Raw genomic sequence first — 72089 nt, 5'->3', positions numbered from 1 at the left:
TGAAACCTAAACAAGGGAGTTTCCCTATACCACCGTATCCGTTCCATACTATTTGTATGGATTTTATAGAACTGAACAAATGCGAAAATAAGAAGTACTGCCTTGTCATTATAGATATGTTTTCCAAATGGGTGGAAGCTTTTCCAACTAAAAATCCGGATGCAGCTACTGTTGCAAAAGTCCTCGTTAAAGAAATTATTCCTAGATTTGGCATACCGGAAAAGATTTATAGTGACAATGGCACACACTTTGTAAATCAAACTATACAACAACTTAGCCGTTATTTCAGGATTTCTCTGAAAAATCATTGTGCATACCACCCCCAATCTGCAGGATTAGTAGAGAGGCATAATGGGGTTTTGAAAAACAAGCTTAGAAAATTGATTAGTGAGACACAAAAGAGCTGGGTGCACTATTTACCTCTGGCACTGTTGAGCATGAGAACTGTTCCAAATGCAAAAGGGTTAACTCCTTTTGAAGTTCTGTTTGGGAGGGCATATTATACACCTCAATGGAAACCTCTCATGCCTGCAGAGCAGGAGGCTGACAGTTCACTTGCAGGGTATATGAGGCGATTTTTGAATAACAAACTTTTGCAGTTAAATTCTGTTTCAGGTAAAGAGCAAACAAGACCATCGGAAGCAGCAGTAGCCCCAGGCGCATGGGTCTGGGTGAAGGTGGTGAAGAGAAAAAAACTGGAGCTCTCCGAAGTGGGAAGGGCCGTACCAGGTACTACTGTCGACACCCACTGCAGTCAAGATCGTGGAGCGAGCGTCCTGGATTCATTTGACACACTGTAAACTGGTTAAGAACTTTGAACTGGACGAAAACCTTGTTATTGTTGTACAACAAGAACAAAATGACCAGGTATAGAGCAAATAGAGACACTGAACAACCTCAGAAAACTTGCATGATTATTCTGGTAGCTATACTGATAACATTGATCTTTTTGTTGTGGCTTTTCCTTTTTCCTGCCACAAAAGTTGAACTGATTAAACGTGATGAGCCGACCATAGACTGGCACCCAAACTTTAACACTTATCAGGCAATTACACGTGTGTATGCTGAGACTTTTAATGTTTCGAACTGCTGGATTTGCACAGCCATACCAACAGCATACGGGGGGTTATTAATGACTGCAGTCCCCCTAGGGGTCAATGAGACCTGGGAAAATTTGGTTTATGACACTGTAGCTATTAAAGCATATGATAAGGTAGCACTGTATTTGCCTGTGACACAAAAGGGAATTGTATGTTTTTATAAGAATGACACAATTCAAGTGGGTTGGTGCAAGTGCAGTGTGACTGTACATTACAAATGTTATACCAAAGCAAACAAAATGGGTACAGCTTGTAGTTCAAATTATGACTCATTTCTTAAGTCCATGCATAAGACTATTGATCAAGTGCAACGTAATCCTATACTTTTTAAACAACTATCTGTCATAGATAGGAAAATGTTTCATGCAGGGCAGCCATTTTGTAACAAAGTAACTACTAAGGTAGAGGATTGTTATTTTGTGTGTGGTAAAAAAGCATATAAATGGTTACCTGAGAATTGGTCCGGCAGTTGTTTTTTGGGGTACCTGGTCCGGGCCATACGACACACTGCAGTTTTGCCTCAGGGAAATATTCAAAATACCCGAGATGTGGCCAAGAAAGCTGTCAGGAAGCCTGAAAATCCAGTGTGACAGATTGAGGCGGGCTGGAAAGACCATCATACCGTGGGTACCAAACTGACGCACATGGACTTGAGTGATGCTGTTATATCGTGGGCAGGCATACTACCTGCATATGGCGCAGTGAAATCGATTTGGGAGCTGCGAAAACTGTCTAAACTTCTCGAAGTAATGAGTAATGCAACTTTTTCTGCCCTTGAATTGATAACTGATGAACTGAATGCTATGAGAACTGTAGTGCTCCAGAACCGAATGGCTCTTGACTTCACCCCAGCGGCGAGAGGTGGTACGTGCGCTTTAATCAAAGAAGAGGGCTGTGCGTATATACCAGATCATCAACACGAGATAAACAACCACCTTGAGGTGATACAGCAAGTGTCAGCCATGACCAAACCAGGCCCAAACCCTCTGATGGACTTTTTCCAGAATTTGTTTGGGGGGTGGGGTTCCATCCTAATGAACATCCTGATTGCCATTTGTGTGGGATTACTCCTATTAGGAGCATGTATTTGTTGTGGTATCCCCTGCATGAAAAAGTTAATCAAAGAATTTATAGATATATCAGTTTCTGAGACTTTGTATCAAAGTACTGAAATTGAGGAATTGTTAGAATGTGAAACACTTTCATAAGTTTAAACTGAATGACTTTCTTAACTGCAAATCCTGAATGGAAAAGGTTAGGAGAAGAAGCAAACTGTTTATTCTTTTGAAAATAGAATTGAAAAGTATTAACAGGGGGGAAATGTCAGAAAAATATGTATTAATGTGTGTATGCTTAATGCTAATTAAAAACTAAATAAGTTAACACGTTTTTCATTCTATTTTATATGCACTGTTTTATATACAGTTGAGTTTCATATTTCTAAATAAAGTTACCTACTGTTCTTTTCTAAATAAAGTCACCTACTGTTCTTTTCTAAATAAAGTTACTGTGGATAGTTTCAGTGTGTAACTTTGGTGCCTCATTCTATTCTTATTGTTGCAGTTTTGGCACCTCAGTGTACCTGTAGCCATTTGAGATTTGTTTTTCTTTTTTTTTTGAGTTTCATATGAGACTGAAAAGATGCTTTTTGAAACTGCAGTGTGCTTTCTGAAACTTGCAAGATGCCCTCTGACCTAGTAATTGCTAGCACAGCAATATTCATGTTTATGCCTTTTGGAAATGTACTTGAGAAGCAGGTGATTATCTGCTAGGTCAGGAAAAATGAATGAACAATGTTATATTCTGTAAATGTAATGATTTTAAACAATCAGCTCTGTTCGAAGTATGAGAACATGTGCAGCTGCAGAAGTTTAGAGATAACATAGACAAAGGACTGTTAGAGAAATGAACTGCAATCTATACTTGCTTTGTGCTCGAATTAGCCATAGTACCTTGAATGGTAACATTGCATATATCTAACCGGTGGTAGCCAAGGCCACATTGTTTTTCTTAGGAAGTTTCTCACAAAAATTGATGGTACCAGCAGAATATTGTAAAAACAATAACTGTGAAGTAATGATGACAAAACTTGTGATTCACTATGTCAGCTTGGTAGGCAATGTCTTATTAGAAAATGTATAAAAATACCTGTATTTCCTGATTCTAGTTAGACAAACTCTTTAATAGCACATTTTTGTCTCCTTGCTGCAAGATTAAAGTGCCTTAACCTGAACCTACCGTGTTTTGATCATTTTTAAAGTATATTTTTCCTTTGACACTTACAAAGCCATGTCTGACCCAGCTCTGTTAGAAATGCTACATCTGAAGAAATCTCAATCCCTCCGCACAACACACTCCAGAGACCTCAACCTCATTACCACAATTAACAGAACATGCTAGAGGGACAGGTTCATAACCCAGAGACTGCCCATGCTATGGAATAGACTTCCCATACATGTCAAGAAGAGCACCTCACTAACCCTCTTCAAGAGGAATCTTGATGAGTGGATGGGAAACAGAAAATTCACCCCAGGGATAACTCCATTGGCTCTACTTGACAGAGGCACTGGGAACTTAGGTCGGGTGGCACTATGCCAGGGTAATCCTATGGCTAGGCTTGTAAAGGCCCCAGGGCCATTAGCCTAGTACACACCTATGAACCTATGAAAATCTGATCCAAAAGAATTCTGGAATGCTATAAACCAAATACTACATCCAGGTAACCCAACTTCACCAAACCCATGTTCTGACAAGTCACCTGAGGAAATTGCCAATACCTTCAACATCTACTTTATTGAATCCATTTCCAAACTATTTAACCCCAACCTCTCAAACAATAACACTTCAAACCTCCCTGTACACCCCTCAACCACTATCTCAGTAAACTCCTTCTCTCTCAAACCTGTCTCCATTGACTATATCAGAAATCTACTCTCAAAGCTCAAACCATGCTCTGTATCAGCAGACAATATTCCTTCTTACTTTCTCCAGATTGCTGCATACTCCCTTGCTATGTCTGTATCTATACTAATCAATTGCTCCATCTCTGAGTCTGAAGTTCATTTTATCTGGAAACAGTTTTACACTCTTCCTATTCATAAAGGAGGTAACTCTACAGAAATATCTAATTTCAGACCTATCCTCTTCCCTCTCTCCAAAATCCTTGAGAAATGTATGCACAAACAAGTTATGCATTATCTCTTGCAAGAAAAACTTCTCACTCCAACACAGCATGACTTCTGTCCCAAGCATAGTACAACCACAGCTCTGCTATCATTTCTCAACACCTTAGCCCTGGCTAAAGATGATCATGAACTCATATCCTGTCTATTCCTTGGCCTTTCTAAGGCTTTTGACACTGTCTCACACACTCTGCTACTTAGTAAACTTGTAGACCTAAACTTCTCCCCTGATACAGTTGCATGGCTCTCTAGCTATCTCTCTGATAGGCTGCCGTCAGTACAATGGGACTCAGCACTATCTACCCCCTTTCAGTAAGAATTGGTGTTCCCCAAGGTTCCATTCTTGGACCTCTACTCTTTAATATCTTCACCAACTCACTCCACTCCTCTTGTCCTCAATCTAACATTGTCCAATACGCAGATGACTCCACAGTCATAACTATTGTTAATTCCCCCTTAAAACTCCTAACAAATACCCAGACATCTTTCAACTCAGTAGAGACATGGCTCACTAATAAACAGCTCATCCTCAACCCTAAGAAAATAAAATTACTACTCTTTCTACCTAAATCTGCAAACCACATTAAACTGCCCTTCTCCATAAGGTCCCTAAACAATACTCCTATAGAAGTCGAAACTAGCACAAAACTCCTTGGCATTACCATTCACGACCAACTAAAATTCAATCTTCACATTAACAATTGTATCAAAAAAACTCCACCAAAAGCTAAAACTACTGTACAGGAACAACAAACTCCTAACTACTGAGGCTAGGATTTCTCTTACCCATGACTACCTTCCACCATGCTTAACCTATTGTTCCCAAATACTCACAAATCTGAACTCCTCCCTATTTACCAAATTAGAATCAACCTACCACAAAATAGCTAGATTTGCAGCTCAACAAACATATAAATATCACCACTATCTCTCCCTAAAACACATGAAGTGGCCAAAACTACCCCATCTGTTCCTACAATCTCAACTCCAAATCATACACTCAATCCTATATCAGCCTGATTTCTGCTGAAGTCTATCTTCTCTCATCCCTCACTACTCCCCTACCAGACTTCTCCAAAGCTCAACCCAAGACCTACTAAAAATCCACAAACCCAAATTCAACACTGGGTGCAACTTATATAGCTACCATCCCTTTATTACATGGAACAAACTCCCACTAGAAATAAGGTCCCTGACTCACCCCAAACAATTTAAGCTAGCAACCAAAGACCAATTTAAAAACATTGTTCCTGCCATTGTAGTAACCCTTATTACCTACCTTTTATAGTACAGTCAAACTAACTTACTAAAACTTACCATTAACTACTTCATCCTATGCTTCCTATGCAACCTCCAAAGCTTCTTCTATACTCTGCTCCCAGAAATTCTTATGTAACCTTTTAAGTTTTTGCTACTCTGCATACAAAACCTTATATTTACTTGTTTCTTTTTAAACCAAAACAAATAACTTATTCTACTTTAACATTCTCCTTTTTGTTTATAGTTCTGTTTTATCTGTCAACAATATACATGTATGTAGCTCACATATTTTAAATACCAAATTTCTCTATTGCTATTTTTATTGAAATGTATCTGTATTGCTATTTTTATTGCATTGTATATCTTTGGAGCTTTTCTCCCCGGGCCTCCGCTGAAAAAGGGCAATAGCTCAACCAAAGACTCCCAGTCAACAAATGTAAAATAAATAAATAAATAAATAAATTGCCTCATTTGTTCCCAATCAGCAGGGTGAAAGTCAAGTGGGAGAGGCCATCATTAAGGCAGCCATTAGGGGTGGTTCCTATTTTCTGGTTAGCCTTACCATTCCACTGTACAGTCAGCTCAGCAGTTGGGGATGTGGAAGTGCAATGGGCAGACCTTGAACGATATTCCCCTCAGCTCCATATGATACATTTCCCTTCTGCAGCCCCACCCCAACTCCAAAACACAGGAGGTGATTTCCTTGATCTCCAGGGTGGAAACTGCACCTACCCAGTGTGCCCGAGAGTGCAAGCAACCTTCTCCCCCCTCCAGTGAGGGGTGAGCAGCCCATACCCCTTCAATCCATTCCCTCTCTACCTGGCATCTCTAGTACCAGGGCTAATTAAACCCTGGTCAACAGGGTTTCACTCAGGGCTCCAGCCTTCTGCTCCACAGAGCCAGGTGACTTTTCTAACAAAACAATAAGTTTTTCATTTAGAAATGGTTTGCATTGTTGATGAAAACAGTTAGCTCTCTGCAAAGTAGACAGAGAGCTGTTCTTTTTTAGGTGATCTTCTTCCTGTCCAGGTAGCCTGTCAATTGTCTATGCACCTCTAAGGAGTGCAGTATCCCTTCTACTTTGTTCTGAGATTAGGGAAATATAAGAAAGATGGAGTGTTCCTTTCAAGGCCACCCCAGTAATGAGGTTTGGCATGGGTGAGGTATTTTTATGGAATATCAGGTACAGCTTTTTGAATAAAGCTTGAAGCTCAGAGAGCCTTCTTCATAACATAAGGGCAATTAAGAGTGCAGCTTTCCAAGTTAAGAATTTAGGGAAGTAGAAGTAGCCAGTTCAAATGGAGGTAAACATTCCAGTATGCAACTTCTAACTCACGTAGGTAGTATAGCAGATGTCTCATGAGAAGCCTGAGATACAGGGTGTCTTCTAGAAATTGCCTGATGAGAGGTCTGGATGATGGTGGAGGATCTAGAGGCAAAACATCAGAAATGGAGGAAAGATGGATCTTTAGAGACATGCAAGCTGAGCTTGAAGCAAAAAGCTCAGACGTAACAGTTTTGAATTCTGAGACTTGTTTATACAAGTCTCATAACAGTGAGACTAAATATGCAAAAATGGGGACTTAAGCATTCTAAATTTGTAATAACCATGCCTCAGGATGTTCCCTTTTCTCTGAGATAAGGCAACCTTGGACTTGGTGTAGTTAAGTGGCAAGACTGCAAGGGATCGAGGGTGACTTGACCATGCAAAAATAAAGAAAAATAAAGTTTGCAGTTATCTTTTAGCTTTGCCATTTTTAACATTTTAAATAATTATTGGACTTGCAACAGGGAGTCACTCAGACATTAGAGAACCTCAGACTCATCCACCTGAGCTGGGTGCTGGTTTCTCCTTTGGTACCAGAGGCAAATTTTTTTCCCATTTGGTAGGTATGGCTTTCCAGTACTTCACTTTCTAGCCTTCCTTATGATTGTGGACGGTGCAGTGGTGCAGCGGTAGCCTTGTCACCTCACAGCAAGAGGTTCTCCGGTTCGATTCTCAGCTGGGATGCCTTCTGCGCAGAGTCGGCATGTCCTCCTTGCATCCGTGTGGGTTTCCTCCTGATGCTCCAGTTTCCTCTCACGTTACAGACATTCATCTGGAGCATTACTCACCAGTCCTCTGCTAAAAATTGGCTTTGTTCCAAGTTAGATTTTCTCATTAAAAAAACTAAAATAAAAATTATTAGCACGTCCTCACAATGAAGGTACCTCAAGGGTAATCGTCCAAGTTGCTAAGTTCATGGGGCAGGTTGGGATGCTCCAGGGACCCCCTGCACTGTGTCAGGAGGTTCACATGCTGTGGCAGTACAGGTTACTTCCTCACCATCTGGAGAAGGTGGAAGAATCACTGCTGCCTCAGACTGACAGTGGTAATTAGAATAATTTCTGGCTTCTTTTTCTCCTCCACTATCTGGATTACTCTGGTGAGAAAAGGTACAGGACGGAAAGCAAACAGAACCTGACCTGTCCAAATCAAGAAGGTAAGCACTGCATAAACATATTTGTGTGCTGCTCTGAAGTAGAATATTTTTAGTTGTTTGCTGCTTCTGGAAGAAAACAGATACATCTCCCAGAGACACCCCACCAGTTTTGAGATCTAGAAGGATGTCAGTGCACAGCAGCCATTCATGTGGGTCTCCAGAGACTATGCGTAATTGGTTTGCCCTGTAGCTCCCTCGTGCTGGTAGGTATGCCCTGTAGTTCTCTTGCGCTGGTATTATGTGGCCTTCAGCAACATTTGGACTGCATTGTTTGTTTTCCTGGCCTGCAAGGCTAACCTACATAAGTGATGTCATACTTAAAGGGGGCGGGGCAGGATCACATCTTTGTCTTGAATGTTTCAAATGACTGATAATGGCCATAATGTTTTTGATGTTTATGTGCCATTTTCTTTCCCTGCAGCTCTATGTATCTTGTAGCTTGAGATACCAAGTCATGTCTGAAGGATCCATGGTCAGAGTCTAGTTCCGGATTGGAGTCTGAAGGGCATATTGTTTTTCTAGAGTTGCTGCTTCTACCACCTCAATTCATTCCTGATAAAAGGTAAGACTGGGATGGTGCACTACAGTTACTGTGACTCATGATCTCAGAGTTCTTTAGAAACAAATGTAATTTCCTCATATGCAGCCTGGAGTGGAAAACCATCAGAATGGTAAATACCATTTGGGCCTGAATACTCATGAACTGTCTTGCTGCCAAAAAAAGGCCTTTCTTACTGTCTTGGAAGAGGGCAGAGATTCCACCTTGTCTTATGGGAGATAAATCTTGGCTGACCTGGTATTAAACAAGGCTCCTTAAAAATCATCTTCCTTGCAGGCAGACTGGACTTTTGCTCACTGAAAGAAAAATATAGCCTTGACATATCCAGGTTGTGCCTTAATTCCCTTTATATTTCCCCTATGACTGGGTCTACATTGAACAGTCTAAGAAAGGCTAAAAGTGGATATACTTGGTCATGCGGTGTGCTATTACTGGGGACAGATATGTTGCAAAAACTCTTGCTGCATTGCTAAATCAAGAGCAAGGAGGTAAACTGGTAATAATGTCCCCCTAATCACATACCTCAGTTCGAGCTCCCTGAAAAGGAGTATATGTAGACAAGAGGTTTTGTTAGGACAGCATGAAGACCTAGAAATGGAAGCAGGGCCAGAAAAATAATCATCTTGAAATTTAATTTTCTAGAAAGTGCAGTCGTGTTAGGTAGTTTTCATAAACACAGATGTTGCAGTAGATTTCTGTTGCAGTAATAACCCCTGGGAATTCCTGCCTAGCAGAAGTCCATGGCTGGCACAAATACAAGGCATTTTCACCTCCCTCAATGCCTGGCAAATATCATTCCACCCAACATAAGGCTATCAGTTCTATAAAGAGTCAGAGGCCAGCACCATCTTTAGGTCTTTCTTGACCTTGTCCAGAGACAACCCCTCCCCATGGTGGCCAGAAGCATGACCTACCATATGTCCCCAGGCTGTACTAGAGGAAGTAGGGAGGGGGGAGACCTAAATGGGTGGGAGAAGGACAATATAGTTGTCTAAGCGAACTTAAAATAACAGTACATGTTTGAATGGTCAATGTTGCAGCAGCCTTAGCTATATGGGTTATAGCCTGCCAATGATGTTCCAGCCTGCCAGCTTCCAAAGGTTCAGAGTACCTTCCACTCACCCAAACAGTCAGTTTGAGCTGAGCTGACTAAAAAGACATGTTTAGGTACCAAGCCCTTCACAGCTTTCATTTTCATGCCGACAGAGAGAAGGAGGCTGAGCCACGAAAGTTCAATGCAAGGAAAAAAAATGTATGTCCACTCCCTGGCATAACCAATACACCAAAAAGGCAGGTGGAGGAAGGGAATGGCTAGTGCAGCAGTGATTATTCAAACATTTTCTGTTTTGGTAAGTTTATTTACACAACTGTACTATGTTCATCATATTGATTACTGCTGCAGTAGTTTTTGTTATATGGGAAGATTACCCTAGCTTACTACATTTGGGATGTGGAAAGAGAAGGGACCAAGAACCCCTGAAGAACTGTCCTAGCAAAGCCTGATCAATCTAGAGCTAGAGAAAAATCAAGCTTGCAATGTCTTACTAATGTGTAAAGAGGACTAAGTAGCTACTTTTAAAATATTTCTAGAATCCATCCCTTTCCAAAAAGCCACAGATGAACAGTGGGCCTTGATTCTGTCCGGAGTCATTTTGTTGTGGTGAGTATAACAAAAATAGCCTTTGGCAACAATTTGAAAATAGACTGTTTTGACACTGTTGTCCCTTCTTACCTTCACAAGAGGTAAACAATTGATCCAAAGATTTGAAATATTTAATTCTGTCAAGATAATACCTGAGCTGTTTGTGAACATCCAAGGTATGAAGTATCCTTTCTCCTCATTTTTAGGCTCAGAAAATAATTATTTAATACAGGATCCCCTTTTGGGAGAATTATTACCTCAAAGACCTATGGTGTCATATAAACGGGGGAGAAGCATTAAAGATATGTTGGTGCATGCCCAGTTTAATTTTCCTGCAATAAGGTTGAATAAATATATATCACATTTAGGTTTTAGAGCTTGTGGACATTGTAGTATATGTAGTCATACAGTGTGTTCCTTTGATAAAATAAATGGACAGAAGTTTGACTTGAATGATAGTTATGGCTGTGTGACGGAAGGAATTATTTATGTACTTAAATGTGAATGTAACATTTTACATAGGGGAATCTAAACTGAATTTTCGTGTTAGATTTTTTAGAACATTTAAGAAATATTAGAAATGAAAAGGTGGAAAGCCCATTAGGATTACATTTTAAAATGTATCACAATAATGATGGGAATAAATTAGAGGGTACTATTTTGGAAAAAGTGCACTGTGAAAGGGGCATGTGTTTAAAAAGTAAATTGCAATGGAAAGAAGCACTTTTTATTTTAAAATTTGACACCCTGCATCCTAATGGGTTAAACAGAGAGCTTAATTGGAAATGGCTCTTGTAATGAGTTGTTCTTAATTGTTTTATTAATTCTGTTTTAATATATAAATGAAGTGAAGAATCTGTATTGTTGTACTCTGTTAAAGGCATTTGCCAAGGCACTAGAGAGAAGTTACTATGAAAATAAATCTTTGGATTTACTGTCTGAGTCGTTTTTTGGAGTTGGTTCTTCTTCTGTGGTTATCCAACTATCCCAGCAAAGCCTGATCTAGAGCTAGAGAAAAATCAAGCTTGCAACGTCTTGCAAACGTGTAAAGAGGACTAAGTAACTACTTTTAGAATATTTCTAGAATCCATCCCTTTCCAAAAAGCCACAGATGAACAGTGGGCCTTGAGTCTGTCTGGAGTCATTTTGTTGTGGTGAGTATAACAAAAATAGCCTTTGGCAACAATTTGAAAATAGACTGTTTTGACACTGTTGTCCCTTCTTACCTTCACAAGAGGTAAACAATTGATCCAAAGATTTGAAATATTTAATTCTGTCAAGATAATACCTGAGCTGTTTGTGAACATCCAAGGTATGAAGTATCCTTTCTCCTCATTTTTAGGCTCAGAAAATAAAAAGAGGAGAGATGGATAGTTTGGCTTAAAATAAACGCAGATACCACTTAAGGAATAAATGAAGGATTAGTTCTCAAAGAAACCCTGTCTCTGTGGAAAATGAGATAGGGGTTGACTCATGATAATTGCTTGCAACTCATATCTCGCAGAGGTTAGAGCAACCAATGAAACTGTTTTCCATGTTAAGAACCTCAAGTCAGTCAGGTTAGCTGATTTAAATGAAGCAAGTGTTAGCTTCTTTAACACAAAATTAAAATCTCAAGGAGGAGCCACTGTTTTTTTTGGAAGTCTCTTATGCAAAACCCCATTCACAAACATTTTGACATGACAATGTATTGAGAAAGCGGGATCCATGAGCAGACATGCTGAAATGCTTTATCAATGAACCTTGACAGAGGAATAAGAACGGTCATAGGATAGTAAATCACACAAATGTTGTAAAACCAGATATGAACTAACCCTGAATGGGCACTTGTTATGTTATTGGCACTGAAAAGAAAAACTTTTCCCTTTTGCAAATATAGAATTTTCTAGTGGATGGCTTTTTTGCTTCCACAAGTTCCTGCTGCACTTTCTCAGGAAACAGGTGCCTAAAGGGAATTAAGACCCTATAATCCAGGCTATCAAGTTGTGGTTGAGCTGTATCAAATACCCAATATTACAGTTGTGCAAAATCTTATCATAACAGTAGATGTCCTTTCCTTCACTGCTGCAGTATCCTGTACGATAGGGATCGCCTGCCAAGAGCAACCTGATGTCCGGCCAGTATACCAAAGTCTTTTGGTTGTAAAGGGTACACCATACATCATATGCATGCTCCTCATGCACAGCATAGGGCATAAATGTGACATAGAGATGTACCATCCTCAGAACCGAAAAGCTCCAGTAGGAACGACAGTCCAAGGATAAAAGTAGGTATCAAGCACATCCAGAAGGAAAAAGGAACTGGGGGAGGAGGGAGAAAGTGAATACTATAACAGTGAAAAGAAGGACATCTACTGTTAAAGTAAGATTTTACACAACTGTACTATGTCCTTCCATTTCACTGTTGCAGTATCATTACATTAGGGAGAGTGAAGAGATTCTACATAACTGTACTATGTCCTTCCATTTCACTGTTGTAGTATCATTACATTAGGGAGAGTGAAGAGATTCTACATAACTGTACTATGTCCTTCCATTTCACTGTTGTATCATTACATTAGGGAGAGTGAAGAGATTCTACATAACTGTACTATGTCCTTCCATTTCACTGTTGCAGTATCATTACAATAGGGAGAGTGAAGAGATTCTACATAACTGTACTATGTCCTTCCATTTCACTGTTGTAGTATCATTACAATAGGGAGAGTGAAGAGATTCTACATAACTGTACTATGTCCTTCCATTTCACTGTTGTATCATTACATTAGGGAGAGTGAAGAGATTCTACATAACTGTACTATGTCCTTCCATTTCACTGTTGTAGTATCATTACATTAGGGAGAGTGAAGAGATTCTACATAACTGTACTATGTCCTTCCATATCACTGTTGCAGTATCATTACATTAGGGAGAGTGAAGAGATTCTACATAACTGTACTATGTCCTTCCATTTCACTGTTGTAGTATCATTACATTAGGGAGAGTGAAGAGATTCTACATAACTGTACTATGTCCTTCCATTTCACTGTTGTAGTATCATTACATTAGGGAGAGTGAAGAGATTCTACATAACTGTACTATGTCCTTCCATTTCACTGTTGTATCATTACAATAGGGAGAGTGAAGAGATTCTACATAACTGTACTATGTCCTTCCATTTCACTGTTGTAGTATCATTACATTAGGGAGAGTGAAGAGATTCTACATAACTGTACTATGTCCTTCCATTTCACTGTTGTAGTATCATTACATTAGGGAGAGTGAAGAGATTCTACATAACTGTACTATGTCCTTCCATTTCACTGTTGCAGTATCATTACATTAGGGAGAGTGAAGAGATTCTACATAACTGTACTATGTCCTTCCATTTCACTGTTGTAGTATCATTACATTAGGGAGAGTGAAGAGATTCTACATAACTGTACTATGTCCTTCCATTTCACTGTTGTAGTATCATTACAATAGGGAGAGTGAAGAGATTCTACATAACTGTACTATGTCCTTCCATTTCACTGTTGTAGTATCATTACATTAGGGAGAGTGAAGAGATTCTACATAACTGTACTATGTCCTTCCATTTCACTGTTGTAGTATCATTACATTAGGGAGAGTGAAGAGATTCTACATAACTGTACTATGTCCTTCCATTTCACTGTTGTAGTATCATTACAATAGGGAGAGTGAAGAGATTCTACATAACTGTACTATGTCCTTCCATTTCACTGTTGTAGTATCATTACAATAGGGAGAGTGAAGAGATTCTACATAACTGTACTATGTCCTTCCATTTCACTGTTGTAGTATCATTACAATAGGGAGAGTGAAGAGATTCTACATAACTGTACTATGTCCTTCCATTTCACTGTTGTAGTATCATTACAATAGGGAGAGTGAAGAGATTCTACATAACTGTACTATGTCCTTCCATTTCACTGTTGTATCATTACAATAGGGAGAGTGAAGAGATTCTACATAACTGTACTATGTCCTTCCATTTCACTGTTGTAGTATCATTACATTAGGGAGAGTGAAGAGATTCTACATAACTGTACTATGTCCTTCCATTTCACTGTTGTAGTATCATTACATTAGGGAGAGTGAAGAGATTCTACATAACTGTACTATGTCCTTCCATTTCACTGTTGTATCATTACAATAGGGAGAGTGAAGAGATTCTACATAACTGTACTATGTCCTTCCATTTCACTGTTGTAGTATCATTACAATAGGGAGAGTGAAGAGATTCTACATAACTGTACTATGTCCTTCCATTTCACTGTTGTAGTATCATTACATTAGGGAGAGTGAAGAGATTCTACATAACTGTACTATGTCCTTCCATTTCACTGTTGCAGTATCATTACATTAGGGAGAGTGAAGAGATTCTACATAACTGTACTATGTCCTTCCATTTCACTGTTGTATCATTACAATAGGGAGAGTGAAGAGATTCTACATAACTGTACTATGTCCTTCCATTTCACTGTTGTAGTATCATTACATTAGGGAGAGTGAAGAGATTCTACATAACTGTACTATGTCCTTCCATTTCACTGTTGTAGTATCATTACATTAGGGAGTGAAGAGATTCTACATAACTGTACTATGTCCTTCCATTTCACTGTTGTAGTATCATTACATTAGGGAGAGTGAAGAGATTCTACATAACTGTACTATGTCCTTCCATTTCACTGTTGTAGTATCATTACATTAGGGAGAGTGAAGAGATTCTACATAACTGTACTATGTCCTTCCATTTCACTGTTGTAGTATCATTACAATAGGGAGAGTGAAGAGATTCTACATAACTGTACTATGTCCTTCCATTTCACTGTTGTAGTATCATTACAATAGGGAGAGTGAAGAGATTCTACATAACTGTACTATGTCCTTCCATTTCACTGTTGTAGTATCATTACATTAGGGAGAGTGAAGAGATTCTACATAACTGTACTATGTCCTTCCATTTCACTGTTGTATCATTACATTAGGGAGAGTGAAGAGATTCTACATAACTGTACTATGTCCTTCCATTTCACTGTTGTATCATTACAATAGGGAGAGTGAAGAGATTCTACATAACTGTACTATGTCCTTCCATTTCACTGTTGTAGTATCATTACATTAGGGAGAGTGAAGAGATTCTACATAACTGTACTATGTCCTTCCATTTCACTGTTGTAGTATCATTACATTAGGGAGAGTGAAGAGATTCTACATAACTGTACTATGTCCTTCCATTTCACTGTTGTAGTATCATTACATTAGGGAGAGTGAAGAGATTCTACATAACTGTACTATGTCCTTCCATTTCACTGTTGTAGTATCATTACATTAGGGAGAGTGAAGAGATTCTACATAACTGTACTATGTCCTTCCATTTCACTGTTGTAGTATCATTACATTAGGGAGAGTGAAGAGATTCTACATAACTGTACTATGTCCTTCCATTTCACTGTTGTAGTATCATTACATTAGGGAGAGTGAAGAGATTCTACATAACTGTACTATGTCCTTCCATTTCACTGTTGCAGTATCATTACATTAGGGAGAGTGAAGAGATTCTACATAACTGTACTATGTCCTTCCATTTCACTGTTGTAGTATCATTACATTAGGGAGAGTGAAGAGATTCTACATAACTGTACTATGTCCTTCCATTTCACTGTTGTAGTATCATTACATTAGGGAGAGTGAAGAGATTCTACATAACTGTACTATGTCCTTCCATTTCACTGTTGTAGTATCATTACATTAGGGAGAGTGAAGAGATTCTACATAACTGTACTATGTCCTTCCATTTCACTGTTGTAGTATCATTACATTAGGGAGAGTGAAGAGATTCTACATAACTGTACTATGTCCTTCCATTTCACTGTTGTAGTATCATTACATTAGGGAGAGTGAAGAGATTCTACATAACTGTACTATGTCCTTCCATTTCACTGTTGTAGTATCATTACATTAGGGAGAGTGAAGAGATTCTACATAACTGTACTATGTCCTTCCATTTCACTGTTGTAGTATCATTACATTAGGGAGAGTGAAGAGATTCTACATAACTGTACTATGTCCTTCCATTTCACTGTTGTAGTATCATTACAATAGGGAGAGTGAAGAGATTCTACATAACTGTACTATGTCCTTCCATTTCACTGTTGTAGTATCATTACAATAGGGAGAGTGAAGAGATTCTACATAACTGTACTATGTCCTTCCATTTCACTGTTGTATCATTACATTAGGGAGAGTGAAGAGATTCTACATAACTGTACTATGTCCTTCCATTTCACTGTTGTAGTATCATTACATTAGGGAGAGTGAAGAGATTCTACATAACTGTACTATGTCCTTCCATTTCACTGTTGTAGTATCATTACATTAGGGAGAGTGAAGAGATTCTACATAACTGTACTATGTCCTTCCATTTCACTGTTGTAGTATCATTACATTAGGGAGAGTGAAGAGATTCTACATAACTGTACTATGTCCTTCCATTTCACTGTTGTAGTATCATTACATTAGGGAGAGTGAAGAGATTCTACATAACTGTACTATGTCCTTCCATTTCACTGTTGCAGTATCATTACAATAGGGAGAGTGAAGAGATTCTACATAACTGTACTATGTCCTTCCATTTCACTGTTGTATCATTACAATAGGGAGAGTGAAGAGATTCTACATAACTGTACTATGTCCTTCCATTTCACTGTTGTAGTATCATTACATTAGGGAGAGTGAAGAGATTCTACATAACTGTACTATGTCCTTCCATTTCACTGTTGTAGTATCATTACATTAGGGAGAGTGAAGAGATTCTACATAACTGTACTATGTCCTTCCATTTCACTGTTGTAGTATCATTACATTAGGGAGAGTGAAGAGATTCTACATAACTGTACTATGTCCTTCCATATCACTGTTGTATCATTACATTAGGGAGAGTGAAGAGATTCTACATAACTGTACTTTGTCCTTCCATTTCACTGTTGTAGTATCATTACATTAGGGAGAGTGAAGAGATTCTACATAACTGTACTATGTCCTTCCATTTCACTGTTGTAGTATCATTACATTAGGGAGAGTGAAGAGATTCTACATAACTGTACTATGTCCTTCCATTTCACTGTTGTAGTATCATTACAATAGGGAGAGTGAAGAGATTCTACATAACTGTACTATGTCCTTCCATTTCACTGTTGTAGTATCATTACATTAGGGAGAGTGAAGAGATTCTACATAACTGTACTATGTCCTTCCATTTCACTGTTGCAGTATCATTACATTAGGGAGAGTGAAGAGATTCTACATAACTGTACTATGTCCTTCCATTTCACTGTTGTAGTATCATTACAATAGGGAGAGTGAAGAGATTCTACATAACTGTACTATGTCCTTCCATTTCACTGTTGTAGTATCATTACATTAGGGAGAGTGAAGAGATTCTACATAACTGTACTATGTCCTTCCATTTCACTGTTGCAGTATCATTACATTAGGGAGAGTGAAGAGATTCTACATAACTGTACTATGTCCTTCCATTTCACTGTTGTAGTATCATTACATTAGGGAGAGTGAAGAGATTCTACATAACTGTACTATGTCCTTCCATTTCACTGTTGTAGTATCATTACATTAGGGAGAGTGAAGAGATTCTACATAACTGTACTATGTCCTTCCATTTCACTGTTGTAGTATCATTACATTAGGGAGAGTGAAGAGATTCTACATAACTGTACTATGTCCTTCCATTTCACTGTTGTAGTATCATTACATTAGGGAGAGTGAAGAGATTCTACATAACTGTACTATGTCCTTCCATTTCACTGTTGTAGTATCATTACAATAGGGAGAGTGAAGAGATTCTACATAACTGTACTATGTCCTTCCATTTCACTGTTGTATCATTACAATAGGGAGAGTGAAGAGATTCTACATAACTGTACTATGTCCTTCCATTTCACTGTTGTAGTATCATTACAATAGGGAGAGTGAAGAGATTCTACATAACTGTACTATGTCCTTCCATTTCACTGTTGTATCATTACATTAGGGAGAGTGAAGAGATTCTACATAACTGTACTATGTCCTTCCATTTCACTGTTGTATCATTACATTAGGGAGAGTGAAGAGATTCTACATAACTGTACTATGTCCTTCCATTTCACTGTTGTAGTATCATTACATTAGGGAGAGTGAAGAGATTCTACATAACTGTACTATGTCCTTCCATTTCACTGTTGTAGTATCATTACATTAGGGAGAGTGAAGAGATTCTACATAACTGTACTATGTCCTTCCATTTCACTGTTGTAGTATCATTACATTAGGGAGAGTGAAGAGATTCTACATAACTGTACTATGTCCTTCCATTTCACTGTTGTAGTATCATTACATTAGGGAGAGTGAAGAGATTCTACATAACTGTACTATGTCCTTCCATTTCACTGTTGTATCATTACATTAGGGAGAGTGAAGAGATTCTACATAACTGTACTATGTCCTTCCATTTCACTGTTGTAGTATCATTACATTAGGGAGAGTGAAGAGATTCTACATAACTGTACTATGTCCTTCCATTTCACTGTTGTAGTATCATTACATTAGGGAGAGTGAAGAGATTCTACATAACTGTACTATGTCCTTCCATTTCACTGTTGTAGTATCATTACATTAGGGAGAGTGAAGAGATTCTACATAACTGTACTATGTCCTTCCATTTCACTGTTGTAGTATCATTACATTAGGGAGAGTGAAGAGATTCTACATAACTGTACTATGTCCTTCCATTTCACTGTTGTAGTATCATTACATTAGGGAGAGTGAAGAGATTCTACATAACTGTACTATGTCCTTCCATTTCACTGTTGTAGTATCATTACATTAGGGAGAGTGAAGAGATTCTACATAACTGTACTATGTCCTTCCATTTCACTGTTGCAGTATCATTACATTAGGGAGAGTGAAGAGATTCTACATAACTGTACTATGTCCTTCCATTTCACTGTTGTAGTATCATTACATTAGGGAGAGTGAAGAGATTCTACATAACTGTACTATGTCCTTCCATTTCACTGTTGCAGTATCATTACATTAGGGAGAGTGAAGAGATTCTACATAACTGTACTATGTCCTTCCATTTCACTGTTGTAGTATCATTACATTAGGGAGAGTGAAGAGATTCTACATAACTGTACTATGTCCTTCCATTTCACTGTTGTAGTATCATTACATTAGGGAGAGTGAAGAGATTCTACATAACTGTACTATGTCCTTCCATTTCACTGTTGTATCATTACATTAGGGAGAGTGAAGAGATTCTACATAACTGTACTATGTCCTTCCATTTCACTGTTGTATCATTACATTAGGGAGAGTGAAGAGATTCTACATAACTGTACTATGTCCTTCCATTTCACTGTTGTAGTATCATTACATTAGGGAGAGTGAAGAGATTCTACATAACTGTACTATGTCCTTCCATTTCACTGTTGCAGTATCATTACATTAGGGAGAGTGAAGAGATTCTACATAACTGTACTATGTCCTTCCATTTCACTGTTGCAGTATCATTACATTAGGGAGAGTGAAGAGATTCTACATAACTGTACTATGTCCTTCCATTTCACTGTTGTAGTATCATTACATTAGGGAGAGTGAAGAGATTCTACATAACTGTACTATGTCCTTCCATTTCACTGTTGTAGTATCATTACATTAGGGAGAGTGAAGAGATTCTACATAACTGTACTATGTCCTTCCATTTCACTGTTGTAGTATCATTACATTAGGGAGAGTGAAGAGATTCTACATAACTGTACTATGTCCTTCCATTTCACTGTTGTAGTATCATTACATTAGGGAGAGTGAAGAGATTCTACATAACTGTACTATGTCCTTCCATTTCACTGTTGCAGTATCATTACATTAGGGAGAGTGAAGAGATTCTACATAACTGTACTATGTCCTTCCATTTCACTGTTGTAGTATCATTACATTAGGGAGAGTGAAGAGATTCTACATAACTGTACTATGTCCTTCCATTTCACTGTTGTAGTATCATTACATTAGGGAGAGTGAAGAGATTCTACATAACTGTACTATGTCCTTCCATTTCACTGTTGTAGTATCATTACATTAGGGAGAGTGAAGAGATTCTACATAACTGTACTATGTCCTTCCATTTCACTGTTGTAGTATCATTACATTAGGGAGAGTGAAGAGATTCTACATAACTGTACTATGTCCTTCCATTTCACTGTTGTAGTATCATTACATTAGGGAGAGTGAAGAGATTCTACATAACTGTACTATGTCCTTCCATTTCACTGTTGTAGTATCATTACATTAGGGAGAGTGAAGAGATTCTACATAACTGTACTATGTCCTTCCATTTCACTGTTGTAGTATCATTACATTAGGGAGAGTGAAGAGATTCTACATAACTGTACTATGTCCTTCCATTTCACTGTTGTATCATTACATTAGGGAGAGTGAAGAGATTCTACATAACTGTACTATGTCCTTCCATTTCACTGTTGTATCATTACATTAGGGAGAGTGAAGAGATTCTACATAACTGTACTATGTCCTTCCATTTCACTGTTGTAGTATCATTACATTAGGGAGAGTGAAGAGATTCTACATAACTGTACTATGTCCTTCCATTTCACTGTTGCAGTATCATTACATTAGGGAGAGTGAAGAGATTCTACATAACTGTACTATGTCCTTCCATTTCACTGTTGTAGTATCATTACAATAGGGAGAGTGAAGAGATTCTACATAACTGTACTATGTCCTTCCATTTCACTGTTGTAGTATCATTACATTAGGGAGAGTGAAGAGATTCTACATAACTGTACTATGTCCTTCCATTTCACTGTTGTAGTATCATTACATTAGGGAGAGTGAAGAGATTCTACATAACTGTACTATGTCCTTCCATTTCACTGTTGTATCATTACAATAGGGAGAGTGAAGAGATTCTACATAACTGTACTATGTCCTTCCATTTCACTGTTGTAGTATCATTACATTAGGGAGAGTGAAGAGATTCTACATAACTGTACTATGTCCTTCCATTTCACTGTTGTAGTATCATTACATTAGGGAGAGTGAAGAGATTCTACATAACTGTACTATGTCCTTCCATTTCACTGTTGTAGTATCATTACATTAGGGAGAGTGAAGAGATTCTACATAACTGTACTATGTCCTTCCATTTCACTGTTGTAGTATCATTACATTAGGGAGAGTGAAGAGATTCTACATAACTGTACTATGTCCTTCCATTTCACTGTTGTAGTATCATTACATTAGGGAGAGTGAAGAGATTCTACATAACTGTACTATGTCCTTCCATTTCACTGTTGCAGTATCATTACATTAGGGAGAGTGAAGAGATTCTACATAACTGTACTATGTCCTTCCATTTCACTGTTGTAGTATCATTACATTAGGGAGAGTGAAGAGATTCTACATAACTGTACTATGTCCTTCCATTTCACTGTTGCAGTATCATTACATTAGGGAGAGTGAAGAGATTCTACATAACTGTACTATGTCCTTCCATTTCACTGTTGTAGTATCATTACATTAGGGAGAGTGAAGAGATTCTACATAACTGTACTATGTCCTTCCATTTCACTGTTGTAGTATCATTACATTAGGGAGAGTGAAGAGATTCTACATAACTGTACTATGTCCTTCCATTTCACTGTTGCAGTATCATTACAATAGGGAGAGTGAAGAGATTCTACATAACTGTACTATGTCCTTCCATTTCACTGTTGTATCATTACAATAGGGAGAGTGAAGAGATTCTACATAACTGTACTATGTCCTTCCATTTCACTGTTGTAGTATCATTACAATAGGGAGAGTGAAGAGATTCTACATAACTGTACTATGTCCTTCCATTTCACTGTTGTAGTATCATTACATTAGGGAGAGTGAAGAGATTCTACATAACTGTACTATGTCCTTCCATTTCACTGTTGTAGTATCATTACATTAGGGAGAGTGAAGAGATTCTACATAACTGTACTATGTCCTTCCATTTCACTGTTGTAGTATCATTACATTAGGGAGAGTGAAGAGATTCTACATAACTGTACTATGTCCTTCCATTTCACTGTTGTATCATTACATTAGGGAGAGTGAAGAGATTCTACATAACTGTACTATGTCCTTCCATTTCACTGTTGTAGTATCATTACATTAGGGAGAGTGAAGAGATTCTACATAACTGTACTATGTCCTTCCATTTCACTGTTGCAGTATCATTACATTAGGGAGAGTGAAGAGATTCTACATAACTGTACTATGTCCTTCCATTTCACTGTTGTAGTATCATTACAATAGGGAGAGTGAAGAGATTCTACATAACTGTACTATGTCCTTCCATTTCACTGTTGTAGTATCATTACAATAGGGAGAGTGAAGAGATTCTACATAACTGTACTTTGTCCTTCCATATCACTGTTGTATCATTACATTAGGGAGAGTGAAGAGATTCTACATAACTGTACTTTGTCCTTCCATTTCACTGTTGTAGTATCATTACATTAGGGAGAGTGAAGAGATTCTACATAACTGTACTATGTCCTTCCATTTCACTGTTGTATCATTACATTAGGGAGAGTGAAGAGATTCTACATAACTGTACTATGTCCTTCCATTTCACTGTTGTAGTATCATTACATTAGGGAGAGTGAAGAGATTCTACATAACTGTACTATGTCCTTCCATTTCACTGTTGTATCATTACATTAGGGAGAGTGAAGAGATTCTACATAACTGTACTATGTCCTTCCATTTCACTGTTGTATCATTACATTAGGGAGAGTGAAGAGATTCTACACAACTGTACTATGTCCTTCCATTTCACTGTTGTAGTATCATTACAATAGGGAGAGTGAAGAGATTCTACATAACTGTACTATGTCCTTCCATTTCACTGTTGCAGTATCATTACATTAGGGAGAGTGAAGAGATTCTACATAACTGTACTATGTCCTTCCATGTCACTACAATTCCAGTCTCACATAGACCTACCACGACAGCAAACCAAACACATAATCACACAAAAACATACTCGGAGGCTCTAAATAAAGATCTGCCGAAGCAGCAGAGACCTCCAAAGCAGACACCCAAGCAGCCGCTACCCCAAAACAAAACACGTGCAACACATATCTCACTAAGCCAGTGTGCCAAACAGTCACAGCCCTTAAGACTAAACAACACACCTGATACACTTGTAATAGGTGACTCTATCGTCAGGCACACTGACGTCCCGCTCACCAGGCTGAACAAGGAGAGGGTCACGGTAAGCAGCCTGTCGGGTGCTAGGATCCGCCACATAACACAAGCACTCAGGTCACTCCAAGGCAAGTACAAATATGACTCAGTCATTGTCCATGCTGGTGTGAATGACCTGAGACGTACCTCCTGGACTACATGAAAGAGACATAAAGGAGCTCTCTGAGCATGTAGCCCAGGCCGGTATGACCCTGACCTTGAGTAGCATCTTACCCTCACCAAGAATGATGCCACAATATGAAGACAAGATGATCAATTTCAACAATTGGCTTAAGTACTGGTGTCATTCAAAGGGGATCCAATGCCTGTCAGCTTGGGATGATATACTCGACAAGCCACGATGCTTATCTAGGGACGGCTTGCACCTGTCACCCCTGGGCTTTCGGATATTGGCAAAGGCTCTTGCTACCCCCATAGTGCCTTTTTTAGGCAAGGCTCAAAAGACAAACCCACCTCCATAGGTATCACAAGGGATAAGAAACTAAGAGTAATGCTACTCAACGCCAGAAGTCTAAACCTCAAGATGCACGCACTCGAAACTCTCCTTAGCATGGAGAACATCGATATCTGTGCAGTAACAGAAACCTGGTTCAGGGCTCCCGAGAGCACCCCAGCACTACCAGGTTATACCTCATACCATGCTTTTCGCCCCAAAACTTGGACCGAACCACAAAAGGAAGGGGAGTATCGATATTCATCAAAGATACCCACACCTCCAGGTTGGTGGCAAAGCACGAAGCATCAGAGACTATCCATGTGCAACTAACAGTGGGTAAAACTGCCTTCCAGTTTATAGCCTGCTACAGACCACCCTCCCAAACCCAGGAACCCCACTCGGCCTTCCTGAGAACACTGGAAAATATGAAGGTCTCTCCAAACACCATTATATTGGGCGACTTCAACTACCCAAACATAGACTGGGAGCATTACTCTAGCTCCAACACCCTAGCCCAAAGGTTCCTAGAATTTATAAACTCAAATGCTATGGAACAACTTGTTACCACTCCCACAAGAGGGGAAAACATACTGGACCTGATCATCACCAACATGGGGACTCTATGCTCCAGACCAGAAGTGTATCCCTCACTGGTAAGATCAGACCATAAACTAATCTCACTGGATATTCACATCCCGACCCCACCCCCTGCCCAGAAAACCACAGTGAAAAACTTCTCTAAAGCAAATTTTACACTCCTCAAAACTGAGGTGGAATCCTTCAAAGCCCCCGGCCCTGTGGAAAATACAGCCCAGACCGCAGAATCCTTTATAAACGCATTCTATCAACGCATTCAGGGATGCATGGATCATGCGATCCCAAATAAAACCAAGACCCAATCCTCCAAAGGCAGGCGTCCTGTCTGGTGGACCCCAGCCATAAACAAACTATACAATAGAAGGAGGAAGCTACTAAATGATAAAGCAAAATCCCAAAAAGGGAAGGCATCACTGATCAGTATTAGCAAAAACTACGGGCACACATAAAATTGTCTAAGGCCAGCTTCGAGAGAAAATTGCACAGGACACTAAGGATAATCACAAGGCTTTCTTTAGTTATGTTAGGAACCTGGGTGGTAATTCCCAGATATGCTCAGAATTAGTCCAAAATGACAAAAATACACCGAACCCACAGACATTGGCAACATCCTAGCTGACAGGTTCAGCGCAAACTTCTCCCCTCCCCAAAGGGCAAATATCTATCCTAGCAGAGTGCTGCCCCTGACATCTCAGATGCTCAGGTAAGAGCCGCCCTCTCCAAAGCAAAAACACAGCATCAATGGGACCAGATGGTGTCCCGGCTGCGCCCTACATGAACTCCAAGAAGAGCTAAACCCAAACATAAAACTACTGTTCAATCTCAGCCTTACTACAGGATATGTGCCCAAAGAGTGGCGTACAGCAACAGTGGTCCCTCTCCATAAAGGTGGTGCCTCAACGGATCCTGGAAACTATCAGGCCATAAGCCTGACTAGCTTGGTCTGCAAAGCTATGGAAAGGATCATCATGGACCTCATAAATAGAGATATTGGGGACCTACAAACACTGGATCCTACCCAGTTCGGCTTTGTTAAGGGCAGATCCTGCCTCTTAAACCTGGTTGATTTCTTTGAAAAAGTCACCAAGGCCATTGACGAGGGGAAGGTGGTCCACACAGCCTACCTGGACCTCGCAAAAGCCTTCGATACAATACCCCACTCGGGCATTATAGATAAGCTCACCAGCTTAAATATAAACCCCTATGTCACTAGATGGATTGCAAACTGGCTCAAGGACAGAACCCACATGGTTAGAATTGCTGGAGCCATGTCAGACTCCAAACCAGTTACAAGTGGTGTCCCACATGGCTCAGTCCTGGGACCTCTCTTGTTCGGTATATATTTCTCGGAGGTACAGGCCAACACGGAAGGACTGTGGCTGACCAAGTTCACAGATGACTGCAAACTGGGTGCCATAATCGACTCTCCAGCCGACACAAGCGTCCTCCAAAAGGGCCTCATAGAAACAAACAACTGGTGCCAGAGCCATGGCCTCAAGCTAAATGCCAAAAGTGTATAGTCATCCCTTTGGCAAAACAAAGTGCCCACAAATTACCACATAGGTGGAAATCCATTAAGTACAGAAGAAGTAATTAGGGACCTGGGGACCCAAGTTGATAGCAATCTCTCATTTGACAACCACGTGGCCAAAGTGGTTAGAAAAACATTTTATATAGCCCACCTAATCATGAAGGGATTCACATCTAGATCAGGGAGGTCATCGTGCCTCTTTACTCATCCCTCATCAGGCCCATAATTGAGTACAATGCCCTTTGGGATGTACCTTACCAGACACCTGCAGCAACTGGAAAGACCCCAAAAGTACCTCACCAAGAGGATCAAAGGGCTCAAACAGATGCCATATGCTGCCCGGTTAAAGAAACTCCAGCTCTACTCAGTGGCATACCACCTGTTCAGAGGAGATCTGTGCCTGACGTATAAAGCCATGTCCAACCCGGAATTAATGGACATGCTGCACCTCAGAAAATCCAAATCCCATCGAGCTACACGCTCGAGAGACTTGAACCTCAGCACTGAAATAAATAGGACATGCTGGAGGGACAGATTCCTAACCCAGAGGCTCCCTTCACTCTGGAATAAAATCCCAGTCCAGGTTAGGCAGAGTCCATCATTGACTCTCTTCAAGAGGAATCTTGATGAGTGGATGGGAGATCGTAGGTTTACCCCGGGTATCACTTCTGTGTCACTGTTAGATAGAGGCACAGTATACTAACCTCGAAAAAGGGCATAGCAAAATAAATTTAAAATGGGTGGCGAAAGCCAAACACATTCTGGCTAGGCTTATAAATGCCCTAGGGCAGATAGCCTAGTATGAACCTATGAACCTATGAACCTATGAACAGTTGTATCATTACAATAGGGAGAGTGAAGAGATTCTACATAACTGTACTATGTCCTTCCATTTCACTGTTGTATCATTACAATAGGGAGAGTGAAGAGATTCTACATAACTGTACTATGTCCTTCCATATCACTGTTGTATCATTACAACAGGGAGAGTGAAGAGATTCTACATAACTGTACTATGTCCTTCCATTTCACTGTTGTATCATTACATTAGGGAGAGTGAAGAGATTCTACATAACTGTACTATGTCCTTCCATTTCACTGTTGTATAATTACATTAGGGAGAGTGAAGAGATTCTACATAACTGTACTATGTCCTTCCATTTCACTGTTGTATCATTACATTAGGGAGAGTGAAGAGATTCTACATAACTGTACTATGTCCTTCCATGTCACTGTTGTATCATTACAACAGGGAGAGTGAAGAGATTCTACATAACTGTACTATGTCCTTCCATTTCACTGTTGTATCATTACATTAGGGAGAGTGAAGAGATTCTACACAACTGTACTATGTCCTTCCATATCACTGTTGTATCATTACAAAAGGGAGAGTGAAAAGATTCTACATAACTGTACTATGTCCTTCCATGTCACTGTTGTAGCATCATTACATTAGGGAGAGTGAAGAGATTCTACATAACTGTACTATGTCCTTCCATGTCACTGTTGTATCATTACAATAGGGAGAGTGAAGAGATTCTACATAACTGTACTATGTCCTTCCATTTCACTGTTGTAGTGTCATTACAATAGGGAGAGTGAAGAGATTCTACATAACTGTACTATGTCCTTCCATGTCACTGTTGTATCATTACAATAGGGAGAGTGAAGAGATTCTTCATAACTGTACTATGTCCTTCCATGTCACTGTTGTATCATTACAACAGGGAGAGTGAAGAGATTCTACATAACTGTACTATGTCCTTCCATTTCACTGTTGTATCATTACATTAGGGAGAGTGAAGAGATTCTACATAACTGTACTATGTCCTTCCATTTCACTGTTGTATCATTACATTAGGGAGAGTGAAGAGATTCTACACAACTGTACTATGTCCTTCCATATCACTGTTGTATCATTACAAAAGGGAGAGTGAAGAGATTCTACATAACTGTACTATGTCCTTCCATTTCACTGTTGTAGTGTCATTACAATAGGGAGAGTGAAGAGATTCTACATAACTGTACTATGTCCTTCCCTTTCACTGTTGTATCATTACATTAGGGAGAGTGAAGAGATTCTACATAACTGTACTATGTCCTTCCATTTCACTGTTGTAGTATCATTACATTAGGGAGAGTGAAGAGATTCTACATAACTGTACTATGTCCTTCCATTTCACTGTTGTAGTATCATTACAATAGGGAGAGTGAAGAGATTCTACATAACTGTACTATGTCCTTCCATGTCACTGTTGTATCATTACATTAGGGAGAGTGAAGAGATTCTACATAACTGTACTATGTCCTTCCATTTCACTGTTGTATCATTACAATAGGGAGAGTGAAGAGATTCTACATAACTGTACTATGTCCTTCCATGTCACTGTTACAGTATCATTGCAATAGGGAGAGTGAAGAGATTCTACATAACTGTACTATGTCCTTCCATTTCACTGTTGTATCATTACATTAGGGAGAGTGAAGAGATTCTACATAACTGTACTATGTCCTTCCATGTCACTGTTGTATCATTACATTAGGGAGAGTGAAGAGATTCTACATAACTGTACTATGTCCTTCCATTTCACTGTTGTATCATTACATTAGGGAGAGTGAAGAGATTCTACATAACTGTACTATGTCCTTCCATTTCACTGTTGTAGTGTCATTACAATAGGGAGAGTGAAGAGATTCTACATAACTGTACTATGTCCTTCCATTTCACTGTTGTACCATTACATTAGGGAGAGTGACGAGATTCTACATAACTGTACTATGTCCTTCCATTTCACTGTTGTAGTATCAGTACAATAGGGAGAGTGAAGAGATTCTACATAACTGTACTATGTCCTTCCATTTCACTGTTGTAGCATCATTACAATAGGGAGAGTGAAGAGATTCTACATAACTGTACTATGTCCTTCCATTTCAATGTTGTATCATTACAATAGGGAGAGTGAAGAGATTCTACATAACTGTACTATGTCCTTCCATTTCACTGTTGTAGTATCATTACAATAGGGAGAGTGAAGAGATTCTACATAACTGTACTATGTCCTTCCATGTCACTGTTGCTGTATTAATTACATTAGGGAGAGTGAAGAGATTCTACATAACTGTACTATGTCCTTCCATTTCACTGTTGTATCATTACATTTAGGAGAGTGAAGAGATTATACATAACTGTACTGTGTCCTTCCATTTCACTGTTGTATCGTTACATTAGGGAGAGTGAAGAGATTCTACATAACTGTACTATGTCCTTCCATTTCACTGTCGTATCATTACATTAGGGAGAGTGAAGAGATTCTACATAACTGTACTATGTCCTTCCATTTCACTGTTGCAGTATTCATTACATTAGGGAGAGTAAAGAAATTCTACATAACTGTACTATGTCCTTCCATGTCACTGTTGTATCATTACAATAGGGAGAGTGAAGAGATTCTACACAACTGTACTATGTCCTTCCATTTCACTGTTGTATCGTTACAATAGGGAGAGTGAAGAGATTCTACATAACTGTACTATGTCCTTCCATGTCACTGTTGTATCATTACATTAGGGAGAGTGAAGAGATTCTACACAACTGTACTATGTCCTTCCATGTCACTGTTGTATCATTACATTAGAGAGAGTGAAGAGATTCTACATAACTGTACTATGTCCTTCCGTTTCACTGTTGCAGTATTCATTACATTAGGGAGAGTGAAGAGATTCTACATAACTGTACTATGTCCTTCCATTTCACTGTTGTATCATTACATTAGGGAGAGTGAAGAGATTATACAAAACTGTACTATGTCCTTCCATTTCACTGTTGTATCATTACATTAGGGAGAGTGAAGAGATTCTACATAACTGTACTATGTCCTTCCATATCACTGTTGTAGTATCAGTACATTAGGGAGAGTGAAGAGATTCTACATAACTGTACTTTGTCCTTCCATTTCACTGTTGTATCATTACATTAGGGAGAGTGAAGAGATTCTACATAACTGTACTATGTCCTTCCATTTCACTGTTGTAGTATCAGTACATTAGGGAGAGTGAAGAGATTCTACATAACTGTACTATGTCCTTCCATTTCACTGTTGTATCATTACACTAGGGGGAGTGAAGAGATTCTACATAACTGTACTATGTCCTTCCATGTCACTGTTGTATCATTACATTAGGGAGAGTGAAGAGATTCTACATAACTGTACTATGTCCTTCCATGTCACTGTTGTATCATTACATTAGGGAGAGTGAAGAGATTCTACACAACTGTACTATGTCCTTCCATTTCACTGTCATATCATTACATTAGGGAGAGTGAAGAGATTCTACATAACTGTACTATGTCCTTCCATATCACTGTTGTATCATTACAATAGGGAGAGTGAAGAGATTCTACACAACTGTGCTATGTCCTTCCATTTCACTGTTGTAGTACCATTACAATAGGGAGAGTGAAGAGATTCTACACAACTGTACTATGTCCTTCCATTTCACTGTTGTATTCTGCTGCTTACTTTAAACTAGCCTGAACTGTTTTTTTACTGATTACTGCATTTATTTTAAAAACTGCACTTAAAGTTACATTTAGTCGAATTTAGTTGAAAGTTTGCTTGTTTGTTTGTTTAATTGAACTGTGGAGGCTGCCCACTAAAGTGTGCTAGCCTGTGTAATTAATCACTGTCTCTGCATTTTCTGTGTATTTCTGCAAAAAAAAACAAAAAAACAAAAAAATAATCCTTGTTTTCCCACCTTTTTCGACTAGTTTAGACCAGTATACGGGCATTGCTGTATTCTGGGCTGTGGTGTAGTTCCTGTGTTGTCCATTACCTTACTTGGATAAAAGGAAGTTTCTTTGCTCACCAGTGGGAGTGGGGAGCCTTGAGCAGCCTACCTATCCTGGGGGGAAGTGACCTCAGCACAAGAAGCTGTTAGTAATTGGTTGTTTGGGACCATTCCTAGCTCTTTTGTAGTTCACTGCTTAAAATCCGCCTTTGCACGATTTCCATAGTCGCATAGCATAGCGCGGTTAAACAAGGTTAAACTTGGTTAAACAAGGTTAAACTTTTTTCGGCTCCGCCAAGTCTGCTATTCAATTTTTCCTTAGAACTGTTCTACTTGCAATCTAAACAGCCTATACTCTATCTGAAAAGCTCAGCACTTGCTCCTAAAGCATTTTGTATACAGGTAAAGCACTCTTAAACAAACGAAAAGTACTTAATTCACCTAAATTCTGTTGAGTAGCGATTTCCGTATAGCTCCTTTGTGACTCACTTAGAGAGCAATCTTTTTCACTATTTCTAGCATGTCAAGGGTCAGTTGCTAGTGTCCTCTCCTGTTCAGCTGGTGAATCTGAATCTTGAGGCAATGTTACAATTGCCTCATGTACACAGACAACCCTCTCCTCCTCCCAACAAATACAAATATATGCGAGAGATGCAACTATATAGCCAAACTGGAGGCTGAGCTCTCTCAATTCAGTACTGGCAAGACCAGTCAGAAGGAGAAGGTAACCACGCACACCACAAACCCAGTCTCACATAGAACTATCACAACTGCAAACCAAACACATAAACACACAAAACATACTGAGGCGCTGATTAAAAATCTACCAAAACAACATAGGCCTCCAAAGCAGACACCCAAGCAACTACCACCTCAAGACATAGCAAATGCAACACATAGTTCACAAAGTCAGTGTGCTAAACAGTCACAGCCCTTAAGGCCAAACAACATGCCAGACACACTTGTAATAGGTGACTCCATAGTCAGGCACACTGACGTCCCGCTCACCAGACTGAACAAGGAGAGGGTCACAGTAAGCTGCCTGTCGGGAGCTAGAATCCGCCACATAACGCAAGCACTCAGGTCACTCCACAGCAAGTACAAATATGACTCAGTCATTGTACATGCAGGTGTGAACGACCTGAGACGTACCTCCCTGGACTACATGAAAAGAGACATAGAGGAGCTCTCTGATTATGTAGCCCAGGCCGGTATGACCCTGACCCTGAGCAGCATCTTATCCTCACCAAGAATGATGCCACAGTACAAAGACAAAATGATCAGTTTTAACAATTGGCTTAATTACTGGTGTCATTCTAAGGGGATCCAATGTCTGTCTGCTTGGGATGACATGCTTGACAAGCCACGCTGCTTCATAAGGGATGGTTTGCACCTGTCACCCTGGGCTTCCGGATATTGGCCAAGGCTCTTGCCACCCCCATAGTGCCCTTTTTAGGCAAGGCTCAAATGACAAACCTACCTCCCTAGAAAACACAAGTGGAAAAAACTAAGGGTAATGCTGCTCAATGCCAGAAGTCTAAACCTCAAGATGCATGCCCTCAAGCCCTCCTCAGTATGGAGAACATCGATGTCTGTGCAGTGACTGAAACCTGGTTCAAGGCTCCTGAGAGCACCCCAGCACTATCAGGTTTTACCTCATATCATGCTTTCCGGCCCCAAAACTTGGACAGAACCACAAAAGGAGGGGAGTATCCATTTTCATCAAAGATACCCACACCTCCAGGTTAGTGGCAACGCATCTAAGCATCGGAGACTATCCAGGTGCAACTAACCATAGGCAAAACTGCCTTACAGTTTGTAGCATGCTACAGACCACCCTCTCAAACTCAGGAACCCCACACAGCCTTCCTGAAGACACTGGAGAGTATGAATGTCTCTCCAAATACCATCATTTTGGGAGACTTCAACTACCCAAACATAGACTGGGAACATTACTCAAGCCCCAACACTCTAGCACAAAGGTTCTTAGAATTCATAAACTCAAATGCAATGGAACAACTAGTCACCATTCCCACAAGAGGAGACAATATACTAGACCTGATCATCACAAACATGGGGACAAAATGCTCCACACCGAAGTACATCCCTCTTTGGTAAGATCAGACCATAAATTAATCTCACTGGAAATCCACATCCCGCCCCCACCCCCTGCACAAAAGACCACAGTGAAGAACTTCTCAAAAGCAAACTTCACACTTCTTAAGACTGAAGTGGTATCTTTCAAGGCCCCTGGGCCAGTGGAAACCACAACCCACACTGCTGAATCCTTTGCAAATGCCTTCTATGGGCACCTTCAAGAATGCATGGATCATGCAATCCCAAATAAAATCAAGACCCATTACGCCAAAGGCAGGCGACCGGTCTGGTGGACCCCAGCCATAAACAAACTTTACAACAGAAGGAGGAAGCTACTACATGACAGAGCAAAATCCCTAAAAGGAAAGGCATCTCTGATCAGTACTAGCAAAAACTACGATCACTCATAAAATCATCCAAGGCCAACTTTGAGAGAAAAATCGCAAATGACACAAAAGACAATCACAAGGCCTTCTTTAGCTATGTTAGAAACCTGGGTGGAAACTCCCAGATATGCTCAGAGTTAGTCCAAAATGACACAAAATACACTGAGCCCACTGACATTGCCAACATTCTGGCAGACAGGTTCAGTGCAAATTTCTCCTCCCTCCCCAAAAGGAGAAATAACTATCCCAGCAGAGTGTAGCCTCCCTAACATCTCAGATGCCCAGGTGAGAGCCGCCTCTAAAGCTAAAAACACAGCATCAATGGGACCGGATGGTGTCCCGGGCTGTGTGCTACATGAACTCCAAGAGGAAGTAAACCCACACATAAGGCTGCTGTTTAATCTTAGCCTTACCACAGGATACGCACTCCAAAGAGTGGCGACGGCAACAGTGGTCCCACTTCACAAAGGCGTGCTTCTACGGACCCTGAAATTACCGCCCCATAAGCCTGACGAGCCTGGTCTGCAAAGCTATGGAGAGGATCATTATGGAACTCATAAACAAAGACATTGGGGACCTACAGACATTGGATCCTACCCAATTTGGCTTTGTCAAGGGCAGATCCTGCCTTCTGAACTTGGTCGACTTTTTGAAACAGTCACTAAGGCCATTGATGAGGGTAAGGCAGTTCACACAGCCTACCTTGACCTTGCAAAAGCCTTTGACACAATACCCCACTCGGGCATCATAGACAAACTCACCAGCTTAAATGTAAACCCATATGTCACAAGATGGGTTGCAAACTGGCTCAAGGACAGAACCCACAGGGTCAGAGTTGCTGGAGCTATGTCAGACTCTAAGCCAGTCACAAGCTGTCCCACAGGGCTCAGTCCTGGGACCCCTCTTGTTCGGCATTTATTTTTCCGAGGTACAGGCAAACATAGGAGGATTGTGGCTGACAAAGTTCGCAGATGACTGCAAACTGGGCGCCATAATTGATACTCCAGCGGACACAAACATCCTTCAGAGAGGCCTCATAGAAATGGATAATTGGTGCCAGAGCCATGGCCTTAAGCTAAACGCCAAAAAATGTATAGTCATACCCTTTGGGAAAAACAAGGTACCGACAAATTACCACATGGACGGTAATCCATTAAGTACGGAAGAGGTAATCAGGGACCTAGGGACCCAGGTTGACAGTAACCTCTCATTTGACACTCACATTGCCAAAGTGGTTAGGAAGACCTTCTATATTGCCCACCTTATCATGAAGGGTTTCACATCTAGATCAAGAGAGGTCATTGTGCCCCTGTACTCTTCTCTTATCAGGCCAATGATTGAGTACAATGCCCCATTTGGGATGTATCTCACCCGACACCTGCAGCAGTTGGAAAGACCCCAAAAGTTTCTCACCAAGAGGATAAAGGGTCTTAAACATATGTCATATGCTGCCCGACTGAAAAACTCCAGCTCTATTCAGTCGCATACCGCCTACTCAGAGGTGATCTGTGCCTGACGTACAAGGCCATGTCCAATCCTGAATTAATGGACATGCTCCACCTCAGAAAATCCAAATCCATCAGAGCCACGAGAACAAGTGACTTAAACCTCAACACAGAAATAAATAGAACGTGCTGGAGGGACAGATTCATAACCCAGAGGCTCCCTACACTCTGGAACAGAATCCCAGTCCATGTTAGGCAGAGCCCCTCACTGACTCTATTCAAGAGAAATCTCGACGAGTGGATGGGAGATCGTAGGTTTACCCCGGGGGTCATCTCTTTGTCACTACTAGACAGAGGCATAGTAAACTAAACCCTAAAAGGGCGTAGTATTCTCATCCTAAGGGGTGGTGTAAGCCACATACACTCTGGCTAGGCTTATAAATGCCCTAGGGCAGATAGCCTAGTACGAACCTATGAACCTATGAACCTATTACATTAGGGAGAGTGAAGAGATTCTACACAACTGTACTATGTCCTTCCATTTCACTGTTGTATCATTACATTAGGGAGAGTGAAGAGATTCTACATAACTGTACTATGTCCTTCCATTTCACTGTTGCAGTATTCATTACATTAGGGAGAGTGAAGAGATTCTACATAACTGTACTTTGTCCTTCCATTTCACTGTTGCTGTATTAATTACATTAGGGAGAGTGAAGAGATTCTACATAACTGTACTATGTCCTTCCATTTCACTGTTGCTGTATTAATTACATTAGGGAGAGTGAACAGATTCTACATAACTGTACTATGTCCTTCCATTTCACTGTTGCAGTATTCATTACATTAGGGAGAGTGAAGAGATTCTACATAACTGTACTATGTCCTTCCATTTCACTGTTGTAGTATTCATTACAATAGGGAGAGTGAAGAGATTCTACACAACTGTACTATGTCCTTCCATTTCACTGTTGTATCATTACATTAGGGAGAGTGAAGAGATTCTACATAACTGTACTATGTCCTTCCATTTCACTGTTGTATCATTACAATAGGGAGAGCGAAGAGATTCTACATAACTGTACTATGTCCTTCCATGTCACTGTTGTATCATTACATTAGGGAGAGTGAAGAGATTCTACATAACTGTACTATGTCCTTCCATTTCACTGTTGTAGTATCATTACAACAGGGAGAGTGAAGCGATTCTACATAACTGTACTATGTCCTTCCATTTCACTGTTGTATCATTACATTAGGGAGAGTGAAGAGATTCTACATAACTGTACTATGTCCTTCCATTTCACTGTTGTAGTATCATTACATTAGGGAGAGTGAAGAGATTCTACATAACTGTACTATGTCCTTCCATATCACTGTTGTAGTATTCTTGACAATAGGGAGAGTGCAATAGCTCAGATCAAAGATTGGGAGGAGGAAGGGCCAGCAGAACCCTCTAGCAAGCCATGCAGAATGACCTTGGTAAAGCCAGCTCTGGCCCTAGAAATCATATCTAACTAATAGTGCTTAGTAAAGGTATGCAAAGAAGTTGAGGCTGATGCCTTAAGAATAGAATTAGTATCCAAACCATTGAAAAAAGCACCAGAAGAAGTCACATCCCTAGTAGAATGTGCGTTAACAGGAGAAGGAAGGCTCTTCCCATTAAAGGAATAGCAAAAGGAAATGGCTTTAGAAATCCAAGAAGAAATGGTTTGCTTGGAAACAACCAAACCTAAAGACCTAGGATGAAAAGAAACAGAAAGCTATTCAGATTTACAAAAAGCTTTAGTCTTACCCAAATAATATCTGAGTTATCTATGCAAATCCAAGGTGTGCAGAACCTTCTCACTAGCAGACTGCACAGAAGGGAAAAAAGTTGTCAAATGAACAGACTGATTTAGAGACAACTCATTAATCACCATGGGCATAAAAGAAGGATTAATACCAAGGGACACCCCACCCTTATGGAAAACTAAAAATGGAGGAGCAGCCATAAGGGCTTGCAGCTCAGACATCGATCTGGCAAAAGTAAGAGCCAAAGGAAGAACAGTCTTCCAAGAACAATGCTGTAAGGAAGCGGAAGCAGCAGGCTTGAAAGGAGACTGGGGCAATTTTTCCAAAACAAAAGTAAGGTCCCAGGAAGGAGGGACAGGCTTTCTGGGAGGCCTAATGTGAAGGACACTTTTAATGAACTGTTTTGCCTTAATTCTAGAGGCTAAAGGGGCAGTCAAAGGCAGACAAACAGAGATAGCTGAGGGCCTTAACAGAAGAATATGCCAACCCAGCACTGAGAAATTCACACAAATAAGAGAGAACCAAAGCAACATCCACAGTAAGTGGTTCCAGGTTGTAAGAAAGACACCAAACAGAAAACCTCTTTCATTTGGATAAGTGGAATTTCACAGCCTCCTGCAGGATCTAAAACATGTCCTCAGAAAAAAGGTGTCTATAGGGAATCAAAACTCTATCACCCACAATGTCAGTTGAAGAGCGGACAGGTGGGGATGGATGAGAGATCCCACGTGTTGTGTGAGTAGGTCCACCCTGTGAGGTAACTTGTGATAATTGCCCTTGGCAAGATGCAGAAGAAGAGGGAACCAATGCTGTCTGGGCCAAAATGGAGTCACCAGCAAGATTTTGGCAGCATCCCATGTTATCTTGAACAGAACTTTCAGAATAAGAGGAAGGGGAGGGAAGACATAAAGAAACATCCCCTTCCAAGAAATGATTGGACATTCACCTTCCAAACCAGAGGACATGTGACCCTGGTGCAGAATAGAGGCAGTTGTCTGTTCAGAGGGGAGGCAAATAGTTCTACTTGAGGAGTACCCCACTGGTGGACAATGTCCAGAAACACATCCTTGTAAAACACCACTAGTGGGATTGTGTTGTGGGTCTGCTCAGCGAGTCTGCCAGTATGTTTTGAGCTGAGGGAATAAAAACTGCTTGAATGGTCACCTGATACTGAATAGCAAGATCCTAGATTTGCAGAGGTTGCCTGCACGAGAGAGAAGACCTTGTCCCTCCTTGCTTGTTGATATACCACACCATTGTAGTGTTGTCTGCAAAAATCCTGAGGGATCCTGGAAGGAAAAAAGAATGAAAGGCCTGAACAGTCAGAAGAAGAGTTCTCATTTCTTTGACATTGATATGGTCCTTCTTTTGGCAAAGAGACCAAAGGCCTTGCACTTTCAGAGTGCTTCAGGATACCCCCCATCCCTTGTCTGAAACATCTGTGAAAAGTTCCTGAGAGGCGGCTGGAGGTTGAAATGGAAGCCCTGTATTGAGGGATAAATGATGAATCCATCAATGAAGTTTCAGCTTGAGGTGTGGAAGAAGAGGAAATAAAAACTTTAAAGGATGAGAATGTTGAAGCCATGCTGATTTCAGAAACCACTGGAGATTTCTCATGTGCAGCTTGGCTAGAGGAAGTATAGGAATGGTGGAGGCCATGAAACCCAGAGCCCTTAGAAACACCCTAGCTGAAACTGATGCTAGGGGAAGAAGGGATTGAAAGAAGACAGAATTAAAGCCTTAGGAGGAGGCAGGGATGCCACCATTGGAACTGCCTGGAATCTGCATTGTAGGAAATCATGATCCTTGAGAAGGAGTCAGAAAAGACTTTTGACAATTTACAGTAAACCCCAGCCTTTGAAGATGACAAATTGCAAAGTGAATATGCTGAAGCAACATCTCTAGGAATGAGGCCTGAATAAGCAGGTCATCTAGGTAAAGAAAAATCTGTATTCCCCTCATTCTGCAAAAAGCAATCACAGAAGTGAGGCATTTGATGAAGATCCTTTTGCAGTAGAGAGGCCAAAGGGCAAAGCAGAGAACTGAAAATGCCAGGAAGCAACAGAGAAACATAAAAATGTCCCGAAAAGAGGATGGATAGGGATGTAAAGATAAGCATCCTTGAGATCCAGGGATACCAGAAAAGCCTGAGTAAAAAAAAAGAGGAAACATGGATTAAAGGATTAGCATCTGAAACAATGGAACCTTCAAAAAAGTGTTCAGCTGAAAAAGTTCTAGAATGGGTCTCCAGGTGCCTTCTTTGGGACCAAAACATTTTTGAGTAAAACCACCTTCCCCTTCTGAGAAGCTGAAACCTCTTGAATAGTTCCCTGAGCCACGAGCCCTGAAGCACCTCTGGACAAAAGGGATTTGTTCCTGAGGAGGCTAAGGAATGCCCAAGAAGGGGGGAAGAAATTTCCAGACCAGGTGATCTGTAACCAAAAAGGAAGGGACAGAGAAAGGCAAAAAGAAACAGTAACGTGACTGGTAAAACAAGGGAAGTTAGACAGCATCTGGTTTGGTAGCAAAAGGAGGCTTCTGAGCTGAAGGAATTTGAGTAGTCTTAGCAGGAAGAGCCCTTCTGCCACCCTTCTTACCTTTAGGAGGAGGGCGAGACTGTCTACAGACAATGACAGGGTTCTTAGGATAATTCCTTTGAAACTTAAGGACAGGGAATACAAAAATATGTTTCAACTCCTGTAAAGCTTTACCCTTTTCCTGGAGGGACTTAACTCAGCAGCAGCATCACCAAACAAATGTTTACTGTCCAGAGGAGCATCCATCAACTTAGCCAAAAGGTTGAAGATGTAGCCAGAAATACCTCCTCAACAGACATCCAAAGGCAGCAGCCCTAGAAACCACATCACCTGCATCTTATCTGCATTTAATGGAATATCAAGCAACCTGAGATGAAGTCCCTAATAAAGAAAGAGCAGAAGACCTTGCTTCTGAGTCAGGAAGATCAAATTAACCTGACAGGCCTGATATAGAGGTGCCAGATTATATCTGGTCATATGGGTCTGATAGTTCACAGCTCTAAAAGCCATAGTAGCAGAAGTATAAACTTTCTTACCCAACCTCTCCATAGTTCTGCTCTTTTTGTCAGATGGAAGCAACTTTGTAGAAGTTAAAAGTTTTGATGGTTTGTTAGAGGCAACACACACCACCAAGGGGTCAGCAGAGGGAAACGTATAAAGAAACTTGCAGTCAACGGGCACCTTATAAAACCTATCAGGATTTTTGGGAGCAGGAGGCATGGAATCAGGACCCTGAGAAGCAGTAGAAAAGGATCCAACAAAGCAGCAAGGATAGGAGGGAGAGTGGAAGGCCTAGGAGACTCCAATAGAAAGAGCTCATAGTACCTTTTCTGAACATCAGACGCCTGAGCACAGTCCCACTTAACAAATTCCATCATTTTGGAAATTGTACCACCGAAGGAAATCTCCTCAAAAGGAAAGCCAGGACTAATAAACTCTTCCTCAGAATCATAATCTAAGGGAGAAGGAATATGGGAAGAATAATTCAGAAAGTCCTCATCCGAATCTACGTCTTCATCTGAGGAATCTTGCTCCCCAGACCTCTTATGAGGAGTAGAAGCCCAAGGTGGAGCTGGAAAAAGACTCCCTGAGGCAGCTTCGAAGCCATAAGAAATGCCATTCACTCTGAGGGTCTTTAGGGGCAGGAGTAATATGTTTGGTTTTCTGATTCTTTTTTAAAGGGATGTCAGCCTTACAGATTTTTGGAGGCTCAGACCCCTGACAACACTCAATAAGAGTAGTCAGAATTTCCTCCCTCTCAAGAATTTCAGGAGCAGCCCTAGGGCCTTTGGAAATAATCAGCCACAGTTCTCCCTGTACATCTGAAATGGACATCTGCAAGGCCTGCAGAGATGTGTGAGAAGCCGAATCCATGTCATGCTGGCCTTTGAAGTAGTCGTGGCAGAGGAATCAAACAAAGACATCAGATGGTCGTCTGGGCTTTCACTAGCCTCAAGAGAAACATCTGGTGGAGGCAGCATAGCAGAAGAATCAGATCGAGCTTTTTTAGCCTTTTTCTTTGAAGACGGTTGCCCATCGGGCCAGGAAGGTCATTCTATATAATCTTTTGTAAGAAGTTTAAGATGCTGGTTATCTAAATAAATAGCTAATAAGAAAGCCAAGTGTGCAATGTTTGGGTACAAAAGCCTGACAAATAGTACAAGATGTATGGTCATGTGAAACACCTAACCAAAATAAACATCATTTGTGGCAGACTTTATGGGTAATCTGTCTCCCACATCAGCATTTTCCCTTTCTAGATGACATGAAACCAACAACCCAACAAAATCAAATAAACAAAAGGATAATAAGCAAAAACCCTAAAGAGGCAATTATCTGAAATGGCTAGGTAACCAGCAGATGAACGAGAGTTCAGATCGACTATCAAAGATGGCATTCAGACTGGTGGCAAAGACGTTCTGAGAATGGTATGTCCGTACATCACCTTTTTGCCCTACGTCATGCACGGGGAGCATACTTGTGATGTATGACGTATCCATTACAACCAAAAGGTTTTCGTATACTGGCTGGATGTCAAGCTGTCCTTGGCAGAGAATCCCTATTGTAAAGAATACTGCAACAGTGATATGGGAGGACATCTTGTGTGAGTAGATCCATTCTGTGAGGAAACTTATGGTAATTGCCCCTGACCATTTCCAAAAGAAGGGAGAACCACAGTTGCCTTGGCCAGAAGGAAGTCACCACAATGATCATGGGAGATTTCTTCTGAATCTTTAGAAGTATCCTGGATATCAGTGGAAAGGATGAAAAAGCATACAGGAACATCATGTCCAAGGAAAAGAAAAAGTATCCATCGTCCGTAACTTCTTATATGAAGTCCTACAGCAGAGTCTTGCCAGCTGACTGTTTAGAGAGGAGGTGAATATGTTTACTCTATGATCTCTCCACAGACGGATCAAATCCTGTAAAACTCCCTGATCAAGCTTCCATCAAAATGCTTAGCTTGTCTCCCAAACAATGGATGAAATGTTGCAAGACTCCCTGATCGAGCTTCCATTGTCCTGCTCAGCTTGTCTCCCAAACAGTTTTGCACTGACAGAATGTAGGATGCCTGTAGAGTGAGACTGTGCTGTGAAGCTATATCCCAAGCTAACATGGCTAGTCTACAAAAGGGGCATGACCTGGTTTCCCTTGCTGTTTGATGTCCCACATTATTGTGGTATTGTCTATAACACTGTGAGGTCTCGGGGACCAAAGATGATTCAGAGAGTTGAGTGCCTTGTTCAGGGCAAGAATCTCTTTCATAGTTATGTGCTTGCATCTGTCCTGTGTGTCTCACACATTTTGCACATTTATCCCTGCTGAAGCTGCTCCCAAAGAAAAGTCTAAGGTGTCTGTGCTGACTAACTGCTTTGGAACAGGGATGGAGAAGGAGAGACCTTGATTTAGGGATATTTGCTGTTTGCACCAAGTAATTTCTTTTCTGAAAAACCGCAGCACTGGGATCTGAAAAGACAAAGGATGTTGATGCTGGGAGAAAATAGACTTCAGATACCACATGTATCATGTGGAGTCTTGCCAGGGATGTCATGAGAATTACAGATGCCATGAGACCCACAATCCCAAGGTATCCCCTCATAGTGAATGAAGTCTAAGTGGAAAACCCTAGAAATGGATCTAGATATAGATCTATTTTTTCCTGTGGAAAAAAGCTATTTTAATTGAGGTGTCTAGCTGATCCCCCAGGAACACAATCCTGTGCGAAGGAGTCATAAAAGACTTTTGAACATTCTCTTGGAACTCCAGCTTGTGTAAGAAATCTCTCACCCAAGTGAGAGATTCCTGACACGTTGAAAAAGATTCTGCAAAGATAAGCAGGTGAGCTAAATATGGAGGAATGTGGATACCCTGCAGCCTGCAATGTGCCATCACAGGAGCTAGACACTTTGTGAACACTCATGGTACAGTGGATAGTGCAAAGGGTAAGGCAAAGAACTGATAATGTGATCCAGACACAGGAAACCTTAAGAAGCGCCAGATGTCTGGATGAATAGGGATGTGAATCATCTGATGCTAACCATCTTTTAAACTTAGTGTTACCAGGAAACTTGAAAGAGGAAGGAGATGTAATAGGTTGTGAAGTGACAACATTTTGAACTTGGGCACTTTCACAAACATGTTTAGAAAAGAAAGATACAGACTGGTCTCCAAGCATTTTCTCTCTTTGGCACTAAAAATGTCATTGAATAAAAATCTTTCACAACCTGGGAAGGAGTCAACCCTTGATACAATATGAGATAAAATATGAGGAAGTAAATGAACCTGGTCTGGTGGATGAGAAATTGCCCGCTGAAAAGGAGGGATTTCTTCCCGCTGCCATCTTTAACATTGATAGAGCGTATTCAGAACCCATCTGTTTGAAACCGTGCGTTTACAAAGAGAAAAGTGGAGATTCAGACTTTCTGGAGGGGAAAAGGGACTGCCGGGGTGGAAGGGGGAGACAAGGTCCCTTAAACAGTCATTTTGAATTACTGGACTCCTTTCATTACACCTAGGGCCAAAAACAAAATCTCTGTACAAAGGGAAATTTAAAATCTCATTTTTTTTTCACATTATCTGGGGAGGCTCTGAGAATGTAGCCTGTCAAACCTCCTCATAACAGTACCAGTGGCCATAGCCTTGGAAGAAATATCAACTGATTCATACACATGCCGTAAACAATGAGTAGTGACTAGTACAATGGAAGAACTAAATTATTTAAATCAGGTTTTTCCTCACAAGAAGAAACTGCAGACAAAACATTCTTTATACTTTCACAATTAGTCAGAATAAACTTTGACATATGAGTCTGACAATTCAAAATTCTGAAAAGCAAAGTTGCAGAAGTATATGCACTGCACCCCCCCCCCCCCCCCCACACACACACACACACACACACACACACATCAATAATCTTCCCAGCTTTGTCTGAAAGAATACAACTGGAGTCATGATTAAATAAAGTTATAGCTGCTGGGCCAGGTTTGAGAAGAAGTGGATATAAACTTAAAAGATTGAGGAACTTCATACATTGTATCTGCATTTCTAGGGACGGCAGGCTAACTATCAGGAAAATCACAAGCAATGACACACATTCTCCAGAACTGACAGAACTGGAGGACTGGGTGATGTTTCTGGAAACTCCTCCTGTCACAGCTCATAGTATTTTCTGAGGGACTGAGAAACTTCAGTGTTCTCCCACTGAAAACACTAGCACATTCCGGAAATAGTCTCAGAAAAAAAAATCACCACAGGGAAAATCAGAAACTGAGCTCTCATTTGAGTCTGAATCAGACAACTGCGGAGAAAGGCCTGTATCTGTCCCTTCATCTTCCTGTCCTGATTCAGAAACTTCGGTCTCCTTAAGAAAAAAGGTATGTCTTTATTTTTCCAGAAACCAACTTATAAGAAGGATTAATAGCCTGAATTAAACCCTGAGTGAGACATACTAAACTAGACTGGAACAGGAGAAACTAGCCCCTGACCTGGTCCTGAAAGCAGTATCTAAGCTATAATGCTCAGGGAAGGTGTTAGACGTGCAAATGGTTACCTCTAAGATGGTGCGAGTGAGAAGTCGTCTAAAGAAGGCAAAATAGCAATAGTCATAGTAAAGTATGTCCTGATCTTGTGGGGTGCTGGCTTTCCGAAATTATAGTAACAGAATATGATGCAATTTGCAATTCATTTCAACATGGTCTGCTTATTCTCAGGTATCCCTTGTTTTCTTTTTCCAAAAGTTACTGTCAAATTTTCTGCAATATTTAGTTTTGCTTAGGTACAGTCAGATTGTCCATGCACAACCAACAAATGTAAATGCTTTCAACCTTGTTTTATGGACATGGAAAGACAACAATGAGGGTAATGGTTTGTGTATGGGAAAGATCAGACACCTCTTTAGGCATAAACGAAGGTTTGGTATGGATAGTGACCCTGTCTTCATAAAAGATCAAGAAAGAGTCTTTACACATCAGGGCTTGGAGTTACAAAATAGCCTAGCAGAAGTTAGCTCTGCTAGGAGAGCTGTTTTTCAAGTGAGCATTTTGATGTCACTGAAGCAGGAGGCTCAAAGGGAGGGGGGGCAGTAAGTTTTTGCAGCACAAAACAAAGGTCCCAAGCGGGTGCGGGACCTTTTCCATGTGTTTTCAGGTGCATAATTTTTTTAAGAAACTGTTTTCATAGACTGATGGGAAAAGATAAGTAGTTAAGGAGATATGGCTGAAGCATGAATTTTAATGGGTACAAAAACAGCCTTTTCCTGAAAGTTCTGAAAGGCAGGCTGGCTTGCAGCAGCTGTTTCCCACTGTCAAGGCACCACTGGAAGGAGAGAGTCCATTTTGAAGTGCAAGATTTTTTCATGTTGAGTGTTCCATCCTCTTTTAGGATGAGTAAGACAACCTGTGATGAGTTGAGATGCCTTGTGAAAGTAAATGTCTGAAAGATATACACACTAGATCATCTACCCTATCAATTTTAGTGTGCTCAAGTGATGGTGCATTGTGGAACCCTTGTTCTGGGTGAGGAGAACCATCTTCAGTGGCAGTATCCATGGTTCTTCCTTAGTCGTGCTTGGAAGCAGAGTGCTACCTGAGCCACAGGAGAGCCAAGCATGGCTTGTCCTCTCTGCTCTCTGTAGTACCCTATAAATAAGGAGCAAGGAAGGGAAAGCATTCAGAAATAGAAATTTCAATAGGAATAAGATGTCACCTGTCCTACATGCTCCTGTATGTGGAGCCCTCTTGCAGTATTTTTTAAAGTTACCTGTTTTGCAAAAAGATCTTCCTCTGACATATCCAACCTTTAAGTCAATAGAAGGAAACCTCTCCTCTTCAGCATCCACTCATTTGGGCCTAGGCTTGTCCTGCTGGCCTCTCCTTCTTAATTTTATCCAGCAAATATTGCTAGTAAGTAAGCATTTGGGTTTAGCAGTTCAAGGCTCTGAAGAACAGAGTCCCACTAGTGCATACCTTTTCTCTAAATCCATCAAGACTTTATTCTCCCAGTCACGGGGAATTGGGTTTCTGGATGAAGCTGAAAGAGATCTCTTGTGAGAATCCAGGGACACCACAGATGGTTCAGCTAGAGGATTCTTATACAGAAATATGTGGGAATTCTTGACCCTGTAAAAAATGGTCAGGCTTCTTGTGTGCAGGGGGAAAGAATATGGTTCCACTGATATATTAATAAACATCCTTCACAACAATCAAAGCTCTGTATCTGAGATGAGCCTCTGATGAAAGTTTTCTCCAATGGAGGAGTCCTCTAATGTAGAACCAGACAATATGCTTTCCTCTGTGTCTGACTCATAAGGAGCAGCAGATACAACAGGCCAGCTCATTTAAGAAATTCAGAGGTATCAGAATCCTTCAAAGTAGGTTCTACCCTTCTTTTTTTTTTTTTTCCTTTTGGGGGGGGGGGGGGCTCAGACACCTCTCATATTTCCAAACCCGGCTGGTTGAATTTCAGGAAAGAAATGAAGTCATGAGCCATCTGGAAGAGTTGTTGAGAAGAAACCCAGAAAGTAAATTGTACTGCAGATTGCCCAATCTAGGCTGAGACAAGCTGGAGGGCACCAATTTCACCTTCAGTGCTTTGTGCCTCACAAATTTGGAAAGAACTACCTTAGAGGACTCTGATTGCTGGAGGATAACAGAGATGTCAGTCTGCTCCCCCATAAATCTCCCTGCAAACATAGATCATGGGAACTCTGCCTTCCTCTTGTTTGAGAGGACTCTAACCCTCAAAACCAAGGCCATATTTGCTTCAGAAGACATGACTGTGTCTTCAGTTTAAGAGAACTTATACAAAGCAGATAGCATGGCGACCTGCATAGCAGCTTGCCAAAGGACTCATCAAATATCAGCTCTGAAGACTTGGGCCTGCTAAAGCACTTCACCATATCTGGGCTTACCAGATCTAGGGAGATAAGAGTACTCCATCAGAATATCCTCAGACTCCCGAAGTTTCTTCCCATCTTAATAGTGTTCTTTTTCTTCAGATGAAGGCTCCTGGAGACCTTGGCCATCACCACAGGGGCACAGAATCAGTCACATGCACAATTTGTATCTGCAAATGAGCTGACAGATTTAACTTTTCTCCTGATTTTCCTCTCTGTGAAATTTGTTTAATGGAAACAATCCTTGTCATGCTCTGAGCTGAGGCATAAAAAATGGGGGGTGATAGCAAATTCTCCACCTGCAGTCTATAAAACTGTTAACTTTAAAAGTAAAATGCAAGTCAGAGTCACTATCAAACATAGAATAGCAGTATAACCGGATAAATACTTACATATATTACCAAGTTATATAATGTTATTACCATATTATTATATGTAGTTCTTACCATATTATTGGATGTTGTTATTTAGTTATCTAATGTACTGCCCCTACCTGCTATACTCTGTATTATATGTTCATTTTTATGTAATTACATGTGGAGCTTTTCTCCCTAGGCCTCCACTGAAAATGGGCTCATTTCTGGCCCAGTGGACTTTCCCAGTAAACAAATGCAATAAATAAATAATAAAAATATAGGGTACTTAATCTTTCTTATGGAAGAAGGCCAACTGAAGGACTGATTATGTACAGCAGCAAAATGCATTTCAAGAAAGCTCTGAAGGGGGTCGGAGGTTGGCATAATAGTTAAGATGCTTACCTTAGAAACACAAGGTGCAGGGTTTGATTCTAACATGGGGTAATTGGGTAGGCTTAAAATGGCCCATAAGGGCAGTTAACCTAGTACTAACCTATTAACCTAAAAAGAAAGGTTCAAACACCCCTCTTACACTACTGCCATCCCTACGTGACAGTGGAAGGGAGTCAGCCTAAGCCTTGGGGGGAGGTACAGTTCTGGAAGTTGAGCCAGTCAGCTGGGCTACTTGCAGTCAGGATAACCCAGTAGTACGATGAACATCCAGTGTCATCTTGGCCAAAGAGATGTAATCAGGATAATCTGTAGTCCCCTTTAGTCACCTCGCAATTTTTTGGATCAACTCACGGATCAGGAGCAGGATGGAAAGGCATTTAGGAACTTACTCCTTCAGCTGACTAGCACCCACCGCCCAAACCTTCTAGTGTGGGAACCTGAAACAGAATCTTTGGATACAGTAATTCTTCTGATATGAGCAGCTCTAGCTCCAGAAGCTCCCACTTTTTGTGAGAGGAAAACCTGTCTGTGCAGTGTCCACTCATGGGGGCCTGATGGGATTCTGATCAGATGCTATGTTACTTTGTCCTTTGTGGGGATATAATCTGCCTTTAACATCACAGTTTGGCTTATGGCCATCTCCCATTCTTCAATACCATCGTGCACAGTATATGGAAGTGTGTTCCATCCCTGTTCCTGGTCCTATAATTGAGCCATGAGTAAGAACTATTCATATACATACCCAGACAGACGTTAACCTGGTTAACAACAGGAAAAACAATACTCCTACTAAGAGGGAAGCTGCAAGCTATCCTAAAAACTATCGACCAATAGCTTGCCTTCCAACAACATATAAAATATACACTGGAATTCGTGCCAGCAGAGTTTATAGTCATTTAGAAGAAAACTCAATCATGGCAATAGAACAAAAGGGTAACAAAAGAAAGTCATATGGAACAAAGGATCGTTTTCTGTTAAATAAAGTCATAATGGGAATTGTAAACAGGGGAAGAAACTAAGTATGGCATGAATAGATTACCAAAAAGCATTTAACAGTATCCCACATTCATGGATAAAAGAGTGCTTAAAAATGTATAAGCCAAAACCTACACTGACAGATTACATTACATTAACCATGAAACAGTGGCAAACCACTTTCCAGTTAAGCCATGATAAAGGACAAATTATTATTCCAGTCATAAAAATTTAAAGGAGTATATTCCAGGGTGACTCCCTGTCACCGCTGCTCTTTTGTCTTGCCCTTAACCCATTAAGCCTCCTACTTAACAGATTAGGTCATGGTTATAATTTGGCTCCCAGAAAACAACAAAGTGTAAAGACTTCTCATCTTCTTTTTGTGGATGATTAAACTGTATAGTTCATCAGATGAGGAACTGAAAGCACAACTGCAAGTGCTCAAAACTTTTTCAGATGATATAAGAATGTCATTTGGTCTTGATAAATGTGCAAACGCAACCTTTAGAACAGGAAAGCTGCAGCACAAAGAAAACATAAGCCTGGAACAGGAATGTGATATAAAATAACCTGATCAAAAGGGAGTGTATAAATATTTGGGAACTGATGAAGGATCAACAATAAAAACATGAACAAAGTCCAAGCTATAAAAAATTTGCTCTTTCTGTCCTAATTTACAGTTTTGGGGTGATTGGTAGCCCCAAAAGGTGTAGGGTCTGTTGGACAGGAAAACAAGGAGGATGCTTCATACTTATCAAATGATTTATAAAAATCAGTGTATACCAAGACTGTATATTCCCATTCTGAAGGGGGTATAGGCCTCCTCGAAATTGACTACATGTATAGATCTGCAGTCTAAGAACTGTATACATTATCTGCTGACCTCACGAGACCCAAACATAGTGAAAGTTTTAAAACATGAGGAGAATAAGTCCAAGAAGACTTCCATGCTTAGCAGAAGCATGCCGGTGTCAAGCAGAAATGGAAATCAAACCAGAAGTTGATAAAAAACAGGCAGGAATTGAATGTGCCAAAAAAGAAAGAATATAAGGTGAAGGATAGATTAGAAGGCAAGAAATGTGGAAAATGCATAAATGTAGTTGCAAGTACAGAAAACTTTTGGAACAACCTCATGCTGATCAGGATTGAATGCAGGAATGGTTAAGAAAAGGTGAATGTAAACCAGAAGATGAAAGGTTAATATTGGCACCACAAGATAGTGGATTATGTTTACTTTGGTTTACAAAGTCCATTGAAAATTTGGAGAAACAGACAAATGTAGGTTTTGTAATTGGGAACAGTTGCACATCTTATTGCTGGGAGTAATATACTAATGGCAGAAGGACTGTATACTAAAAGACATAATAATGTGGCAAGACTGTTGCGTTGGAGGATTATGCAAACATTATAATACTGAAGTAGCTGAAAAACATTGGAAACATGAGCCACAAAGCATTATAGAAAATGATAAAGTTTATATCAGATGGTATCACCCATTACAAACAGTTCAAAAAAATAGATGCAAGAAAAACAGATATAGTAGTTCATGAAAAGAAGATAAAAGTAGCATTGATCATTGAAATTGCTACACTCAGTGATTACAGTGTCTTGCGTACAGAGAGACACAAAGTCATAAAATATCAGGATTTGCAGGCAGAAATGAGAGCAATGTGGAAGAAGGAAACCCAGATAGCTCCAATAGTAGTAGGAGCAACAGGTTTTATATAAAAAATTTACAATCGCACTTAGATATGTTACCAATACATGTAACTCCACACGAATTGCAGGAGTCGTCATTACTCGGGACATTGTAGATGCTGTAAAGATTACTTCTGTCTAACATCAAAGATTGAAACAATACTAATTTCATGAACTTTAATCATACTTTGACTTAGGAATGGGGTCCATTTCCATCTTGGTATTAGAAACCCAAAAGACTTGGAGAAATGAAAACAGAAGAAACAGTAAGTGTGTGCCTTCCTGTTTGCAGATGTACCACATAACAGTGGTGTTGTCCATGACTGCTCAGCCTAGAATTCTTGCAATTGCTTTCTGCATACTCCTCAAAGAACCTTTGGCCAAAGCTCCTTCCTGCCATCACTCACACTGAGCTGCATGAGTCTGCTGGCAAACTCAAGTGCGAGTGCGGTCATCACTATAATCCGCACTGTGTTTCCTGAGACCAGCCTTGTTAACCAGGGTCTCTCCAAAGCTTAACTGCTGTCAGCCTTTCCCCAAGGTTCCTTCCGGTGACAGTCACACTTGGCACTGGTCATCATCACTGCTGTCCTTCTCCACATATTTCTGAAAAGACAGTCTTGTTAACGCCAGTCTCTCCAAATCTAAACTGCTTTGTAAGTAAAGACGTAATCATATAACTCACTTATTTAGACTGCAATAGAGGAGTTAAACAGTTGGTCATCATAAAACCTTGTGCACAGGCACTTAAAGTGGCCCTAAACCAAGTTAACTAAACTGTATAAGCCTTCTGTATCCCAGTGTATTATTTTAAAATAACACCCATTTCCTCTTGGAACTCATATGGACCTTCGTCTCCTTTCTATGTTTTTACTGCTTGTTATTTGATTAAATCATTTACCTGGCAAATGCCTTCAGCCCATACCTCATAAATGCTTCAGTGTCCCTGAATACTTACCTTACACATCCAGTTTTTACTTTTTAACCTCATCTCAGAACTGCTCTCTCTGTCATATCTAGCTTCAAATAAGTTCAAAGGTACAGAATGCAGTTAACTTGCCAGTGACACCTTCAAAAGCCATTGATTATTTCTGTAATTGCATGCCATCCTGTTCACCACTAAGCTCAGGCTCACTTCACTCGGCTACCCTACCCCAATTCCCTCCCATGCCCACAGTCTACATGCAAACTATCCACATCTCCACCCATACAATGCAATCAACCAATCATCAACCTCCCCCCATTGTCTAGATGGGGCTGCAGGTGTCACGTTAACTGTCACACCTTTTTCATTTCAATGTCACTCTTCTACCTTCTTCGACAGTTGTGCCTGACTGTACTGGGTCTTCTGTCACACAACCCATCCATCATTCTGTTAGACATCTTCATCTCCTCTTACCTTCTTTTTGTCTCTCCCAAATCATTTTCACCAGATCATCTTATGTGTGTACTCTAGCCACTCTACTCTGTTTTCTTTCACCTTGGCAATCGGAGCAACTTTGGCTTCTGCATTCCTTCATCTGTCCCACAATGTGCATCCTACCAGCCATCTCAGACAGTTCATCTCTATCACCTCTATCTTCCGAAGCTAATCTGCCTTCACTGCTCAGGCTTCTGTACCACATTGAAGTGCAGGTTGTATCACTGTTTTGCAGACCTTACTTTTCAGCTTATGTCACACAATACTCTGTGTCTGTATCAGCTGGATGCAGCTACTCTGATTCTAGTTTTGTCCGTCTCATTCAGACTTCCCTTCTCCTCAGTCCCCACCCCCGATACTTCAAGCTGTTAACCTCTTCCACTATTTTACTTTCTTCCTCAGTTTTCAGCTTCTTCTGATTTTTCCCATTTACTGCCATGATAACTGTCTTATCTGTGTTCATTTTCATCCTGTATGCCTTCAAGTTTTGCATCTCTTTCCCCCATCACTTGCTGAGGTTCCTATTCAGTCTGCTTGAAATACCATATCAGTATGTAGTGAGGTATAAGGGGTGGGTGGGTACTGCTCCAGTATGGGGGGGAATGCTGCAGTATAAGGGGGGTGGGTACTGCTGCAATATAAGGGTAGGTACTGCTGCAGTATAAGGGGGTACTGCTGTAGTATAAGGGGTGGGTGGGTACTGTTGCAGTATAAGGGGGCACAGCTGCAGTATAAGGGGTTGTGGGTATTGCTGCAGTATAAGGAGTGGGTGGGTACTGCTCCAGTATAGGGGGGGTAATGCTGCAGTATAAGTGGGGTGGGTACTGCTGCAATATAAGGGGTGGGTAGGTACTGCTGCAGTATAAGGGGGTACTGCTGCAGTATAAGGGGTGGGTGGGTACTGTTGCAGTATAGGGAGGCACAGCAGCAGTATAAGGGGTGGGTGGGTACTGCTGTAGTATGGGGGTGGGTACTGCTGTAGTATAAGGGGTGCGTGGATACTGATGCAGTATAGGGGGTACAGCTGCTGTATAAGGAGTGGGTGGGTACTGCTGCAGTATAAGGGTGTGATGGGTACTGCTGCAGTATAAGGAGTGGGTAGGTACTGCTCCAGTATAGGGGGTACAGCTGCAGTATAAAGGGGTGGGTAGGTACTGCTGCAGTATAAGGGGGGTGGGTACTGCTGCAGTATAAGAGGTGGTTGGGTACTGCTGCAGTACAGGGCGTACAGCTGCAGTATAAGGGGTGGGTGGGTACTGCTGTAGTAAAAGAGGTTTGTGGGTACTGCTGCAGTATAAGGGGTGGGTGGGTGGGTACTGCTGCAGTATAGGGACATACAGCTACAGTATAAGGGGTGGGTGCATACTGTTGCAGTATAAGGGGAGGTACTGCTGCAGTATAAGGGGTGGGTGGGTACTGCACTTCTGAGTGTGTCACCCTTTGGATGAGATATTAAACCAAGGCCCCACCTGCTTGAGTTGATGGCAGCTCAGATTGATGTAAAAGATCTCATGGCACCTATCAAACAGTAGGGGAAGTCCCCAGATAACCTGGCCAAATTTCCCCTAGTGTTGTAACCCCCCCCCCTTGGGTCTACCCTGAAAACAGGTACTAACCTTGTCAAGACAGAATAAAAAAATGTATACAGCAGCTTTGTTGATCTTTCCCTTCTGACTTGTTTGGTAATGTAGTTTGTCACTAGTATGAACAGCAATGGGCAATGAAAACTCCCACTCCCACTGTGAACCTCTTTGCAAGTAAGAAGACAGTTTGTACTTGCATCATTGGGTCCTTGTACATAGCCTGCACTAATTTTACCAATGTTTTTGGGACATTGAACCATCTCAGGAATGCCCAAATCAGCTTTCTTGGAACCTTGATCTATGCTTTCTCCAGGTCTGTAAATGCCGAGGTGGACCCTCTTCTCATCTCTAACTTTTTCACTATTTATCTCACTGCAAACATCGGGTCAGTTGTGCTACAACTTGATCTGAATCTGAAATGTTCATCTCCAGTCTTAGTTTCTACTACTCTGTGTTTTAATTTATCAGTCACCCTCTCCAGCATTTCATACAGTGTGGCAGGAGTTTTATACTGCTATAATACCCAAAGTTGTGAATGGCCCCTTTGTTCTTGTTCACTGACACCAGAATGCATATTCTCCAGTCACCTGGGAAATGCTTTTCTGTACACACTGCTGTGAGTATCTGCAGGATCCATTTCTCTAGGATCTCACCCAACATTTTGATCATATCTGTTGTGGCCTCATCTGAGCCTGCTGCTTCCCCTGACTTCATTTTCCTTATCCTTATTACTTTTCTTAGTTCTTCTAGGGTGGGGTCATCTTCCTCTTTCACCGTAGGCTGTGTAAGTAAATAGACATCGATGGCATTACAGTTAAGGTCTTCCCTGCCAGGCAGAAGGCACAGGATTCAATCCAATGGAAGGGCAGCAGCACATACTCTAGATTGTGCCTATCGGGGGGAAGAGTTGTGCAGGCCAATGGTGTCAGGCATGAACTCTGGTGCGCAACTTCCCTCAGATAACAGATCACAGACTGTGCCATGTGAAAAAATTACTCTAGGTGATTTGGTCACATTGACAAATTTCACTAAAAATGGGCATGGCTAATTTGATGGTGATAAGTGAGCTGAGGACTCAGTCTATTCTGGCCTATCCCAAGGATCCATGCTCCATTGGCCAGTATGTACCCATCATAAAAGCCAGTAGACCTAGGTCAATAAGCTACAGGCCAGCTGGTGTCCAGTTGCCCAGCCTGGGTTACTTAGAATAGCTCTGCCACAGCTCAAAACAATCAATCTGCCAAAAATGAACTAAAGATTGCTAAAATGAATATAGGTTCACTGACAAGATGCAGCTTGGAAGTAGATGACATGATGGTAAGGACATTGAACATCCTGTGTATCCAGTAGACAAGGTGAAAGGGCACTGCAGCAACGCCATTTGGCTTGGGATGCAGCGTCTACTACTCAGAGGAAGGACAGACTAGAAATGTTGATGTTAGTGTGGTGAGGGAGAGTCTTCTGAAGACAGTAAGGGATTACAGATTGGCTCATGGCAATCAGAGTCTAGTGCAGAGATAGGCCACTACTCATAATCTCAGCCAATACCCGACAGCAGGGTTGTGATGATGAGGAAGAGAGAGTGCATTCAGGCAGCAGTTTCAGCACCCAGCAGCTAAAGCAATACAACATGAAATGGCGTTGATAATGGATCCTCAAAATGCTCATATCAGAATAGACAGAATAGGATACGAAGGCTGCCTGAGTCCACATGGGTGGGACAAAAAGAAAAGAAGAGGCCATTCTAGACTTCTGCTGGGCAAATGGCTTGACAGTAGCCAACATGCTTCAAAAATAGTCATAAGATCTCATACAAGAGTGAGCAACATGATAATATTACAAAATCATTCCCAGTGAAACAGTAGGCACAAAGCATAACAGACTGGTGGCCACAAGCAGCTGTAAGCAGTAGCCAGAAAAAGATCTAAGGTCAACAGAGACTAGGCTAAAGATCTGGAAGTCATCTGGAATGACAGCAGAATAGTTCAGGGAATTACTCAGCGCTCAAACACTTCAGCAAAATGAAGAAACAGATGGAGATGATGAAGAACGGCAGTGTCTCAAAACAGCATGTGTGAGGACAACAGAACAGATATGCAGCTGAGCCAGATATGGAAATAAGGTACATAAGGAAACCTGGTGGAATGCAAAAGTCCAGGAAATTATCAAAAAAGAAGGAAAAAGTGGGAAATAGAGAAGATAGACCAGGGTAGGAAGGAGCACAGACAAGATAGTTGTCACAGCTAACAAAAAGGCTGAGAAATCTGTTGCACTAGCAAAGAGCAAGGCATCACAGGCACTCTACCAGCTTCCAGAAAGAGACTCAGAAGATAGCACAAACTACATTAGGTTACAAGGCAAAGACAGAAAGATGAAAAAGATAGTCATCAGACACTATTCATAAAGGATGCCAGCAACAATATGCCCACCAGCCCACATTGTATCAAAGGTGGATGAAAGGAGCATCTCCAGCAACTTTTGAATGAAGACCCCTCCAAGACACTGCACTGCCCCATACACAGCCTTTGATTAAATCAATCACTAATACTACAATATTTCTCCATTCACCTACCATGCTTACATCTAAGTCACACCCTCTCCACCCTATCCTACCATTACAAAGCTAAACACAACTTCATCTCATAGCATAATTATGACTACATTCTGCACAGTCTGTCATACCACCCAACTACCACTGAAAACCTCTTAGTCATCATAGTCCTTTTCTCTTCACTACATGTCATTATTTTCCAGTCTCCAACTTCACCATTACCTCTCATCTCATACTCAGACACAATGATACTACCACAATTTATAATATTACCTCTTATCTCACACTCAGTCACAATGATAGTACCACAAGTGCTAAGATTACCTCTCATCTCACATCCAGTCACAATGCTACTACCACAAGTGATAATATTACCTCTCATCTCACACTCAATCACAATGATACTACCAAAAGTGATAATATCACCTCTCATCTCACACTCAGTCACAATGATACTACCACAAGTGACAATATTACCTCTCATCTCACACTCAATCACAATGATACTAGCACAAGTGATAATATTACCTCTCATCTCACACTCAATCACAATGATACTACAAGTGATAATATTACCTCTCATCTCACACTCAATCACAATGATACTACCACAAGTGATAATATTACCTCTCATCTCACACTCAATCACAATGATACTACCACAAGTGATAATATTACCTCTCATCTCACACTCAATCACAATGATACTACCACAAGTGATAATATTACCTCTCATCTCACACTCAATCACAATGATACTACCACAAGTGATAATATTACCTCTCATCTCACATCCAGTCACAATGATACTACCACAAGTGATAATATCACCTCTCATCTCACACTCAATCACAATGATACTACCACAAGTGATAATATTACCTCTCATCTCACACTCAATCACAATGATACTACCACAAGTGATAATATTACCTCTCATCTCACATCCAGTCACAATGATACTACCACAAGTGATAATATTACCTCTCATCTCACACTCAATCACAATGATACTACCACAAGTGATAATATTACCTCTCATCTCACATCCAGTCACAATGATACTACCACAAGTGATAATATCACCTCTCATCTCACACTCAATCACAATGATACTACCACAAGTGATAATATTACCTCTCATCTCACACTCAGTCACAATGATACTACCACAAGTGATAATATTACCTCTCATCTCACACTCAATCACAATGATACTACCACAAGTGATAATATTACCTCTCATCTCACACTCAATCACAATGATACTACCACAAGTGATAATATTACCTCTCATCTCACATCCAGTCACAATGATACTACCACAAGTGATAATATCACCTCTCATCTCACACTCAATCACAATGATACTACCACAAGTGATAATATTACCTCTCATCTCACACTCAGTCACAATGATACTACCACAAGTGATAATATTACCTCTCATCTCACATCCAGTCACAATGATACTACCACAAGTGATAATATCACCTCTCATCTCACACTCAATCACAATGATACTACCACAAGTGATAATATCACCTCTCATCTCACATCCAGTCACAATGATACTACCACAAGTGATAATATTACCTCTCATCTCACACTCAATCACAATAATACTACCACAAGTGATAATATTACCTCTCATCTCACATCCAGTCACAATGATACTACCACAAGTGATAATATTACCTCTCATCTCACACTCAATCACAATGATACTACAACAAGTGCTAATATTACCTCTCATCTCACATCCAGTCACAACAATATTACCACAAGTGCTAATATTACCTCTCATCTCACATCCAATCACAGTGATACTACCACAAGTGATAATATTACCTCTCATCTCACATCTAGTCATAATGATACTACCATAAGTGATATTACCTCTCATCTCACATCCAGTCACAATGAGCCTACCACAAGTGATAATATTACCTCTCATCTCACACACAATCACAATGATACTACCACAAGTGATAATATTACCTCTCATCTCACATCTAGTCACAATGATACTACCATAAGTGATAATATTACCTCTCATCTCACATCCAGTCACAATGAGCCTACCACAAGTGATAATATTACCTCTCATCTCACACACAATCACAATGATACTACCACAAGTGATAATATTACCTCTCATCTCACATCTAGTCACAATGATACTACCATAAGTGATAATATTACCTCTCATCTCACATCCAGTCACAATGAGCCTACCACAAGTGATAATATTACCTCTCATCTCACACACAATCACAATGATACTACCACAAGTGCTAATATTACCTCTCATCTCACATCCAGTCACAATGACACTACCACAAGTGCTAATATTACCTCTCCTCTCACATCCAGTCACAATGATACTACCACAAGTGCTAATATTACCTCCCATCTCACATCCAATCACAATGATACTACCACAAGTGCTAATAGTATCTCTCATCTCACATCCAGTCACAGTGATACTACCAAAAGTGATAATATTACCTCTCATCTCAAATCCAGTCACAGTGATACTACCAGAAGTGATAATATTACCTTTCATCTCAATCCAGTCACAATGATACTACCACAAGTGATAATATTACCTTTCATCTCACATCCAGTCACAATGATACTACCATAAGTGCTAATATTACCTGCATTCTCACATCCAGTCACAATGATACTACCACAAGTGCTAATATTACCTCCCATCTCACATCCAATCACAATGATACTACCACAAGTGATAATATTACCTCCCATCTCACATCCAATCACAATGATACTACCACAAGTGATAATATTACCTCTCATCTCACACTCAATCACAATGATACTACCACAAGTGATAATATTACCTCTCATCTCACACTCAATCACAATGATACTACCACAAGTGATAATATTACCTCTCATCTCACACTCAATCACAATGATACTACCACAAGTGATAATATTACCTCTCATCTCACATCCAGTCACAATGATACTACCACAAGTGATAATATTACCTCTCATCTCACACTCAATCACAATGATACTACCACAAGTGATAATATTACCTCTCATCTCACACTCAATCACAATGATACTACCACAAGTGATAATATTACCTCTCATCTCACACTCAATCACAATGATACTACCACAAGTGATAATATTACCTCCCATCTCACATCCAATCACAATGATACTACCACAAGTGATAATATTACCTCTCATCTCACATCCAGTCACAGTGATACTACCACAAGTGATAATATTACCTCTCACCTCAAATCCAGTCACAGTGATACTACCAGAAGTGATAATATTACCTTTCATCTCAATCCAGTCACAATGATACTACCACAAGTGATAATATTACCTCTCATCTCACATCTAGTCACAGTGATACTACCACAAGTGCTAATATTACCTTTCATCTCACATCCAGTCACAATGATACTACCATAAGTGCTAATATTACCTGCATTCTCACATCCAGTCACAATGATACTACCACAAGTGCTAATATTACCTCTCATCTCAATCCAGTCACAATGATACTATCACATGTGACAATATTACCTCTCATCCAGTCACAGTGACACTACCACAAGTGATAATATTACCTCTCATCTCAATCCAGTCACAATGATACTATCACATGTGACAATATTACCTCTCATCTCACATCCAGTCACAGTGACACTACCACAAGTGATAATATTACCTCTCATCTCACATCCAGTCACAGTGACACTACCACAAGTGATAATATTACCTCTCATCTCACATCCAGTCACAATGATGCTACCAAAAGGCAAATATTACCTGCCATCTCACATCCAGTCACAAAGATACTACCACAAGTGCTATTACCTCTCATCTCACATCCAGTCACAGTGATACTACCACAAGTGATAATATTACCTCTCATCTCACATCCAGTCACAATGATACTACCACAAGTACTAATATTACCAATAATCTCACATCCAGGAACAATGATACTACCACAAGTGATAATATTACCTCTCATCTCACATCCAGTCACAATGATGCTACCAAAAGGCAAATATTACCTGCCATCTCACATCCAGTCACAAAGATACTACCACAAGTGCTATTACCTCTCATCTCACATCCAGTCACAGTGATACTACCACAAGTGATAATATTACCTCTCATCTCACATCCAGTCACAATGATACTACCACAAGTACTAACATTACCAATAATCTCACATCCAGGAACAATGATACTACCACAAGTGATAATATTACCTCTCATCTCACATCCAGTCACAATGATACTACCACAAGTGATAATATTACCTGTTATCTCACATCCAGTCACAATGATACTACCACGAGTGATAATATTACCTCTCATCTTAATCCAGTCACAATGATACTACCACAAGTGCTAATATTACCTCTCATCTCACATCCAGTCACAATGATACTACCACAAGTGCTAATATTACCTCTCATTTCACATCCAGTCACAATGATACTACCATAAGTGTTAATATTACCTGCCATCTCACATCCAGTCACAATGATACTACCACAAGTGATAATATTACCTGTTATCTCACATCCAGTCACAATGATACTACCACAAGTGATAATATTACCTCTCATCTTAATCCAGTCACAATGATACTACCACAAGTGATAATATTACCTCTCATCTCACATCCAGTCACAATGATACTACCACAAGTGCTAATATTACCTTTCATTTCACATCCAGTCACAATGATACTACCATAAGTGCTAATATTACCTGCCATCTCACATCCAGTCACAATGATACTACCACAAGTGCTAATATTACCTCTCCTCTCACATCCAGTCACAATGATACTACCACAAGTGCTAATATTACCTCTCATTTCACATCCAGTCACAATGATACTACCACAAGTGCTAATACTACCTCTCATCTTTCATCCAATCACAATAATACTACCACAAGTGATAACATTTTAATCCTCCCCCCACTGCTAGCACATATCACATCATCACTAACTCTCTTTCTGCAGGATAAAGTTCACCGGGACACAAGATCCTATCCATAATACCAGAAAATACCACTATGTTCTCCCTCATGTCTGTACCATACCATCTTTATCAACATTTTCAAAAATAACGATGTAACCCATGGATAAATAAAACAATTATTTATTTATTTTATTTTTTTATTTTACATTTGTTAACCGGGGGTGTCTGACTGAGCCGAAAAGGCCCTTTTTCAGCAGAGGCCCGGGGAGAAAAGCTCCACAAAGAAAAATTACAGACACATTTAGTTATTTAGACATAATCAGTATACACACAAATTACAAGAGACATGTTTTTACAGTGGTATGCGGCACAAACAAACAGTTACAGTGGAGAGAACAATCAAAAAAGATATTAATTTTAAAAATAAAGGTAAGTAATAGATTTGTGGTGTACAGCTGAACTTTGGAATGTAGGTAGAATACATACATAGTACACAGGTACAGTACATACATTGTAGATTAGCCAGTGTTTGTGAGTAAGATTGAAAAACTATTATCAATTGCTCTAGATTTAGTATGCATATGTTATCCGCTTTCACTAGCCTGGGGAGCAATCATGGCACTGCCAACTTTGCTTGAGATGTTGCCTGATGAGGTCTTTAAAGGAGGCTTTGGATGATGTGTTTTGAATGCTAGTAGGGACAGAGTTCCATTTTTAGCCACTGAACTACTATATAGTGCATCTCCAAAGCTATTGTAGCTGTTGGTGACTTCTAGTAGTAGTTTGCTTGATGATCTAAGAGGCCTTTTGGCTGAGTGATGTTGTACTAGGTTTTTGAGGGCAGGACACTTATTGGGGAGGTAATAGATAGAATGACAGAGGCAGAGCTGATTGTAGGTTAGGAGGTTGGGCAGTTCAAGCCAGGGGAGCTGTCTCAAAGCAGTACAGTGATGAGTTCTATATGAGCAATTTGCAGCAAAACGGGCAATTCTGTTATAGCAAGCTTCCATTTTGCTTAGTTATAAAACAAAAGATCAAACATAAATGGCTGTATCCCTGTCATCACAAATACTTTTCTCTAAAACTCAGTAGAGACAGGCACTTCAACACCAGGCCAGCTAAAATACCATAATTTCCAAATATGTATATCATATCAGCCCTCCCAAACACCTCCACCAGACCTCCTAAACTATATATGACTATGACTCTTAAATGCCAACCTATGTGAAATCTGTAAAAAAATTACAAAATGCTTGGATAACCCATTAATCCCCAGATCTCCTTAAAGCCACAGACATCTGGTTAAAGCAGGAAACTAAATACAAAGAAATCACACACCCAAAATCAATATACTTAGATTAGACATGGAAAAAAAGCTGGCGGAGCATCATTGCTCTAAAACAATACTCTGGAACTATTACCTTTATCCCACATCACTCCACAATTCAGACATGCAAAACTGCTCATCTCACTGCTTAAACGCAGCACCTATCAAAACCTAAGCCATTATAGGAGTATATATAATTCCTAAGTAAGAACATCCCTAGTCTAGAAGACATCCTGTGCTGGGTCTCTACCAATATACAACAGGAAACCATTTTACTGAGCAATATAAACATCAAGTGGCTGGCAATAAATTCAGATAACCTCTCAAACACAATACAACGCCATGGATTAACATACATAATTAATGTCTCCAGCAGCTACCACAAAACTGTAACCAGAGAATCTAAATTAGATTGGAATATTACACCCTTAACTAAGAAAACATCATTGTATGGCTGACTGCCTGATACTCATGTGACCACCTAGACCTTTAGCAATAAGATATCAAAACCAGAGCCACAAACACCATAACTATAATGCAGTGTGAAACCTAACTTCCATACTGAGGCCTTTAGCATCATGTTAAAAATACATACCTGGTTTGTACTTAAAATCCTGCCACTTGACGATGTTGTCCCTGAATTACACAAATCCGTTCTAAATATTCTGAATGAACATGCTCATCTGAGAAATGAAGAGTCAAAACTAATCCTGCTCCATGGTTAACTACGGAAACAAAACAACTTGTGCATGCAAGAGATAAAGCCTGGAAAAGTTAGTTACAAAACAAAACAGGTGGACAGTGGTCTCACCTTCAATAACCACATTGCCAAAACAGTCAGGAAGTCCTTCAATGTGGCATACCTTGCCACTAAGGGCTTTTCATCCAGAAAAAAGGAGGTCATTGTCCCACTGTACTCATCCCTCATTAGACCCGTTATAGAATACAACGCCTTGTTTGGTATGTACCTCTCAAGACATCTGCAACAACTGGAAAGGCCACAGAAATACCTCACTAAAAGAATCACAGGCTTAAATCAGATGCCCTATGCTGACCATCTAAAAAAACTCCAGCTATACTCTGTCACATATCATCTACTCAGACGCAATCTCTGCTTAACATACAAGGCCATGTCAAACCCAGAGCTGTTGGACATGCTACACTTAAAGAAATCTCAATCCCTCAGAGCCACACGCTCCAGGGATCTAAACCTTTGTCATTACAATGAACAAAACATGCTGAGGGATAGGTTCCTGACCCAGAGACTCCCCAGACTCTGGAATAGACTACCCATACATGTCAAGCAGAGTGCCTCTTTGGCCCTCTTCAAAATGAACCTTGACAATTGGATGGGAGATAGGAAATTTACCCCGAGGATCACATCAGTTGCCCTGCTAGACAGGGGTCCAGGGAAGTAAATTGTGTGGGAAGAAATAGCCAGGGAATTGTTATGGCTAGGCTTGTATAGGCACTAGGGCTGATAGCCTAGTACCAAGCTATGAATCTATGAACATCGACAAATCTACAATAATACAGATAACCAAGAAACCAAGCAAGCAAAACATAAGATATGATAAGAATGATTACTGTACCAGTCTTCAACACACACACACACACACACACACATACACACACACACACACACACACACACACACACACACACACACACACACACACACACACACACACACACACACACACACACACACACTAGTCCAGTCTTAAACTTTTCTGGGCCTCAATAAATAAACTTTGAAACCCTGGAAAAAGTCTCCAACCCGCACTATCCAGCAAGAACAAACAAGCTCTGTGTCTCTGTTCAACCCATACTTCATTAAACAGTTAACTCTTTCCTTAAAAACAGACAATATAAACCTGCAAGTTCCACCACAAATATTTCCTCTCATCCATTTACCTGCAGAATATATCAAAACTGCCATGGATGCCTGAGTAGCATCCTGCCTTTGCCCAGAATGATACCACAGTATAAGGACAAAATGATTGACTTCAACAATTGGCTAAGCTTCTGGTGTCATTCAAAGGGGATCCAGTATATGTCTGCCTGGGACGACATGATTGACAGACCACAATGCTTTGCCAGAGATGGTCTGCACCTGTTGCCCCTGGGATTCAGGTTACTGGCTAAGGCTCTTACCACCCCTATAGTGCCTTTTTTAGGCAAAGTTCAAAGGACAAAACCACCACCGTAACAGGTACAAGCATGCAAAATCTGAAGATAATGCTACTCAATGGTAGAAGTCTCAACCTCAAAATGCACTCTCTCGAGGCACTCCTAAAAATCGATATCTGTGCAGTAACTGAGGCCTGGTTCAAGGCTCCAGAGTTCACCCCTGCAATACCAGGCTACAATTCTTACCACACATTTTGGCCACCAAACCAGGACTGAAAAACACTAAAGGTAGAGGAGTGTCCATATTCACCAAGGATATTCACAACACCAGGCTAGTTGCCCAACACAATGCATCTGAAATTCTCCAGGTGCAACTAACACTAGGTAAGTCTGAAATCCAAATTGGAGCTTGCAATAGATCCCCCACCATGACCCAGGATTCTCACTACACCTTTCTAAACATACTGGAAAATATTAAGATGCAACCAAACACCCTAATACTGGGTGATTTCAACTACCCTGCCATTAACTGGGAAAACTACTCATGTACCAACACCTTTGCCCAATGGTTCTTGGAATTCATAAATTCCAACGCCCTGGATCAACTAATCCTTAGTCCCACCTGGGGCTTCAGTATCCTAGACCTGGTCATTACCAACATGGGAAATCGATGGTCACCCCCTCGTTGGTCAGGTCTGACCATAAGCTAATCACCCTTGACATCCACATCCCACTCCCACCCCCCAGTAAGGAAACCTCCGTAAAAAACTTCTCCAAAGCCAACTTCATGCTACTCAAGTCAGAAGTGACAAACTTCATGACACCCATGTAGACAGGAACTGAAAGTTCGACTGCTAAATCCTACACTAAGGCACTGTACGAGCACATCCACTCATGCATGAATCGTGCCATCCCCAACAGAACCAAGATGCTCTCCTCCAAAAACAGGAAGCCAATCTGGTGGTCCCTTGCCATAAACAATTTTTACAACAAAAGGAAGAAACTGTTCCAGAAAAGAGGAAAATCCCAGGATGCAAAAAACTCCCTTACCAGCCTCAGTAAGAAGCTGAGATCCCTCATAAAATCCACCAAAGCTAGTTACGAAAATAAAATTGCCAAAGATTCCAAAGACAACCACAAGGCATTCTATAGCTATGTCAAGAATCTAAATGGCAATGCTCAGATCTGCTCTGAGCTACAACAAAATGGCATTAAATATACTGATCCCAAGGATATTGCCAGTATCCTGTCAGATCGATTCAGTGCAAACTTCACCCCCTCTCACCTCCTAAAGGGCCCATCTCAATACCGAAAGATTGCCAAATTCCAGTAATAATGGCCACACAGGTAAAAAACGCACTCTCCAAAGCTAAGAATGCAGCATCCATGGGACCAGATGACATCCAGGCTGTGTACTACATGAACTATAAAATGAACTGGCACCTCACCTAAGTGTCATGTTTAATCATAGCCTCACCTCAGGCTTTGTGCCCACTGAGTAGCGCACAGCTACAGTTATCCCACTGCACAAGGGGGGATCCACCTTGGATCCTGGGAACTACTGCCTGATCTGCAAGGCTATGAAACGTATTATCATGGAACTTATAAACAAAGACATTGGCAACCTTCAAACACTGGACCCCATGCAGTTTGGGTTCGTGAAGGGACGCTCTTGTCTCCTGAACCTGATTGACTTATTCGAATCAGTCTCCAGAGCCGTGGATGAGGGTAAGGCAGTCCACACAGCCTATTTGGACCTCGCCAAGGCCTTTGACACCATCCCCCACTCTGGAATCATAGATAAACTTACTAAGCTGGGCATTAATCCCTACGTCACTTGATGGGTTGCCAACTGGCTTACTGACAGAACCCACACTGTAAAAGTAGCTGACTCCAAATCCAGCTCCAGACAAATGACAAATGGAGTACCTCAGGGTTCAGTCCTGGGACCTCTCTTGTTTGGCATCTACTTCTCTGAAGTACAGGCCAACACTAAGGGACTCTGGCTAACAAAGTTTGCAGATGACTGCAAACTGGGAGCCATTATTGAATCCCCAAATGATGTGGATACTCTACAAAAGGGCCTTACAGAAACAGATGCTTGGTGCCAGAGCCATGGGTTCAAGCTCAATGCCAAGAAATGTATAGTTATCCCCTTTGGGAAAAAACATGTACCCGTGAATTACCACATAGGTGGCAGTACACTAAACACTGAAAGTGTTATAAGAGACTTAGGGACACAGGTGGACAGTGGTTTCACCTTCAGTAACCACATTGCCACAACAGTCAGGAAATCCTTCTATGTGTCACACCTCATCACTAAGGGCTTTTCAAAAGGAGGTCATTGTCCCACTGTACTCATCCCTCATTAGACCCATTACAGAATACAATGCCACATTTGGTATGTACCTCTCAAGACATCTGCAACAACTGGAAAGGCCACAGAAATACCTCACTAAAAGAACCACAGGCCTAAAACAGATGCCCTATGCTGACCACCTTAAAAAACTCCAGCTATACTCTGTCGCATATTGTCTACTCTGAGGCGATCTCTGCTTAACATACAAGGCCATGTCAAACCCAGAGCTGTTGGACATGCTACACTTAAAGAAATCCCAATCCCTCAGTGCCACACGCTCCAGGGATCTAAACCTTGTCATCACAATAAACAAAACATGCAGGAGGGATAGGTTCCTGACCCAGAGACTCCCCAGACTCTGGAATAGACTGCCCATACATGTCAAGCAGAGCACCTCTTTGGCCCTCTTCAAAAGGAACCTTGATGATTGGATGGGAGAAAAGAAATTCACCCCGGGGATCATGTCAGTTGCCATGCTAGACAGGGGTCCAGGGAAGTAAATAGTGTGGGAAGAAATAGCCAGGGAATTGTTATGGCTAGGCTTGTATAGGCCCTTTGGCCGATAGCCTAGTACCAACCTATGAACCTATGAACCTATGAACCCTGTACATAAAGACGTAGAGTTAACAGGCTGTCCTAACTGATGTACTGACCAGTAAAAAGGCAGTTTTTTAGGCTGAGCATTTTAGAAAGGTAGTAGTAGCCTGATAAAAGGTACTTAGCTAACTTTTCAGTGAATAATTCAAACCCCATGGTGGAGCCACTGCTTTTGTATGTGGACAGCCATATTGAGGAACTATTTTAATAGCAAAAAAGAGGCTAATGGAACATTCACTTGTAAACAGAGATGACAGACAAATACAATACTGAGGAACAGGTTACCATAGCTGCAAACAGATCAGCAAGACACTGTAGAATTGATGGCAACTCTGGTGAACTGGATGTCATAATTCATCTTTTGAGCACCATATGGAAAACTTCTTCTATTTGAGTAAGGAAAACTTCCTAGCTTCAGTCATAATATTTAAATATGTTAGTTTTGACTAGATTTCTAAGGGGTATAGAAGGTCAGATCATCCAAGTTGACAGTTTCAGAGTGTGGAGATTTAAGTGTACTAAGTATTCTGACTGAAGTCCAGTTTCCTACATGCTTTTGCAGAATTATTGGTTCCTCCACTGCCATCTTCTACAAAAAGGAACACAAAAGTAAATGCCCTGCAATTCTTTGCGCAGGATAAAGGGCAACTGGGCTCTCTTCAGACCTCTTGCTCAAGGACTGCAACTAGTACAATACAGTGAGCTGAGGGTGCATTGCTCTAATGTTGCAGATACTTGGGAGGCTGAAAAATCTTGTCCAGTCTCCTTGGAACACAATCTACCATACAGAGCTTTTGCCAAGCTCTCTACAAAACTAACAAAACCATGCAGTCTACCAGGGAAGCTACACAAGAAGCTGGAAAGATGGAACAAAAAGCATCCTGTAGGGAGACTAGGTTCCTGGGCCATGAACTCATCTGATGCATCTCAGATCTCCTCAATTCTGAAGAGATTAGGGGATGGGGTGAGCATCCCCTTGTCCAAATCTGTACTTAGGGATGACAACTGTTGAGGACTCCAAATGCTTCCTCTTGCATCTCTTCTTTCTGGACATGGTCAGGAGGGGGTGTCTTCTGACTGTAAGTACTTTGGATATTGACCTGTACTTATGCAGACTTTCTGCTACCCTGCCTTTATGTGGCAAAGATGATAAAGCCAAAAGCCTCACGTCTACATGTGCTTCAGACTGGATCTGAAGTTGTTGCCCACTCTTGTGGGGTATCCGCCAACCATAATGACTAACTCTGCATAGAGCCACATCTCTCAGTTGTCAATGTCAATGGGCTACTCTTGGTTCCTGGCACAGAGGTTATTGCCAGTAAAAAGACTTCAAAAGCAGACAGTTGACACCAACAGTTCAGAAAACACTGCTGTTGGCGCCAAGTAGTTTGCATCAGAAGCTGCTGTTAGCAGCTGCCTAGGCAGCAACAGCTGGAACATCAGCTCTCTAACAGCCAAAACTAAAAATGAGCCCAGAGAAGGAAAAGCTGAAGTGGAGAAAAAGGGACTTACACTTGGGATGACAAAAAAGAACAGGACAACCATTTCAATTTGATCTTCTGACCAGCATTCTCATCATCATCTCTCAGTTAAGACAGAAAAACCTGAAGGAGCTGTCTGATGCAGGAGGAAGGCTGGGCTCCATGCACTTTAAAAGTTCACATTCAGAAGAGACACTGCTAACATGCTTCTTTAGCCACTTTGAGATAACTAACCTTTCCAACCAAGCGGCACATGGATTAGACCATGAATCCCAAATCAGCTTTAGTGAATACTTTCTCAGGAAGAGGATGTGATTCACCCTAGGTTACTTGGAAGAGGAATCCTTATGGGAGGCATCCTCTAGTCTCCCCCCCCCCCTGTTATGGGGAATTATGTCAGCAGACAGGAAGCCCTTCAACATTACCTTCATTTTACATTCTTAAATGGTCCCAGTAACAGTGTTTTAACAGATACTGCAGTGTACATCTAAGTGATCTGCCCAAGGCACACCACATAAAGAATGTATATGCTTGGGGAGGGGGGGTTGGTTGTGACTAAATTTAGAGCACTTTTTTAATGTCATGAAGACTTATCCTTGTCCATGGTGAAAAGATCAGGCAACCAGGAAATGGTCCAGTTCAGTTTCCAATCCCAAAACAAATTGCACACACGAACTGCCAAGCAATTTTCAAATGATAAACCCAACAACAAATACATACAAAACATTGTAAGGAGAAAAAAATATTAACAACTTTAGTCTAACTACCTACTACCAAATTTTGTAAATGTTAACACCAGCCTAAAAATCAAAATACTAAATTTTAAGCAAAGCTTTTCCAAATAGTGATAGAAACAAATCAAATGGTTGAAAATGTGTAATTTCCAAGTTGCAAATCAAATTTTGAGAGTAAAGGAGGCAAGGTCAAAAAAATGTTCCTAACGCCAATTTGTGAGGATCTGCAGCAAATATGCTCAGCTGATTTGCCAGGATATTTTCAGAAAACAGATGCAAGAAGCAACGTCATCTGGAGCTGCAGAGCTATCATCCATAAAAGCATTACCAGCGTACAAAAAATGTAGGCGGGCATGGCACCTTGCTTTTTGATACACCACATCAAAGTCATGCAGTTCCATAGCGAGTGTGAGACTCCTGGGTCTATGGAATGGTCTAAAAACTTTGTTCAATACAAAGTAACTGCCATCATCTTCAGTAATGATGCAGTAATTCAGCTGGACCTTGTTCCAACTGCCTTAGACCTTCAAACTGAATTAGCACCCCAGGCATGTCCATTATTAAGATCTAAGGAGACTGCGTAATGTTTGTGTGAGAAAGATTGGGTAGATTATAAGTGATGTATAATGTTTGTAGATGAGCAATTGGATATGTCTTGGGGAGGCAGGAGGCTGACGAAAAAGATAGAGTCTCCCTTTTTTGTTAACATTTACAAAGTTTGGTAGTAGGTATAGACTAAAGTTATTAATATTTTTTCTCGTTCCACAGTTTTGTATGCACTTTTTTTAATGTCATGATGTAAAATGCTTGAGACTAGGTTTGTGTCGGTGTGGTTTGTTTTGATCTGTATACCAAAAAACAAACACAACAGTCAAATATGCTTAGAAATGCAGATCCAAGGGAAAGAGGAGCCAGAACGTGGAGACGTTACAAAACCTTTTTATTCTCGTTCAGTTGATGACACAGATAAAATCAAGCGCTTTCGCTTGGCTCTAGGGTTGCCACCTTTTCAAATGGCCAAAGTGGGACATTTTCGGTACAAACATCAGATTTTACAGGCCGACAAATACCCATGGTCAGTACAAAGGATAGAACTTAACTTTTTGCCTAAATAAAAGCTTATTCTTGTAGCATTTTAGTTGCTTAGTCTGTTTCTTATAACATTTAGATATTTTAGATACAGAATAACTGTTTTATGCAACTATTACATAAATATAGGAAATAATTTTGTCCTAAAATCTCAGGACATTTGCTATTTTTACAATTTTTTGTCAGGACACAACTGCCCAAAGAGGGACTGTCCCTCGCAAAGTGGGACAGGTGGTAACCCTACTTGGCTCAGTACCAAGCTTTATCAAGATAAAATACAAAATGAACTAATCCATTTATATATACCTAGCAATCAGTCATATGACTTAACACTTAATAAAAACTTAAAACTACAATCATTAAAAAATGTCACTACTATAAAACCAAATCTAATCTAAAAACCAGGTTAAAATAAATGTATGATTGCCTATTTAGTAAGAGATGGTTTAATAAAGATGTTTCTTGTTTAAAAAAAGGCAGGAATTGAATAATTTATGTAATATTGCTTAGGTTATATGATATATAGCAATATATGTGAAGTATAATGTTAATATAGTTTGATTACTTTTATATGAATGTAAATTTGCCAGTCACAAGTGATAATTCAATAAAGGTGCTTGAAAAAAGGAGACAATTTTTTCCTCATACTCCTGCCTCCCCAAGACATATCCAATGGCTGCTCTCCCTGCTCCATGTCATTCCATGTGGACTGAAAGTTAGACATCCCTAGGATAGGCCAGAGTCCTCCTCCCCCACTCACTCCTTCCGCAGAAGCCTAATCAGACCATTTGTGCCCACTCTGCTGGCAGATAGTAGACAGAGGGCCAGTTTCAGGTCCTGAGGAGCAACCTATCCATTCCTCTTCATAGGTTCCTTTCCAGCTTCCATCTTGGTAAAGGCAAGGAGGAAAGTTATACTTCTGTACAAATGTCCCCCTTTCCAGTGCTCTGCAAAGCAGAGCTCCACAGTCACAGCATGAGCAAATGTGGTCAATACATGCAGGTGATACACAGATAACGCTAGATGTAACCAAGGCCAAAGACATAGCGTCCTTCTTCCCTACCGCCCACCCAGAATGCTCAAGCTGATGTTGACCACTCAAGCTTGGCTTCCTTGCTCAGCTTCTTCACATGCCAGTGGCACTAATGAAACTCTGGTTATCTGGCCTTTAGGTAGTGCTTCATCTCTCAATGCTAATGTGCCCGGGATGCCTACACTGCTCTGTGCCTAGTGGTTCCACCACATGATCTCTATGCAAACAAGGACAGCAGGGGAATGGCTTTCTCGAGAGACTGCTTGCACTGTTAGCAGAGGTTAGACGTACCAATGTAACCTCATGAGCAACCTTGCAAGCCATTACATGACATACAAGCCATCACATGACTTACAAGCCATCACATGACTTACAAGCCATCACATGACTTACAAGCCATCACATGACATACAAGCCATCACATGACTTACAAGACTTACAACATCATGAGGAAGAACTGAATACCCTCAACAGAAAAACCTTCTACAGGTGAGACTACAGCATTGCCTTAAAGAAAACAGTCGCTGGCTTCAGATTGGACTTGAAGGTTCAGTGAAAATGGCAAGAACAGGGAATAGTTCATGGTGTAAAGCAATCCTCTCTTACTCAGTTTTGGCCTGAGTTAGACGAGTGCTTAGTTAATGGCTTAAGTGGATGCCCTTACTCCTGTAGTGGACCACTGCTATAGCCAGACATTTTATAAACATCATGGGCACATCAATTAACCTAAGGGCAAAAAAAATAAACTGGTGTTTGATTCCCCAACTTGAAACTTGGCAAAAAAAAAAAAGCAGTGAGCACTATG

This window comes from Protopterus annectens, chromosome 4.part0, assembly GCF_019279795.1.
Source record: "Protopterus annectens isolate FY-2018-M chromosome 4.part0, PAN1.0, whole genome shotgun sequence".
In the NCBI taxonomy this organism is placed as follows: Eukaryota; Metazoa; Chordata; order Ceratodontiformes; family Protopteridae; genus Protopterus; species Protopterus annectens.
This window is presented reverse-complemented; position numbering follows the sequence as displayed.